The sequence below is a fragment of the Lolium rigidum genome, chromosome 2, assembly GCF_022539505.1.
Source record: "Lolium rigidum isolate FL_2022 chromosome 2, APGP_CSIRO_Lrig_0.1, whole genome shotgun sequence".
In the NCBI taxonomy this organism is placed as follows: domain Eukaryota; kingdom Viridiplantae; phylum Streptophyta; class Magnoliopsida; order Poales; family Poaceae; genus Lolium; species Lolium rigidum.
The window spans coordinates 256,381,887-256,448,090 of record NC_061509.1 but is presented as its reverse complement, the minus strand read 5'-3'; the positions used below and the strand labels follow the sequence as shown (position 1 = coordinate 256,448,090).

Below are 66,204 nucleotides of genomic sequence, written 5' to 3'. Positions count from 1 at the left end.
AAATAGATGAAATATCATAAGTATTGTGTCCAAACATGAAATATATCAATGAATAACAGCAAATTATGATACAAAATAGTGATTCAAATTGGACGTATCAGCTACAGTAGTAAAAACTTCCAAGACTCAAATATAAAATAAAGGTACTGTAGTAAAAACATGGGTTGTCTCCCATAAGTGCTTTTCTTTAACGCCTTTCAGCTAGGCGCAGAAAGTGTGTATCAAGTATTATCAAGAGATGTGCATCTACAGCGGGGTGCGGAGTTTTCTCAACCATGCATTGTATCTTATCTATGTAAGTTTCAGAGGCTCCCTTTTTTCCCTTTAGGCTTGCTACTCTCATCAAACAAATCTTCAGGAACAATCCAATCAAAATTCTTTTCTAGTGCCTCGCACATTCCCAAGAGCTTGGAAGGTATTGATGTTTTAATATCCCCCTCATAATTAACTTTATTAGTGTACTTTTGTCTATCTTTTTCCATCTTTTCAAGGGTGCTAGCAAAGTTTGTATAAGAGCCAAGCATATCGTATTTAGTAAAGACCTTTCTAGCTTCTCTTGCTACATCACCAAATTCTTTGAGAAGGGTTTCTAGGATAAAATCTTTCTTCTCTCATTCTTCCATATCACTTAATGTAAGGAACATATGCTGCATTACGGGGTTGAGGTTAACAAATCTAGCTTCTAACATGTGTACTAAAGAAGCAGCAGCAATTTCATAAGTAGGAGCAAGTTCTACCAGGTGTCTACCTTCAAAATCTTCAACCGTACTAATATGAGTGAAAAAATCTTCTATATTATCTTTCCCGAGGATAGACCCTCGGCCTACCGGTACATCTTTAAGAATAAACTTAGGAGGAAACATGATGAAGCAAGTAAAGTAAATGCAAATAACTATTTTTTTTGTGTTTTTGATATAGCAAACAAGATAGCAAATAAAGTAAAACTAGCAACTATTTTTTTTTGTATTCTTTAAAATAAAATAAAGCAAGACAAAAACAAAGTAAAGAGATTGGGATGTGGAGACTCCCCTTGCAGCGTGTCTTGATCTCCCCGGCAACGGCGCCAGAAATTTACTTGCTGGCGTGCAGTTGACGTGGGAGTTAGAAATCTCTGTGGTGTAATTTTCCTTCACGTCCCCGGCAACGGCGCCAGAAATTTAGCATGACACGCGTACAACACGCGACCGTTGGGAACCCCAAGTGGAAGGTGTGATGCGTACAGCAGTAAGTTTCCCTCAGTTAGAAACCAAGGATTATCGAACCAGTAGGAGTCAAGAAGCACGTTGAAGGTTGATGGCGGCGAGATGTAGTGCGGCACAACACCAGGGATTCCGGCGCCAACGTGGAACCTGCACAACACAACCAAAGTACTTTGCCCCAACGAAACAGTGAGGTTGTCAATCTCACCGGCTTGCTGTAACAAAGGATTAGATGTATAGTGTGGATGATGATTGTTTGCAGAAAACAGTAAAGAACAAGTATTGCAGTAGATTGTATCGATGTAAAGAATAGGACCGGGGTCCACAGTTCACTAGAGGTGTCTCTCCCATAAGATAAATAGCATGTTGGGTGAACAAATTACAGTTGGGCAATTGACAAATAGAGAGGGCATGACAATGCACATACATGATATGATGAGTATAGTGAGATTTAATTGGGCATTACGACAAAGTACATAGACCGCTATCCAGCATGCATCTATGCCTAAAAAGTCCACCTTCAGGTTATCATCTGAACCCCTTCCAGTATTAAGTTGCAAACAACATACAATTGCATTAAGTATGGTGTGTAATGTAATCAATAACTACATCCTCGGACATAGCATCAATGTTTTATCCCTAGTGGCAACAGACACATCCACAACCTTAGAACTTTCCGTCACCGTCCCGCATTTAATGGAGGCATGAACCCACTATCGAGCATAAATACTCCCTCTTGGAGTTAAGAGTAAAAACTTGGCCGAGCCTCTACTAATAACGGAGAGCATGCAAGATCATAAACAACACATAGGTAATAGATTGATAATCAACATAACATAATATTCTCTATCCATCGGATCCCAACAAACACAACATATAGCATTACAGATAGATGATCTTGATCATGTTAGGCAGCTCACAAGACATGACAATTAAGCATAATGAGGAGAAGACAACCATCTAGCTACTGCTATGGACCCATAGTCCAGGGGTGAACTACTCACTCATCACTCCGGAGGCGACCATGGCGGTGTAGAGTCCTCCGGGAGATGAATCCCCTCTCCGGCGAGGGTGCCGGAGGCGATCTCCGAATCCCCCGAGATGGGATTGGCGGCGGCGGCGTCTCTGGAAGGTTTTCCGTATCGTGGCTCTCGGTACTGGGGGTTTCGCGATGGAGGCTTTAAGTAGGCGGAAGGGCGGAGTCGGGAGAGTCACGGGGGCCCCACACGCTAGGGCCGCTTGGGCCCCCCTGGGCCGCGCCGCCCTAGTGTGGCGGCGCCCCGTGGCCCCACTTCGTCTTCCCTTCGGTCTTCTGGAAGCTTCGTGTGAAAATAGGCCCCTGGGCGTTGATTTCGTCTAATTCCGAGAATATTTCCTTACTAGGATTTCTGAAACCAAAAACAGCGAGAAAACATCAAGCGGCTCTTCGGCATCTCGTTAATAGGTTAGTGCCGGAAAATGCATAAATATGACATAAAGTATGCATAAAACATGTAGATATCATCAATAATGTGGCATGGAACATAAGAAATTATCGATACGTCGGAGACGTATCAGTCTCTGGAACCTAGGCCCATTATTTGGCCTGTTGTTTCGGGAGTCATCCCTATTGTCACCTCGCTGCTCGTTGCTCCTTTGATAATCATCTCTATTGTTTCCTCCCGCGCTTGCTCGAAACCCAGCCGAAATTTGGCCAGGTGGGTCGTAGTTTGAGTATTGCCGAGAAAATCGGCGTCTATTTTGATAATTTCGACTGCGGTCTTCCTCTGGCGACCTATGCCGTTTGTTGTGAACAGCATCCTCTCCGTCTGCCCATCTATTTGCTATCTCCATCAATGCAGATACTGTCTTTGGGTTGGTTCTCCCCAAGTCCTCGACAAAATCTCCTCGTCGGATTCCTGCGACAAACGCATCTATCGCTCTCTCGTCAGATATATTTTCTGCTGAGTTTTTGATGATATTCCATCTTTGGATGTACTTTCGCATTGATTCATCCGGCTTTTGTCGACATGCTCTCAACTCCTCTAGTGATGCAGGTTTTTTGCAAGTGGACCGGAAATTCTTGACGAACACATCCTCGAAGCTATCCCAGCTATCGATGGAAGCTGGAGGAAGCTTCTTTATCCAAGATCGCGCAGCTCCACTCAGATGTACTTGGATGCTTTGCATAGCTGTTGCTCTGGTTCCTCCTGTTAACTTCACCGTCTCGAGATAATCGACTAGCCAATCCTCTGGATCTTGCAGGCCGTCGAATTTTTTGAAGTTATCGGGCAAGTTGAATCCCGCAGGAACTCGAGTTTTTCGGACCCTCCTAGTAAAGCATGGCAATCCGCACATATCCTCTTCATCTAACTCTGGGGAGTGCCGATGTTCCCTTCTATTTTGTCGAGCTCTGTCCACCCTTGCTTGCGCTGCTGTGTCTCTTGGTCCACCTGTTCTTTCGGGAACTGTTGCTGCTGCCGCAGGTCGTGGACTATTTGCCTCGCTGAACCTTCGGGAGGCGTTGATGCAAACGCTGTTCCCATGGCCCCAACACCTGCCATGGCCATGTTGTATAATGCCTCCCTTGGATCTCCAGGAGGTGGCCTGGACGCGAGGATAAAGGCTTGTGTCGCCATATACCCAGCTTCCGGTGTTTTGGGGATGATGTTCCCTCGAGTGTCTATCGACATAAAGGACATGTCGAGATTTTGCACCAAGTGCTCTCTATCAGCTTCAAGTATGTTTTGCATTCTAGATCTTGCCCTGTTCCGAGCTTCTCTATGGCTATCTCCCGAAGTTCCTGATTGTCGACTTAACTCCGCCCTTCGCCTGCTTGATGCGGAGGCTGCCTCCTGCCTTCTGTCCAACGCGATTTTCTGCTTCTCGAGCTCCCGCCTGGTGCGTGCAAACCTATATTGATATGCTTGCAGCTCCTCAGGTGTCGCCGTTACAGTCATTGGCTCTGTACCATTAATGGCTCTTGCGACTCGATCCCATACTGCCTGCGGAAATTGTACCATCTCTCGTGTTCCTGGTCCGACATATTTTGTTCCTAGACCTCTCGTGAGATCTGCAGGATCGACATACTGATTTCCTGCTTCGTCGAAGTGCTCTGACGTCTCCTCTTGTGGGCGACTCGGATCTCCGATTGCATAGATTTGATGATATTTTGGATACTGAACTATGTTGGGTTTGGTGACACCATCATAGAGATTGGTGAAGACCTCACCAATGGTAGTGGATCTGTCGATGAAGTTGAAGCTGTCGAAACTATTCGAGTCATCGCTTATATCTGAGTCCGCAGATGACTCGAAGGACATGTCGCTGAAGATCTTGGCGAGCTTTTCGCTTGCCCTGGTGCTGATGAAGCGTGGCGATGAAGTTTCTTCTTCGCCGGACTCGGTTGTTGATGTTGAGCTCGAAAGATCGGAATCGACCGCCGATAATCCCGACGAGATCGGAATTTCGAGACAATACACTCCCTCCTTCTCGACGCGAAAGTGGAACCTTCCGAACATCATCTCCATAGGCTCCTCCAGATACGTATATGCATCCATACGGGAGGGTGGGGGAGGAACAAAATCGACAAGACCAGTTGCGATCTGTTTACCTCGATCCATCGCGTTGCTTGCTGTTGATGAAGTCGACGATCTTGAACGTGCCATCGAGATCAGATCCTTGATGCCTCTAATTCCCACAGACGGCGCCAATTGACAAGGGATTAACTTGTCAATGCCTATGGGTTGTAGACTAGGGTTTAGTTAGAAGTAGAGGGCAAGTAGATCTCGAAGGTTTCAGCCGAAAAGTACTCGACGATATGAAAACTAGGGTTTGTGAGACAATGAATCGATCCTTTCTTTGTCCCTCGAATCCCCCTTATATAGGAGGTGGAGCCGAGGGATTCGTGATGTACAAGTTACAGAGTTCGCGAAGGTTTCCAACTCCTCCCGCAATATTACAAGTGTTTCCTCCTAATACAACTCTAGCTTTCCTTAACTAGCAAGTTGGGCTTCTGAATTCTTCTTATCCTTTGGGTCGTGGGCCTTCAGTAAACCCCGGGTACCATCTTCGGCAGGCCCATTGGGGATGCCTATGTCACCAAGAAAACTGATCCATCGTCTCACTCGTGAAATCGTCTCATGTGCGTGTGTATAAGCGTGCATTACTTCTGGCATCACTTTTTTCTTTGTCGGCTCAAGTTTTCATCTAAAGCCTCAAAAAGATCTCAGTCTTAGGGATATGAGGGGGTGGCGTCGGTGGTGGCAATGGTGAAACGATGCTTCTGTTACTTAGGTGGCAGTTCGACAACCTGACCTCACGGGGATCCCTTCCTTCATGCCGCCGTTGGCGATGATGTTAATGTCGCAACCGGGAGAAACTTGGGCTTGCTTCCCCCGCTCCTTTTGTGTCCCGCTTTTCGAGCCTTTCTTCTCCCATTCCTTTCTGCCATTTTCTCCACCACTCTCTCTCGTTCTTACTCCCTAACATAAGATACTTCTCCCGCTCATTATATCCGCATTGTTATTCTCGTGCCACTACCTAAAGCTCTAGTCTAGCTCAACCATTTAGATCTAGGGTGAAGGTCCGGTGTTTATGGACAAGGACTATGGTGTAGCTAGGGGTTAGGGTTTATGGTCTCCTTCGAAAACCTTAGACCTAGAGTTACCTGGACATACACTGACACAACCGAAATAGAAGATTCACGCGAAATCACCATTTAGGAGGGAAAATATAGGAGTAGACGACACACAGAGCCTCCTATTGTGTGTGGTCTTAATATGTGTATATAAGGGTGTTGTGAAGAGGAAAATCCAGTATATAAACTCCAAAGTGGCATCTCTTTCGCAAATATTACTACCCCGGAGTAACATTTTGGAGTTTTAGTACAAAACTCCCACTTCAAGGTCACAGACTCAAATCATGTAAGAACTTGGACCTTACACTAACACAAACAAAGAGAACAATCACAATGAATCACCATTTCAGAAGGAAATCTAAAGGTAGAAGTCACGGGCCCACGGAATAGGGTTTCACCTAAAAATGGGAGAGGAATCGTCATAATCCCTACCGTTGTTGTATGAGATCAAATTATGGGTATATGTGGGTGTTGTGAAGAGGACAATCCAATATATAAACTCCAAAGTATATGTGGGTATATGTATGGGATCAAATTATGGGTATATGTGGGTGTTGTGGAGGAGAAAATTTCAGCGGACTTAAATTGCGAAACTCCCACTTTGCCTGATCTATGAAAATATAAATAACAATAAAGAAAGAAGAAGAAAGAAAAGAGCTTTATCAAGTGTCCGAGATTTCACACTAGAATCGAGACTTAAGATGACAAAAATGCCCAACCGTGCGTGATCTCCCCTCGTGCCCCAAGTGAAGTCCCCGTCGAAGCACACGAGACTTTGGTGTCACGAGGTAGTATTGTCTAGTGTGCGACACAATCTCGACTCTATAATTCCTCCTCCGCCATCGCTAGACTACGGTCGCTTCGATGTAGATGTCCGAGCCGACACCATATGATCATCTACCGTGTTATCTCGGGAGTCGTCACACCACTAAGGGATATATGTTTGACGAAATTTTCCGGAACCAATAAGCTTTTATTTTTTAAAAGTCATCTCCGACATAAAAAGTGCACCAGTATCGTGTCTAATATAGCGTGGCATGAGTGCATGCATTGCCATGATGCAAGATGTGAGAGTTTGCCGGTACGTAGGAGAGGTATCCTCAAATACTAATACATGTTAGATCGCATGTTCAAAATGTTTGTGTTGCATCGAGCGATATGCTTGATGAGCAACCCAAACCAACAAAAAAAATGTTTGTGTTGCTAGCTACTCTCTTCCATCATGTCAAAAAAAAAAAGAAAAAGCTACTCTTGCGTTAAGATTTAAATTCACCGAAGTCGTTCAGAATCACACGCGGAAGAAACCACACGCGGGAATGATGGGCGCAAAACGCGAGGCGAGAATTTTGCTACTGTACTCGTAATTAAGTCAACCCAACCCAACCCAACCCAACCCAAGCGACAGCACACCACTCGCCCATCGTTTCCCCTCCCACTCACCTTCCATCTCCGGCCCGGCAGATCACGACCGTCTCCGGTGGATCCTCTCGCCGCCGACCACATCCCCGGGGCCCTTCCTCCGCTCCGCCTCTCTCTTGACCACGCCGTGGAACTTCCGAATCGCTGCCCCCAACAGAAAGCCTAGCCGCACTGGACTCGGCTTGTCCCCTCCGGCGGCGCGACTGGCTTGCTCGCCGGAGCCGGCGTGCATCGGCTGGTCGGTGCGCGCGGCCCCGTCGAGCTCGCCGGCCGCCGTCGCCCGCGTGCTCGAGGAATCGCGGTGCTGCCTGCCTCCATGGCGGCGCGTCCGTTTCAGTGGCCGGCGGGAGGAGGGCCGGAGCTCCCGGCGGCGCAGGCAGGGAGGCGATGACGAGCTGCTGCTGCCTAAGTCGACCAGGTGCTCCTCCCCGAGCTGCTGGCGGCCGCAACCTCCACGACAACCTGCTACCGGTGAGGCCCTTTCCTCCTTCCTGTATTCCTGCAAATAAAAAAATGGACTTGCTTACCAAGAGTTGAGAAACATGGATAATACGTTGTGTGGCATGGAGTTCTAGGATTAGCGTTTGGTCGTCCTAATTTCCTGTATGGCATCCCCATTACTTGGGTTTGCCCACCAATCTGCACGAGGAACCTTAGATTGCTATTTGCACTTAGCTACAAGTGTGATATGCAAAGGTTCGTGATTTCCGATGTTGGTCTCCAGGTTGAAATGCTTTATGGTTGTATACGTGCTTTGCTATATATTTGTTGTCATATGCTTTGCCCCACTGTTTGTCAGCATTTGGCCTCCATTACAGGGCCTCTGTTAATCTGAACAGCAGTAGTTGCAGCAGATTAATTAGACAGCACTAGTTATGCTTGCTGTTATTTAGTTGAACCTAGATGCATGCATGAAAAAGAAAAGTAGCTACATTAGCATTTGTTTGTTCTAGCAGTATGTATTTCAAGGATACTGCCCATTGTCCTTTGTCTATAATGTAGTGTTGATGTTAAAACCAAATGTCTTGCCGTGAGCATTGTGAGCTTTATTTTACTTTGGTTCTAATATTTAGCTTAATGTTTTCTGAGCTTGCTAGACCATGTCAACACACGTGGACAAGCAAGGACGCAGCACGCCGGCGACTGGGCGTCAGACACCAAGATGAATTGCAAGGGACCCACTGAGGGAAAGTGGCGTTTTATCTGGTCTGGCGGCCATGCATTGCCGGGTCCGTTGGATCCATCGACGAGCAGGTGAGTGCAATCGACTTGCTGGTCCGGTTAGTCTGACCTAGTACATCAGCTGATTCAAGTTGACCTTGTAATGCTTGGTATGCATCTTCCAATTTTCAATTATAAAGTTTATTCAGGATTCAGCATTGATTTCTACCTTTGCAGTAGTTCAGTTTCTTGCGGCATTCCTAGTGCGAGTCGCTTTAGGAATAAAGAATATATTCATTTGGGGGATGCAAAGCATTGCGGCATGCATGTTGTGGCTTCAGTATGCACACTCAATACTTAACTATGCCTTATGTGCATAGTTAATTGAAAAAGACTAGGAAGATGACTAATTAAATATTGAACGTCATGCTAATTGGGAACATTTCTATCCCATGCTAATTGAATTTCTGTTGCGTGTTAAGACTAAATAAATATTGATCATGCTAGTCATGCACCGGTCTGGTGCTGCCATTTTTTGCCGTTGAAAGTTATTGCTCTGATTAGTCGCAATTCATTGCATTGGCTGTGTATTGACTGAATTTTGTTGCCATGCAGCCACGATCACTTCGTGAATGCCCTGTAGCACGTCTACTTCGAGCAGGAAGGAGGCCTTGACCTGGTTGTTGTGCTGCAGAGCAGCTCGTTCGGGTATGATGATTTTTTCTGCCTGGGTTCACCGCCGACGACATGTCGCTGGCACTGCCATTCTGCTCGGCCAGGACTTGAGCATGTGCGAGAAATTCATTGCTGCTACACTCTCCTTTGATGAAGTCATGTTTAATCTGGTGCTGTGGTAGGGATTTGTTCTGCTGCTATCTTATGGTTTTGTCTAAAGCGTGATTTTGCGGATACATGTAGTTTGTCTCCTTGCTTATTTACAGGACATGTAGGTTTGTGTTGAATTAATTAGGACATTGGTTCTAGTAGTATTTATGCTGACTTGTTCTTTTAAGTAGCCTGGAATAGTTGTTCATATTTGTGAGGCACGTATTGATGGGAGTAGATTTATCTATTGGTCAAGAACATGTGAATATTGATTGAAACCACTTGGTGGAAAACAATTTATTACCTACAATGCCTGGAATTATCTAGTGTAAGGAAACAAAGTACTACTCTTTTTAATCTGAGATTATCTGTTATAAATGTACATGTTTGAGCTCCATGTTGCCGAATCTTACTATTCTTAGTTTCGCTATTACTGTTTGTTTATGGTTCAGTGTCTTGTACATATTTTACTATCTTGTTTCCTGAGTTAATTTTCTTTTGTTTCTTTATTAGATTTATGCACATGTTGGTGGTGTAAACGATATTGCATTCGCCCATCCAAATAAGCAGCTATGTATAATTACCTGTGCAGATGATAAGACAATAAAGGTGAGTTCATGGTATTAATTCTGGGACTCTGTCATCTTTGTTTAGTTGAGAAATATGAACTCTCGATAAATGCATATTAGGTATGGGAGGCCACTAGTTGAGCAAGACAGTGTACCTTTTTGAAGGTCATGTAGCTCGTGAAGCTCATGTTTATTCAGTTGGTCCACATTATAAGGACAATATTCAGGTACACATGCACTTATTATCGCAGTTAGTTGTACACCATTGTATCCTTTCTCTAGAAAGCTAATGTTTGGTACTTCGCCTATTATGCAGTTCATCTTTTCAACTGATTTAGATGGAAAGATAGCGGTATGTGGAAGATTATGGAGATAGCTTATACTGATCAGTGCTGATCATTAAAACTGGGTGATAATCATGGGACAACTATAGTAATTACTTTTTCTCTTGCATTTTAGCTCGACAACTAAGGTGATACTTCAACTCAAATAAGATGTTATTTCTTCTTTGTACAGGTCAAAAGCAATATTAGGGGGCACTCTAAGAAAAACTTACCGGTCTCGCCTTTTCAAATGCGTTAAATGTGTTGGTATTCTCTGGAGCTCATGCCCAGGTTATTTACTGACCTACTTAGTCAGATCATGTCTATGAAACAACATCTTTTCCATCTTTACTCTTATAGATATGTGTTTGGAACTCTAATTTCACATATTAGTCTGCTTAAATTCACGTAATGATAAGTAATCTGTTAAATTGCACATTATTGTTTTTTATTTTTCGTTGCTTTCTTTTGTCACTTTTATTGGATGGAAAATCTGTCTAAGTTCTTCTCCTTGTGCACTAAATTTATTTTAGACATCTTGTTGGGCTTAGCAAACTCACTTCCGTAGATAACTTTGTTTGATGTAATATATGGTACACAAATACTCTGGTTTTCTGAATATTCAGAGTTCTGCATCTACAGGTTCTGACTGCTACGTCCACTGTCTGATATGGGCTGTGCAAGGAGCACACTGGCCCACCAGATCGCGTCATCAGTCGGAGCAGAAGTGGCATTGCAGCTTGCCAGCCCGTGGCGCCGCAGAAACACTTTTGCTGGCGTCGACGCTGGGCAGCGACCTCTAGCTTGGACCTAGCTGGCTACCCAAGCATGCTGCAGCTGCTCCCTGTCTTCATCGAGTATGGCACTACCTTACGCATCATGTTCTTATCAGTTTCTCATGTTCAGGGCAATGAGCATAATACTTTATATTTGCATTGTTGCACAGCAAGATTCTTTAACAAGGAACTTATTGAAATGATACTTTAGTGGTTTCATTATAGTACTCATTAACTTTCTTTTTTCCAAATGAAGTGTCGTATGCAGGAATGAGTTATGTTGGGTTCATCTATTAATTTGATCTTTGTCTTGGTTTTGAATGCCTCGGCCAAGGCGTCGCTTAGGCGACGCTTAAGCATCCGAGCGCTCGGAGATGGCAAGGTGTCGTGCTCACCTTAGGCTCTTGTGTAAGTCGTCCAGATTCGCCCTTTGAGGCGTCCATGTCGTCGCTTAGGAGGGAAAGGTGGCGCTCTGGCCGATTTTTGCGCCATTGAAAAGTCGAGTGGCAAGCGGGAACCATGGCGGGAACATAGAAATTGGGTGGGAAATTGGGGGCCAGAGAGAGGGAAAACAGAGGGGAGGGAGAGGGGAACATACCAGTCACAGAATCGAATCGATTGAGAGAAAGAGAGAGGAGCTCTCTCCTCTCATGCACCCAGGTCTTCTCCGCCACTATTTCGTCCTCCAAGCTTCTGGGCCTCCTCCCCTGGCGCAGCCCTCTCCCAGCAGGGCAACAAGGCACGGTCTCTTTCCTCTCCGCCCTCACCTTCTCTGCTTGAGGTGTGCTCGTGGTGTTGTACTGCTTGATGCTTGTGCCTCTGTACTAAGGCGTCACCAATCTTTTCACTTTAAGCGCCTAGGCGTTAAGCCACCCCTCCTCCCCCCACCACCATCTCCTTAAACCGCCTGGACGCCTTAAACCACCATATTTTCACTTGTGGGTCGTCCTGATATTTTTAATCTTTCAGATTTCCGAATATTCAGAGTTGATATATTGGTTCAAACTGCTATATCCATGTCTGCTGCAAGTTGTGCGTTCTCTGCCAGCAGCTAGGTCACGTCATTGATAGGAGCAGCAGGGGTGTTCCGGCTGAGGGATTCAAACTAACAATACTTGTCCACTAGTTCATTACAATACACTTGCAATGTTACTAGTGGTCAGCTTGTGTGGTTGATGATAGCATGACTTGTAGAGAAGTAGTATCTTGTGCAACACGTGGGAGAGAGTTTCATCGGGATGCGCTGCACAGTTCGCTGGCCTTTGGTGACTACATGACAGCTCTTGCAGGCACCAGCGACACCGGCACACCACACGCCTTCCTGCTCGGTCCTCCCTGCCGCGGATAGCCGAGATGCACGCAAGAACTGTAGCCCTGGCCTAACTGATAATACAAGGCTGTTGCTGCTGTATGTACTCATTGTTGTGATTCGGCCATTGGTACGGTCTTTTCTTGATTGCCTCGTAAATGATAAATTTCACATACTTCACTCGGTGTGGTGAAAAACATAGGGATGTGTTCTCTCTAGTTAACTTGTAAGGCTTGTTTTGTGGACCTAAACCTGATATCTATTTATTGTGGGCTAAACCTATAGCTTTGGCTATTGCTGTTTAAGAGGTTTTGTCTATAATGTGGCTGGTATTTGAGGCCTAGTTGGTTGTTCTAGTACATGACCAACGACCAGTCCTTGCAATAAGTGAGAAGGTGATTTTTTCCTGCCTTGCTATCAATATTTGTGGGTCTCGGTCGATCCATGAGATGCATGTGCTATGGTGATGCCGTGTTGGTTTGGGAAGGCTGCTAGCCTGAACATAACATTCATTGTTATTTGGCTCATTCACAGTTTCGACTGAATAATTCTTAGTGTGTGTTCAAGACCAAGTGCAATCGTTTGCTTTATCTTATTTTTGTGGTTACTTTTCTCCAGTTGTTGTATTTAAGACATTATGCTAGTTTGAACATTCCTCATGTTATAATTTGTTTATGATGGATGCTTGCAGGACTTGGTGAAAATGTACTCTGAGTACATATATTTCCCCATTTAAAGAGGTTGATGTTTAAGTGCCAGCTCACAAGGAGTAATCAAGTGAAGAAGAAGATACATGTAAGTTATAGAAAATATTATTCTTTTTTTTTTCAGGATCATACATGGATGTGTTCATTCGATCACTAATACACCATGCTTAATTTTGTAGCCACAGATACTACAGGAAGTAAAGACAGAAGATGGTGAAGATAAAAAACCCCAGAGCATGCGGGTATTTTATGAATACCTTCGCATGCTCTCATACTTCCATTTCGGCAAACTCTCAGATTAGGTAAATTCTTGGTTTCTTCTTCTTTCCCCCCTACTTGCTCTTTTCTACAATGGCAACCAAGCCATGGTTGTTATGTGCTCCAGACCTTGGGCCTATAACTTACTAGTTTGGTTTTGTGTTTGTGATACTAGCAAGTTTTATTCTAGGTCATCTTCCATGATATTTATGATTAGTGGTGTTTGCTCTAATTGCTAGATTGTATCATAATCTTGCATTCAAGCCATGTATTCTAGAAATTTTCACGGGCCTTTTCAAATCAATTGTGCTGAATATAATAACCCTTTCTATATGAATCAGTGTAAATTTCAAAATGATGTGATCTTTTAAATAATTAATTAGTGGTACTCCCTTCGGTTCATATTAATTGACTCAACTTTTTCTAGATACAAATGTATCTAGTCAACAAACACGTCTAGATACATCTATATCTAGACAGAGTTGAGTAAATTAATTTCGATCGGAGAGAGTGGCTTTTTCTTTAGAAAAGAGGCTTGTCCTGGCTTCATCTGCATTGGTTGATGCAATAATGCGCACAACCATATAGTGGAGACAAAGGACCCATAAAATATGTGAATCAAACCTGGGGGGAAACTTATGATTTGCTGTGTTTTTATCATGATTCAACGAATGTCATCAAAGTGAAATGCTTTGTTGGATGCCTGGACAATTGCATGTGCAATTGTTGTATATATGAATGTATGCCAACTCTGCCTGGATTTGCATCTATTTACACATGATGTGCTAGGATTAAATGTAACTAGTACTTAATCAATTTTTTGGAATCTTGATGCATTTACCATGTTGTGCCAGGCTGCTAGCTTAGTAGTTCAAATTTTAACCTCTGTGTTTTAGATTTTTTTTTTGAGGTAAGAGAGAGTTTCATTGCATCTTAATATCACAGTTTACAATGTCAGCCAAAAGAAGAAGATCAACTTCTGTTGCCCCATCCAGAAGTTATTGATAGCAGATACCTAGCTAATTTGGCAAGCTCGTGTGCTACCTGGTTGCTCCCTCTTATAATTGTACAAACTTCGAAATTACTAAATCTAGCTTGAAAGCTCTCGATCTCATCATCTGTATTTTATATTTTAGTTCTTACTGGAGTGAACCCTTTTTGTAGTTAGAATGCCTCTTGGTCTGGTATCTGGCTTGATATTTCTTATTACCAGCATGTAACCATGGTCTCTGCATGGCTTTGAGCATGTGCTTTTGGTACTAAGCTGTGAATTCTGTTGGCAGGACGAAGAAGTGGAGCTGTAGCTGGCCAGGAGGGAGCCATGTCCGCTGAATCTGACGTGACCCGACAATTATAGCATTCAGAAGGGGATCCATGTCCGCCGAACCAGCGTAACTGTAGGTACTGACCGATCAACAATTAGTACTTTGGTGTATTTTGCAACATACTTGGCGATTGTGCTAGTTGTACCAGTTCCATTCCATGTATATTTCGTCCTGCAGACGTTTGTGTTTGGTGTAGAGCATGGTTCCAGTTCCTTGCATCCCGTGCGAAGTTTCTCTGAAGTTTTTTTTCCTGTCCAAAATGTCCCTCACTTTCAACCTGGTTAATGATTAAAACTTGCTACTATGCCCTACCATTTTTTGTGCTTGCCAAATGTTTGAGTGGATGCCACAGAGGGGACTGGAGTCTCGCATCTTATCAATTGAGTATTAGTGACTACTGCTTTCATGCCATACATGTTTGTTTTAATTCTGAGTGATCTACTGTGCTAGTTAAGCAACAAGAGGATGTCAATTCAAAATAGTCTTGGGTTTTATGTTTGCGCTATCTCTTCTGATGAAGAAAATTGACCCATCATGATATAACTCCTATGTTCAGTAAATTCACTTGTGTGGGTATCTTTTCTATTAAACCCATCATGATATAACGCCTATATTTTCTTAGTTCAGTATGTTGTTGCAGATTCCGGCTGTTTATTTCTCTGGAGAGATCAGTTATGCTTAAAGCTTTAAATGCTTGCTTTGTGTGAAAAAATGAGCATATGAAAGTTAGTCTTCTGTTAGAGATTTTATTGTTAAGAAAGTATATTACATGTGTCATTTGGTATCTTGATTCTGCCAGCCTAAGGTTTTGTTTGTTTTGGGGCTGCACCTGTAGTGGTTTATTATTTTTAGTAGAGGTTAGATCTTTTTTCAGTGGAGGCTAAGGATGGTAAGGTATTAACGTACCACATCTTGTTATATGCTAGTGCACTATACACGTCGCATAACTGTGACCGCGCCCTCCTTCCATTCGCTGTACTTTTTAGTGTTTGTCACAGCAAAGTAGTTCATTGATATGTGAAGGAGCATCTGTTGGCTTTCCTTTGGGCTTTAGTCATACTCGTTGGTTCTCTGTTTTTAAGCTTGTATGGGCTCTTAATCCATGACACTGATAGTTCTCTTTATAGCTCACAGACCAGATAACTTTTAGTTATTACAGTAGGTTTCTAGCCAGTCATGAATAAGTAAATGAGTTTATATAAAATTTGGTTAATGATTTTTTTTTGCAATTTTGACAATCTGCCCAGATATTCATTTTCAAATTTCTAATCTGTGACACCATCAGGTCATGTTTGCATTGCTGTTTTGCAGTTCCAGTGATATCTTTTGTGTGAATGCTGATTTCAAGATGTGTGGCTAGTCTTTTCAGTTCTCTCGCTACCATTTGTGCCTACGCAGTTGCAATCATGCAGAGACAGAAATGATATGTATTTTGGTGTTTCTCCTTGCTATTTGAGCAAAATATTTAGTCTGTAGAAAATCTATCTTGGTATTCGATTTCGTGTTGTTTACGTCCTAGAAAGATTGGAGTGCTTTTGTTCTGTGTGTGTTGCATTTGTTCAGATTCAAGGCTGAGGTACTGACCTCAACCTTCGCAGATTACCCTGGTCTCGTGGTCGTTGGGTCCTCACGGCCGGCGTCGGCGAAGGGCAAAAGGCTTCAACCTTTCGGCGTTGCGGCATATGCTGGTGTCCAGGTTCGATGTGAGGCTTGTCCAGTTCCGGTCAAAGCTGTCCCGGTCAGCAATCAGGGCGATGGCTGATGCCTTGGTGGTGGCATTGTTGCTGGGCAGCGTCCATGTCTGCGGTAGATAGGACGGGTGTTCTGCAGTCCCTAATCGACCTATTGTAGCTCGTTTTCTTCTACGAGGCAATACGTGTTGCAGATCAGCATCAATCAGGATCTCATTTTTTTCAGCAGCACATGTTTCGGCTCCAGGGTATCCGGTGGCACACCGGGCATACCCTGCAAGTACTCATTTTGAAATGCTGATCTGTGACACCATCAAGTCTTGCAATTCTGGTGACATCTTTTCTGTGAATGCTGATTTCCAAGATGCGTGGCTAGTCTTTGGTTCACACGAATGATATGTATTTGGTTTTGTTTGTGCTTCCTAGTTGAGCAAAATATTTGGTCTCTAGAGAATCAATCTTGGTATTGAAGTTGTTCCTTTTGTTTAAGTCCCAGAAAGATTAGGGTGCTTTTCGTTCTGTATGTCAGTATGTGTTCCGTTGGTTCAGGTTTAAGGTTGACGTACTGACCTGTAGCTCATAAGTTGTGTTGCTATGAAATTGACATGTAGGCCTAGTATTTCTGGTAAGCCACTGTTTGATGGTTTTGTTTTTGATTTACAGGTAGTGAGGAGATCAAGACTTAAAGTAACTAGGTTCTTGTAATCTAGTAATATGCTGCTGTGGTGATTCTTGTAATAATCAATCGAATTGTAAATTGTGATACTGTAGATGGCAACTTGTAACTGTTGTTTCCTCTGTAATTTTGATCAGCATTTCCATCTCTATATGAAATGGTGAGTTGAATTCTGTATTCTTTGCTTTATGCACTCTCTGTTGTTATTATCAAATAAACAGTAAAGTTCATGCCAAGATTTTGCAAAACTCCTCTACATGATCAGCAAAGTACATTTACCTATTTGAATATACATGACTAGCATGCGTTTGCAGCTAGGTAGTTACAAGATGATTGGTTCAACTAGGAGGCTAGATTGTACGTGTATTGTCAGCCATGAACATAGCTACTGCCAGGATAAAAGGTAGACATGGCCAGTTGCCATCCATTAACGACGTTGGCCGATAAGCTCCTCATCATGCTCTTTATTACAAGGGGCTGCACCTTGTGCCAAGATGAAGTATCATCCTGCCTGATCCCTTTTTGTGGAGAAACGCAAAAGTACCATTGGCTTGGTGGAATAGCAACACATGCATATGGAAGCTGCCATCTTCCCCTTCTCTCCGGTAGGACATAAGTTACCATTAAGCCAGCCCCGTAGAGCTTGCTAGCTCAATCCCAATCTCGTACAGAGTTCTAGCTCCAAAAAATAAAGAGGATTTTTATTCCCAATCTCGTTCAAAATAAAGAAGTTTTCTATCCCCAATCTCGTCGAGAGTTGTAGCTCCAGAAAATGAAGGAGGTTTCCATCCCAATCTCGTCCATAGTTGTAGCTCCGGAAAATAAAGGAGGTTTCCGTCCCTAATCTCATCGAGAGTTAGCTCCAGATAATAAAGGAGGTTGCCATCGAAAATGGTGAACGGAACCTGGCAACGCGCGAGGATGAAAACCACCCAATCAGGCAGCACCACGTGGTTGATGACAGGCGTATTTTCAGCAGGTATAGGATGTGTATATGCTCGTATTCCTTAATCACCGACGCGCAACACTTAATTCGCATTAACTTCCCTGCCCCCTTCCTCCTTCCTTCCCCACCTTCTCCTCCTGGATCGCCATCCTCCTGCACCGCCGCATCCCCTCTTCCCCCTCGCCTCCCGCACGCCCTCGAGCTCACAAGCCCCGCGCGACCTCGTTCCCATCACCCCCACCCCCGTCACCTGCTCATGCCCCGAGCCCTCGAGCTCCAACGTTCGTTGATGCCCCACCAAATCTCTCCCAACCTAAATCCAAGAACGGCTGCTCCAACTCCGTTAGCCTGGGTGACTAGCGGAGGCATGTTGCGCCTGAACGCGCGGCCGGAGCTCTCCCGTCTGATTCCTCAACCAGAACCGGCTGGGTTAGGGGCGGCGAGGGAGTCCACAGATTTTGGCTACGGAACCGTCGCTGTGCGCCATCTCAAATCTGGGCAACCCCAGATCGACCCCTGCACCGCGACAGGGTCGCACCATCGCCGTCACCGAGATCCGGGCATGACGCCTCGGCTTCCGCACGCTGGCGACCTGACCTGCGCCCTCGAGCGCAGTTGGACAGGCACCAGCGCGACAGGCAAGGTCGACCATGATGAGCTCGTGGAACTCTCTTTGTTCCCTCTCCCGCTCGTGCTCTTCCCGTACGCGTTGCAGTTCTTCTAGTTCCGCCGCCGCATCGCACAGCGTGCTCAAGACGGATCTCCGCTTTGGCGTCCTCTTTGTGGGTGCCAGACTGCCAGCGGCGCGTCCGACGTTGGCTGCATCAGGGAGGTCGCCGAGCACGAGCGCCTCGCCGAAGACCGCTTCATCCTCATCTCCAAGGGCCAGGAGCAGTTCCGCGTCGTCCGCAGCAAGCCCTGCCTCGTTGCCACCATGGAGTAGCTCGAAGACCAGAATGCTGGGCGACCAGGTACATGGAGATTGTCTGCAACTTTGTGAGTTATTCAGTCTGATTCTCCTTTTTCAGTCAGGATATGTCCTGCATTCCCGCAGCAATCCCTTTTCTTTCTCAGGAGTCAGGATGTTTGCGTGTAATGTTCTCAGCAGCAGCTTAATGAACTCTGAAAAATCAATGGATCCTATTTGGTATGGACCGAATTTCGAAACGACTGGAATATATGTCATGTTTTTCCTGAACTGAGATGTTACTGAATGCATTATTGAATTATATTTTTGGTCGAATGGCTATCATACCCTTTATCAAATAAATGTGAAGTGTGTATTTCTCTCGGTTTGATATCAGAAGTCATTCTTGTAACATATCGATTGGGTTGACTTAAATTAGGTAACATGGATATGTTGGTTATGTCATATCTGGATTGAACAAAAAAAAATTCTCATATCAAAATATTTCGTATGCCATAATTTGTTGACATAATACCTCTATCCATAATCAAAACAATTGCTTTTGCTATGGCAATGTTTTAATAAATGTAATATTTATTTGCATCAGATGGGAGATCTATGTGTGTTTCCTTCTGGAATCTCTATTTTAACTTATTCTTTTATGTTGCATGCTTTGTGAGGAAGCAGCGCATATTCATTAATCTGCATATTAGCAACATTTTTTTAGTTCTTTCATTTTCGGTGCTCTCAGTTTGACTATTCATCAGTATTAGACGTTTTATTAAGTTTTGTTGAATGGCTCCGTCTCTTAAAATGATGTCAGTTCACAATCCCTTGTTTACATGTGTAATGTTCTAATTATGTTGCTGTTTTGCATGTAATCCCTTTCGGTAATCCAGCCTCATTTTTCTTTTTTGCTTAAAATCTAGCCTCATATTTCGATCTTCCTTTCGGTCAGCTGAGATCGGTTGTAAATAGGGTGCGCAATAGAGTTTCCTGGTACATCAACTGATGGATCTTTTAGTTCCTGGTACATCAAATGTTGCTAATCTCCGCCGCTGATGCTATGATTTCCGACGCTAATGCTCTGCTTGCCCGGCGCTGCTGACCTGCAGCTGTTGTCAAGAGGTTGGAGAAGATCTACAGTACACTCATATGCTTGTATCTAGCGGAGGCGCACCGGGGATCAGCTGAGGTCGCTCTTAATGGGGAGAGCAATAAAGTTGGCTGGTAGCCTAGTACAACACTCGACCCTTCTGTTCCACTTGTTGTCTCTGAACCATGGACTGAAGTTTCAATTAAAGCACGCGTGTATGAAGGGCGTCGCGGGTATTGACAAGGTATCAACTTGTCAATGCCTATGGATTATAGGCTAGGGTTTAGTTGGAAGTAGAGGGCAAGTAGATCTCGAAGGTTTCAGCCGAAAAGTACTCGACGATTATGAGAACTAGGGTTTGTAACAATGATTCGATTGCCTCTTCATCCCTCGACTCCCCCTTTATATAGGAGGTGGAGCCGAGGGTTTCGTTTTGTACAAGTTACAGAGTCCGGGACGGTTTCTAACTCATCCCGCCAGATTTACAAATAACACTTCCTATTACAATTCTAACTTTCCTTAATATATCTTGAACTCCCGAATCTTCTTATTCTTCAAGTATTGGGCCTTCAGTAAATCCCGGATACTATCTTCGGCAGGCCCATTTGGGATGCCTATGTCAGTAGCCCCCGAGATTTTGCTTGAATCGTAGAGTCAGGGAAAATCTCTACTGTCTATTTTTATTCGAGAGCTTTCACTTTTCTATATTTCTTCACACAAAATTCTATATTGTACAGGGATACTGGTAATTGGGGCTAGTTCATCTGACGGATCAGGTACTAGTTAACTGCTCTAGTGGCAATCCGCAAAAACCTACTTCAAGATCACGTCCCCGGACATGATCTCGGGATACTGGTGTAAACTTCGACAGGTGCCGCTTAAGGTCTTACCATTCTGTCGAGTCCCAGTCAAATTTATCGAGTACCTAACGCGTCCGTTAGGATTTTTCTTCGTATCTGTTGATACGGATAAAAGTAGCAGAGCGCAGTCTTCGGCGATGCCACGCCCAGCAGAACGGATCTGGGGTCTTACCTTCGCAAATTTGCGGCATTCAGAAATTGATCGCAACTTTGGCGTTCTGAGAATATATTGTCGAGTGCTTTTCCGGCTGTTGGAATGGCACATTTTATCGAGTCAAGTATGACTTATATTGCGCTCCCGATGGGAGTATATGTAGAGTTAATTAAAACTCGAAATATACTCTCTTGCTTTTCTATCTTTTTTCTTTTTTAACTTCATCGGGCACGCGAACAGCGTTCCCGATGGGAGTAGCCCCCGAGGCTACAGCCAAGAACTTGTGCTTGGTTGTAGGCTCAACATTCTAGTCCACCTTGTCGCTATATTGTCATTATTTCCCAATATGATCTTCTCTTCATCTCTCGGGTGCGCGAACAGCGCTCCCGATGGGAGTAGCCCCCGAGGCTACAGCCAAGAACTTGTGCTTGGTTGTAGGCTCCCGCAATTTCTATACTGCCATACTCAAAATTTTACTTTTTGTCGAAGTAGCCCCCGAGCATTTGGGCAAAAACTTGTATTTGATCAAAGGCTCCCGAAGTATTTGATAGCTTCTCCTGTCGCCAATCTTCTTTTATTTTTCTTTATCGAGATGCTTTACTTTATTTCTGTGAATAGTTGTGATTTTTCTGTATTGTGGGTCCATTGCTTCCACCACGTTGACACGTCGTGCAAGTGGGGGACACACGTCCTCCGCTTTTCCTGGCGCACGTACGGTAACGCCTATCTCAGTAAAAATACCTTTTTACCCTTTTATCTAGAAGATCTTTTTTCACCACACGATTTCTTCATCCAACGGTGCATTGCTTCGCCCGATTCTTATATAAACCTTTCTTCAACCTCCGTTCACTCCTTCGCTTGCGCCGCACATCTGTTCCTCTTCGCAAAAACTTCCCCTGCGCCCAACTCTCTCTGATCTTCCGCACTCACGAACATTGCTGTTTCCATTGCCGTTGATGCCACCGCGCACGCGACTCACTCGCCACAGCACTCCAGAATCCAAGATGGCCGCCGAAGATCTTGAGTGGGAGAGATCTAAAATCTCCAACCAGGACGTCAACACGCTAAAGAGGCTTGGCTTGATGAAGAAAGAAGACGCCATCCGCTTTCCCAGCGAAGAAAGCTACCCCAACCCTCCAATGGAGTATCGGGTTAGTTTTGTTGATCACCTCATCCGCGGCCTTTCAGCCCCAATTCACGATTTTCTCCGCGGCCTTCTGTTTGTTTACGGGATTCAACTGCACCAGTTGACCCCCAATTCCATCCTTCACATTTCCATTTTTATCACACTGTGCGAATGCTTCCTCGGAATCCCTCCTAATTGGGCTCTGTGGAAACGCATTTTCTGCCTCCGCCGCAATGGCTCCCACAACGCCACTTATAACATAGGCGGCGTTGTTATCTGTGTCCGAACTGACGTTGATTATTTCGACGTCAAGTTTCCTGATTCTGTTCAAGGATGGCGCAAAAGATGGCTCTATATTCACGAAGAAAGTGCCAACTCTGTGGAACACAACATAATTCCTTTCGACGGAAGTGCCAGAATTCAGCGCCGCCGTTCCTGGGACGCTGAAGCTTCCGAAGAAGAAAGAAAGGCGACAGAAGCTCTTATGTCTCGTATTCATCAGCTTCAAAATACTCGAGGCAAAGAACTATCCGGTGTTCAAATCACTGCCTACTTCCTTAGGATTAGAGTGCAGCCTCTTCAGGCTCGCAAAAATCCCCTTTGGACGTATTCTGGTGAAAACGACGCCAATAGAATCTCCAGTGATCTTTCTGCAAAGGACTTGGAGAAATTGATTCGAAGAGTTTCTCGCCTGGCCAAGAAGGATCCTATTCCCTCCTCTTGTCGCGTGGTGCCATACAGCTCCGCCAATCCTCTCCCCGAGGTATTTTGTCTTCTCGAGTTTCTGTCTTGTTCCGAACTTTCCTCGCATCTCATTGTATTGATATCTCCCTAATTTTCCTTTTGTCGCTATTTTCTTGCAGAACCATCCTACTATGGCTTCCCTTCCTCCTCTTCCTGAGGATGGAGAAGTCGAAGAAAGGGCCATTGTCACAGATGACAATCAGGAAGCTCCATCTTTTGTGAACGAACCCGTGGATTCTCGAAAATCTGCGGGTAATTCCGAAGATACTTTATCGGCACAATCTCCTCCTCCCGCTGTCTCCCCGAAAGGCAAAAGGAAAAGGAATGATGTCGAAGATTCCGGCACTTCCAAAGCCGAAGAAGTTGATCCTTCACATCAGAAGGCAGCTTACGATCCTTATCTTGGATCCCTCGTCAGCTCGTAAGTCCTTTTTACTTTTCTTCTTATTTCTGTACTCGAAATGTTTATCTTGTCTTGCTTTTTAAGCTGTTGATTTTTAACTAATAGTGATGACGAGGAAGAAATACCAACTGTTGATGTGGCTCCTCGAACAAGTACGTCACATACTGTACTTGCCTCAGACACGCTAGTTGAAGGAGAAGAATCCTCGCCTCCTCAACAAAACGTCGTCACCACAACTCCGCCAGCAAGCCCCCTTGCTCCTTCACCAAAAAGGACAAGGATTGAAACGTTTGTTGAACCTGCCCCTCAATTGGGCAGCTCGTCGACTCTGCTCTTAGATGATGTAAGTTTGTCGATATCTATATTTCCCCTATTTTGCTTTTTCATGCCTTCACTCTCTTTTTCATGCCGATGTTTCTCTTGCTGTGTTCTTCTTTAACAGCCCATGATCAAAGAGCTTCTCCGCATCGGATCCCAATTTATTGGGTACCGTGAATATGCTAGCAAAGCCGAAGGTAACAACTTTTATGCTTGCCGTTTTTCCTTGACTTTTTGCGCCTGTTGCTTGTCGTGATTTTTGATCTTTCTTCTCTCTTTTTTTTATATCTCGACAGAGAAACTTGCAGAGGCCAACAAACGTGCCGACGCACTTGCTCAGAAACTTGACTGCTCATCGAGATCCTAAGTTCAATTCCCACAGACGGCGCCAATTGACAAGGTATCAACTTGTCAATGCCTATGGATTATAGGCTAGGGTTTAGTTGGAAGTAGAGGGCAAGTAGATCTCGAAGGTTTCAGCCGAAAAGTACTCGACGATTATGAGAACTAGGGTTTGTAACAATGATTCGATTGCCTCTTCATCCCTCGACTCCCCCTTTATATAGGAGGTGGAGCCGAGGGTTTCGTTTTGTACAAGTTACAGAGTCCGGGACGGTTTCTAACTCATCCCGCCAGATTTACAAATAACACTTCCTATTACAATTCTAACTTTCCTTAATATATCTTGAACTCCCGAATCTTCTTATTCTTCAAGTATTGGGCCTTCAGTAAACCCCGGGTACTATCTTCGGCAGGCCCATTTGGGATGCCTATGTCAGGTATGTACAAGCATCCGTATACATTTTAACAAATCACAGGAAAACAGCGTATTACATAATTGCTATATTAGGTACTAATCGCAACACATGCATGGGCGAACGCGATTTCGACCTCACGCGTTGCCAGGTCCCAAACGTCCGGGTCGAGGTTGCCATCCCCAATCTAATCCATAACTGTAGCTCCAGAAAATAAAGGAGGTTTCCTCCCCAATCTCGTCGGGAGTTGTAGCTCCAGAGAATAAAGTAAAGAAGATCTCTACTGCCATGAAAAAAGGTTGGTTGGTTGGTTGAAACAAAACGAGGAAGGTTCATTATGTAATCCTGAACACGAGATTTATGGGATTTATGTCTGGTATTTGAACGAGTTGCTCCTTGCATGTAACCAAGAAACTAGAGAAAAAACGGAGACGCCCCATAATTATTGGATCGGCTAGGATTCCGCAGCCGTAATTAAAACATGACGTTGATCTCCTCACACGGTGGGCATGCGGTGATTACGTGGCCTTTGTTTTCTTTGGTAGCTGGCAGGTGCCATGTCATCGATCCGTGGGGTTGGTCATCTTGGCCGAGCGATCTTTGGTGTCTCTGAACAGTCAGCAATCAACCAACGGATGGAGATGCATGCTCCAACGCCCTGCCTCTGAATTTCTTCTCTCTTCCCGCTCTCCCTGTCAACCTCTCCAAATCGAGCTTATAAATACAAGGACACTGTCATAGTGCCGCGCGCCGGTTTGCGCGTGACTTGTGACTTTGGACTTTGGCGAGGGGAGGGGAGGGGAGGGCATGACACTCCGGATCACCCTGGGCGAGGCGGCCTGACGCGAGAACCATCGACTAGATCGATGGCCGGCCGGAGGGGAGGGGAGGGCATGGCACACTGGAGGATCACCATGGAGCGAGGCGGCGTGAGGCGAGAACTGTCGACTCGATCGATGGCCGGCCGGCCGGCGGCGATGCGAGCGGCGAGGTCTCGTTGTAAAGGTGCGTTGAGTTCCTGCTTATCTTCTCAGTTTATGTCAAATTATTCCACCATGCTTGGCTCAGGCCGCAAGCTATAGGGATGCCAGGTCGCAAATGGTCACTTTTGTTGTTGATTAGAGATGTGCGAGAAGGGAGGTAGATATGAAGTACAATGGAGTTTCTTGCTTTGTTTCTTGGTGTATGTAGATGGCCGGCCGCAGCGGGACGAGAGAAGGAAACGTAGCAGTTGCGGCCTGAGGGGAGGGGAGGGGAGGGGAGGGGAGGGCATGACACTCCGGATCACCTTGGGGCGAGGCGGCCTGAGGCGGCGAAGAACCGTCGACTAGATCGATGGCCGGCCGGAGGGGAGGGGCGGGCATAGCACACCGGAGGATCACTATGGAGCGAGGCGGCGTGAGGCGAGAATCTTCGACTCGATCGATGGCAGGCCGGTGGCGATGCGAGCGGCGAGGTCTCGTCGTAAAGGTGCGTTGAGTTCCTGCTTAGCTTCTCAGTTTATGTCAAATGATTCCACCATGCCTGGCTCAGGCCGCTAAGCTATAGGGATGCCAAGTCGCAAATGGGCACTTTTGTTGTTGATTAGAGATGTGCGAGAAAGGGAGGTAGATATGAAGTACGATGGAGTTGCTTGCTTTGTTTCTTGGTGTATGTAGACGGCCGGTCGGAGCGGGACGAGAGAAGGCAACGTAGCTGTCTTGTTTAGTTCTTGAAAATGAGAGAAAAATTGCATTAGGAAGATGCAATCAACATCTCTCTCCTCTTTAATAATTTCACCTCCAATAGACTAAGTGCATGTATAAAATTAAGATAACATGTGCTGAATATTATTGGGTTTGATTTCCGTGCAATGAGAGAGAAACAACATTTGCTAATTCAAAGTGCATTGGGAACATAGAAGTACACTCTTTCACGGACAAAATTTAAGGTTAGATGTCCACTTATTTGAGGACGGAGGGAGTAGTACAGTAGTAAAACCAACAGGAAGGAGAGAATCAAAGATGGATGGAGACGTAGGCGCACGCGGATACGCGGTACACGCACAGTGCCGCGGTGTGACGTGCCCGTACGTAGTACAGTAGGTGAACACGCATCCGAGAATTGTTCACTTCACGTCACACCATTAATTTTTATTTTGCTAGACGCCACGCCATTAATTTGTTTCATCGCAAAAAACACTTCCCCTGCATTCCTTTGTTCTTTCGCAAACTATCAAATTTTCCTGTAATGTGTTGCGCTTGTGTCTAAATCCTAAATTAGCATTAATATGTACCTCCTCCGATTCATATAAGTTGACTTAAATTTATCTAAATAGAAATATATCTAGTTAACAAACGCGTTTAGATACATGTATTTGTATCTAGATAAAGTTGAGTCAATCAATTTAAATCGGAGAGAGTAATAATTTAGATTAGTATTTGGGCTCGCTGAGTCATGATTAAGCAGCCATAATACCCATCGTGCATCCAGCTCATATTACGGTCATACTTTGTTAGATCCAGCCATAGTTTCTGTCACATTTTTCCATTTCAAAGTTCCGAAAGAAAATTCATTTGATTGAAACAATGCACACTATTTAATCAGTGAAAGTTCGAGTCATTTCTCTTTTGCAAATACGCAGAAGCTTTGCGATTGTATATTAGAAGAAAGAAAGGAACAGAGTTCTGACAAAGATTTGATGCACATAGGAACAAGTGATCTCATTTTAGAAAAATCATCTTTTTTAGTTTCAAAAAACTCTAAAAAATATTCGCATATAGTCAATGATGTGTACCACGCCGAGTAGGCGGGCGGGGGCTCCGTCGCGGTCACCCACGCCGGGAGCCTGGAGGGTGACGGCGGAAACGGCACCCGTTGGATGGGGACGCCCTGGGGCAGCGAGGCGATTCCACCACGGTCATTCTGCCTTGCTTCAGTTCCCTGAACTCATCCCTCATCTTCTTAATCAGGCCCGGGGGCACGTGATACTTGCTAAACTTGAGTTTAAAGTCCTCCCAAGTCATCATTTGCCCCGCATTTAATGCGCGGGCACTTGTCCACCAGGCACGTGCAGGTCCAGCCAGATAGTGGGTGGCGAACAACACCTTCTCGTTGTCCTCCACTCCGGCAACCTCGAGATTGTTCTCCATAGTTTGGAGCCAATCATCAGCATCGAGGGGTTCCTCTGTCTTGCTGAACACCGGTGGGTTGGTGTTTTGGAAGTTTTTCAGCTTCGACCCTGGGTGGTCGTGGTTTCCGTGGCCTTGATTGCCCTGAGCAAATCGTAGTAGCGACGTCATCAGTTTCACTTTTTGTTAGAATGTTTCACGATGTTTTCATGTATCACTTTAGTTTTCATACAAAAAGCTTCACTTGTGTTTCAATTATTAGTTTTATATTAGAACAAATGTCAAAAGGCTTAGGGACACCAAAAGCACAGAATAAACGGTAGATGTGGCATGGATATGTACCTTTGTTGTTAAAATTGTTGCGTTCCTACTTCTCCTCTTTGGCGCTGGCTGCTTCTTGATGGTGACGGCAGGCACGCCCTTCGCGCCGCAATGTTAGCATCCTCTGAATATCCATAAAATGAGGGAACAAGATACTCACTCCCTCCAATTCATAATCTCACTCCTTCCAATTCATAATACCCGTCGTTGTGCTAAATCAGCGATAGTTAATACGGATTTGAAGGGAGATTTATTTTTTCTCTCCATTTTAAGGAACAAGAACAAGAAAACCTTCAATATGGCCTTATGCTCTTTACCTTGTAATATTCTGAATTATGTTCACAGGCACGTCGCCACATGATATTACACCGCGTAAGTTAATAGCCGGCATGTCTCGATCCAAGCACGTTTGAGCGTTGGAGCTGAAGATCGCGCTGGGACATAGGCTAGCCAGCTACAAAATGACCTTGTGTGATCAATTCCTGCACGCGAAAGCGAGGGGGAATTGTATAGTACGCCGTACGCAGCATGGTTCACGTGCCAACAGAGACAAGATCGATGAAACGGAGACACGCGGATACATATGCAGTACACGCACAGTAACGCTGATACATACCTTGAGGAACAGTTTTAGTTCAGTTAATTCTGCGTGCACAATTGTACATTCGAACCACTCAGGCCAATGACACGCGTCACCGGGAACGAAGGAAACGACGAGGGCATGTACACTGGTTTTTGGCAAATCCTCTGTATCTATATCTATATCTATTATAATAATAATAAAAGAGCTAACGTTTTCGTGGTTCGGTCCGTCGTAATGCGTTTTCGTCCAACCCGCTTTAGGCTTTCGTCTGATGCGTCAAATCTAATCAAATCAAAGCTAGACAAAATCAGAGTCCGGCCTGTATCCGCACGTGTTTGTTCTTCCTTATTGGATTGAAGCTTACAAAACCGGAACAGTTTGAATGACCGTACGCCACCTCTTCGTCTACTTATACAAGTGCCCCTGTTCCCTGCGCGTCTATCCCGGGCTATCCGACTGCGCGAATTCACTCTCTGGAGGATCCCACAATTTGGCTTTGGGAGTCACAAATCAATCCAATTTTCTAAGAAGGATACGATCGAGCCGAGTTCGTACCGGCGTATCTGCTAGCCTAGCCCGGCCAGTTTCATCCTTCGGACGTCGCGTCTTCTGGTCGCTGGGACGCCATGGGACTGCTTAGCTAAGGCGGGTCTGCACCCCCTCCGGTCGCGGCGCCGGCCAGGCCTACCGATGGCTCATCAAAATTTCCTGGGCTGGAACGCGCCATGCTTCGAGCCCGCCAGCTGGCCTGCGTGCAATCCGGGAACAACCGATCTACCAACGAAGCACATGATTTGCATGGATGATGGATCGGGATGCTTGATGCTTCGCAACTGCCCAATCAGGTTCCCCGCTTCTCACTGGTGGAAAACAGGCCTTTTGATCCGGGTGGTTAGGGCTTTTTGTCGCGGGCGGCCAGCCGCGACAAGCAAGGCGCGATAAAAGGGAGGCCTTTTATCCCGGGTCGCTTACGACCCGCGACAAAAGGTCCACCACGTGGCAGCCGCGGGGCGCGCAGGGCACAGGCCCTTTTGTCGCGGGCGGTATTACCACCCGCGACAAAAGGCCCTCTACGTGGCGCGCGCACAACGCTGCTGCTTTAGGGTTTGAGGGGTGCAGCACCCCTCCCCCCGCCACCGACCGCCTGTTATTTCATTTTTTTCGTTCGAAAATAAAAGTTGCATATATTTGTACGCTACTAGAAGTTGTACACGTTCATTCATTATATATATATAGATCGATCAAACAAATATTGGAAGCGAAGTCGATTCCCCTTACACATATTCGTAGATTCCCTACATATATACATGGAGCTCACGATCGACAAGCGGTACTAACGACCGTCTATTTGGAGGTAGAGCATCTATTTGGACTAAACAAGCCTTTGTTGTTTATTACTTCTCTAACCAAAAGTCCCGCCAGTTCCTCCGCGATTCCTAGTGCGTGTTCCTTTGGTTGGAGTCCGTCCCGCATGAAGTCGACCTATATACGAAAATGAGATGAGTATGACTATATCAGTCTTGATAACGAAATATTGATGATAATAAATAAAGTTGTGAATGTTATTGCTTACGTCGAATTTATTTTTGTTCCGCTTCTCGGTGGTTAACATGCGAATGGACTCGCAAACGTAGTATCCACATAGATTCGTCCCTTGTGGCTGCCGGGGGCACGGTACAGGAGTAAATGTTAGCTTCTTTGCAAAGGTAATCTCCTTATGAACATTCTTCAAAGCTTGCCAAGCCCTGCCAGTGCAAAAGAATGATTAAATTAGTGGATAATTAATTGATATCTCACGAAAGATAAAGCGCGGCGATGAAGGAAATTACACTTGGAGCAACTCGCAAGTCCCGGAACCCGTCCAGTGCCTCTACTCAGTGGGTCTTTTACTTCAACTATTCCCTTATCAGGTTGAATGTCTAGTAGAATCCGATGGAAGCTGCACATGTTATGCATATACGTCAGGAATTACACTTAACATCGAGTAAGAAAAATTGAATGTGCATAAAAGATCATTAAGACTCTCACTCGTAGTTGTAAGGAAACAATATTGAATCACGAAATATTGCTCCCCCAAAAACCTTAGTAGGTTTCCACCCGTTTCTTCGCGTTTATGCTTCACCGTTTCAACATGTATTTTATCTGGGTCAACAAACCCAACATTGATAATATTATTACTTTTGCATTCACTGATCTTCAATCTGCATAAGAGAACCCATAAGATATAATGAGTATATATATGCAATGAAAACGAACATGAACTGAATGAAAATGAACTTATATGTAGTTAACAACTTACAAGCAATAGCAACTCATGAGAGATTTGTCGAGGGCTTCTAGATTGAATAACTGCGCGAGTTCATTCATCTCAATATGGATCTCCTCCTTTCGGTAGTAATATTCCCATGGTATACTCGCCACGATGTACATTATGTTCTCCTTGCATGCATCAAGGTACCACCGATGCAAATTCCGCATATGTGTTGGCAGTTTATGCAGCTGCTCTCTCGCTGACCAAGTCGGCCCCGTAGACAAATTTAGGAGCTATATCAGCAGTGGGTATTGCAGCATACAGTTGCAGACAGCAATTCCTCCACGGTAACCGAACAAGCAGCCGCTAGCCTTGCAGCTTCTTCCATATCGATACCACCATGATGTTCCCGGTACAGACTTGGGAACATTAAGCACTTTGAGTGCTGGGATCGATTGTTTGGGCTGAGCACCGAGGAGGGGAACTTCCTTTCTCTTTTTGCCTTTTGTCGTTTGCTTGGCCTTGAGGGGTGCACTTGTTGAACTTGACTTTTGATCATCTGCACTTCTAGCTGATGATTTTCTCGTGCCAGCAATGTCCTTCTCCTTAGCCTTTTCATCCTTCTTTTGGTCAATTACCTTCGCAAGAGTGCGTGTATAGTCATCCTTCTTCTCGTGTAACTCATACTGCGATGGTGTGTTCAGAAAACTAGTACAGCTGCTCCACCGCAGATGGGTCATTAATGAGATGTCTTTGCAACCAACTGCCGAAGGTATTCATGTGTTGACGTGTAATCAAGGACTCGGGCTGGCCCGGGTTTATTTCTCGTAAAACATTCTTATGTTTTTCGATGTACGGAGCCACCAAGTTCGGAATTGTATAGAACCGTGTAGTGTGCTTGATTGAAAGAAATCTTGTCCCTCCACACCGTTGCTTTCCTTCCTAGTGTGCCTTTTCCAGATCAGCCTCCCCTCATACCGAGATTCGAGAACACCAATCGGCTTAAGGTCGGGAAGAAAGTCAACACAAAACTCAATGACCTCCTCAGCTCCGTAGCCCTTTGAGATACTTCCTTCCGGCCTAGCTCGGTTATGAACATATTTCTTTAAGACTCCCATGAACCTCTCGAAGGGGAACATATTGTGTAGAAATACAGGACCGAGAATTCTAATCTCTTCAACTAGGTGAACGAGGAGGTGCGTCATAATTTTGAAGAAGGATGGTGGGAACAACAGCTCGAAGCTGACAAGACATTGGACCACATCTTCCCGTAATCTCGACAAAGTTTCGGATCCATTACCTTCGAGAAATTGCGTTCAGGAATGCACATATCTTCACAATGGCTAGTCGAACATTTTCCGGTAGAAGTCCCCTCAATGCAATCGGAAGCAATTGTGTCATAAGCACGTGACGAGTCATGGGACTTCGAGTTCTGGAATTTTTTCTCCTTCATATTTACTATCCCCTTTATATTCGACGAGAAACCAGACGGAACCTTGATACTGAATAGGGCTTCAAAAAAGATCTCCTTCTCTTGTTTGGTAAGAGTGTAAGGGTACATTGCCCCTATGTGTGGTTTTGGTAATTAATGACAACCCCTATGGACTAATGTTTTCATTGAGTTTATATGAAGGAATATTCCATAGGTACTACTTGCTCTCCATGTGTTGGATTCAAGTATGGATGCCATGAAGATAAATATATATACCTTGTGATTTGGCATCAAGATCATCGGTATGAAGATATATATGTGATATGATCAAGAAGAAGAAATGAAGATGGAGTTCTTATGTGGAACTCAATATTAGCCATGCTCTATCTCAAGTGAGTATGAGAAGATACAAGGTTGAGTTGGGCAAGTTCAAGATGAGTATCTTGAGTGGATCACATGCTTGAAGCTTGCCGTCCATTTGGTGATAGTGGACATGTGAAGATGTGCATCAATGAAGCTTTCCCATCATTGTGTATGGGGGAGCATTTGTGAGTATACACGAAGCGACAATGATCAAGTGATGGGATGCGCAAGGCAAAGGTATGACCTTGATAGGTTTTCCTTTTACCGGTCTCAAGGTGGATGTTGGGAGACCGGATTATAGGATAGATAGCCGCACTATTAAGAGGGGCTTTCGGTTGGTTAACTTGATCACATCGTCTTCGGGAGCTCAATCCTTGCATGCGTTGCATATTCTTATTGCCTCTTGGTATTTCTAGGTGTGAGGTTCTTGAGCTTGTTGTTAGCTTTACAACAAGCCCAAGTTCATCGAAAACGGAGTTCACATGCATCTTCTATTGCGTTTTCGATGTTGGGTGATTTTACCGGTTATTCATGATATAAGGTTCTACCTTTTATATTCATGATAAAATCCCCTCATACAGATTCTTGGTTTTTCACTTTCCATAAGATAGCATTCGTTGTTATCTTCCAAATAAAATTGGTTTCATGCGATTCGGAGTTCGGGAGCATTAGTTATTAAAGAAAAGGGAAAAAGGAAATAGAATAAAAAGAAAAAGGAGAAAAGGGGCCAGCGGACCGGCCGGTCTGACCGGACCGGCCACCGGCCCATCCGGTCCGCGACCGGACCCAGGACTGGTGCCATCCGGGCCGCGGCCAGAGGCGTTTTGGCCCATGACCGGCCTAAGGCCCGGTCCCTGACCGGCCAGCCTGGCGCGTTCCCCGGCCCGACCGAATTCGGCACCGGGCCGCATCTCCTCCGCCGGCCCACGCGGCCTTGGCTCCCCCGCGTGGCCTGGGCTATGCGCCGCCCACGCGCGGCTGGTGCGCCTGGTCGCCCCGCCTGGGCCTGGCTGCTGCGCGCGGCCCATCGCCCGCCCCAGCTGGGCCTTGCTTCTCCCCACGCAGCCCACGCGCTGTGTTTGGCCTCCGTCCGGTCCGGCCGGCTGCCGACCGGCTCTGTCCGGTCTCGCCCCGGTCGGCCGGCTGGGCCGCCGGCTGGGCACGTTTTTGGGCCCTTTTTAATGCGTTTTTCACTTGGTTTTTCCCCCAACGGTTATTTCTCTTCTTGGACTATAAATAGGTCTTCTTCCACCTTTAGACTAGCACTTCTTCCCTTTCTCTCACCTCCATTGTTGCATTTGAAGAAGTTGCTCTCTTTCTTGTTCCCCCCCATGATTCTTGCTCATATTTGAGGATTTGAGAGAGGAGATCTAGATCTACACTTCCACCAAACCAATTCTTCTCTAAGTGAGGGAATCTCTTGGGATCTAGATCTTGGAGTCTTTGGTTGACTTTCCCCCTTGTTCATCCTCTCCAATCTCATCCTAGCATTCGTTGCTTTGGTGGGATTTGAGTGTGAAGGACTTGAACACCTCCGGTGTTCTTGCTTTGCATCATTGCATAGTGTTGAGCTCTCCACCACGATTTGTTCGAGTGAGAGACCGTGAGCTTGTTACTCTTGGAGGGTGACCTCCTAGTTGGCTTGGTGATTGGTGCTCCGGTGATCTCTTCAAGAAGATTGTGAAGAGGCCCGGGCTTCTCCTTCGTGGAGCTTGTGAAGTGGTTGTGGAGCTTGCCATCTCCGGAGCGGAGGAAAAGCTAACCATAAGGAAAGGGCCATTATCCTTCGTGGGTGTGGTTCGGAGAATAGGGTGAGCCTTCGTGGCGCGGGGAATCCTTCGTGGGACCTCCACTCCTCCAAACGTGACGTACCTTGTTGCAAAGCAAGGGAACACGGGAATACATCCTCGTCTCCGCGTGCCTCGGTTATTTCTATACTCGAGCTCTCTTTCCTTGTGATAGCCATCGTGCTTGAAGTACATATATCTTGCTATCACTTGTGCTACATATATCTTGTGCCTATCTTGCTTAGCTCTAGTTGCTATTGTTACACTTAGTTGAGCTTAGCATATTTAGGGTTTGTACTTGTAAACTAAACGATAGTTTAATTCCGCATTCATACAAGACAAATCCGCAAGAGTTTGTAATTGCCTATTCACCCCCCCCCTCTAGGCGACATCTCGATCTTTCAATTGGTATCAGAGCAAGGTCTCTCCTTGTTTTAGGCTTCACTCCCTTGAGAGTAAAGATGTCGGCTAGTAATTTAGTGCACAATGACACAATTATCTTTGTTGGCACAAATTATCATTTGTGGCGAAATTGCTTGCTTTGTAAACTTCGGACCTTGTGTCCAAACATTGAGCAATTTCTAGATGTCGGTTTTTCTCCTCCGATGGATTCTCAAAATCTATCTTTAGAGGATGAGAAAAACTTACATCTTGAAGCTCAAGTATCTAATGAGCTTTTATTCTCCTTGAGACCCGATTTTCGTAGGTTCTTGATATATATAAAGCGAAAATCATCTCATGAGATGTGGATCAAGCTTAAGGAAATGTTTGGTGGATCCACTTCTAAATTGGTCGGTGGTGACTCCGAGGAGCTCTCTTCCCCTTCACATCATGAAGAGCTCCAAGTTGCTTCCACCTCCGGTCGTGATGATATATCATCTTCTTCCACTTCACCAACGTGTTGCAAGATTGTGGTGAGGGAAATTGCAATGTTGATATTGTGCTCATTAGTGATGACTCTTCATCTCTATCTCATTGCAATGGTTCCTCTTTGGACTTAAACACATCTTGCATTGAAAATAATCTACATGCTTGTGTTGATAGTTCTTGCATATCATGTGTAAATTGCTTACATAGATCTCATGAGGATATGCTTGCCTTGTCTTGTTCCCATAATCAAAATGTTTCTATTTCCTCTAGTTGCTTGTTGACTAACATTGTAGAGGAAACCGAACACTCTATGGATCAAGACATGATTTCAAATGAGGATTCAAGAATATCTTCATCTTCATCCTCCGGTATGCACATGTGCCTTATGGCAAATGGACCAAAGGTATCTCCTACTTTGACTCCTAACACATCCTCTAATGATGACAGTGATGATGATGATAATGATGAAGAATATAATATCTTGGTGCATAATATGGCAATGGTATATGCTTCTCTTCGTGGTAATAAAGAAGCTCGTGCTAATCTCGAACACTCTATGGATACCTTGAGTAAATATAGGGAAACCATAGTGGAGTTGGAGTCCCATGTTGAAAATGGGGAAATGAGATTCACTCTCCTCAAGCATGAGCTAAAAGATGAGAAGCATACTAATTTTATGCTCACACAAAAATTTGAATCCTATATGCATGAAAATGAGAAAACTATTGTTGATGCTTGTGCTACTAACTCTAATTCTTGTGAAGCATCTACCTTAGAGGAGAATGTTGAGCTAAGGGCTCAACTAGAGTTGCTAACTAGCAATTATAGGGAATTGGAAGAAAGTCATAAAAAGCTCTCAAGCTCTCATGATGATCTTCTAATTTCCTATGATGGGCTAAAGTTAGCTCATGAGGCAAGTATCACTAAGGTAACATCTTGTGAGCCTCATGTGGACATTAGCTCAATCTCTACTACAAATACTATATTGCCATGTGCTAGTCCTTGTAATCCATCTAGTCAAACTAGTGATACACCTTGTGTTGGATTACTCACTTTGCCTTGTTGCTCTAACAATGAAGCTTCTACTTCCTCTAGTACTTGTATTTCTACTAACCATGTAGAGGAAATCAAAGAGCTCGAGGCCCAAGTCTTGTCTTTGAAGAAAGACTTGGAAAAGCATCATGAAGGGAAATCCGCACTTGACAAGATGCTAAGTGTGCAACAATCCCCCAATGACAAGAGTGGACTTGGATTCAACTCCAATAACAAGAACAAGTCCAAGAGCAAGAACAACAAGAAGAAGGGCCAAGACAAAGTCAAGGATCCGGCCAAGTTGGTTTGCTTCAAGTGCAAGGTTGAAGGGCATCATGTTAGATCATGCCCATTGAAGAAGAAGAAGCACTTGAGTGAGAAACAACAAGGGAAACGGCCGCAAGGTCAAGGTCAAGCTCATGCTCGACCTCAAGTTGAAGATAGGCCACTTCCCAAGAAGAATCAAGATAATGTTCCCCAAGAGAAGAAATCAATAAAGAAGAGAAAGGGGAACACTTGCTACTTATGCCGCGAGAAGGGGCACTTTGCTTCTTCTTGCTTAGGTGGTACCTTATCTAACCCTATAATTGTTGATGATGATTATTCTCTAGGGAAGGATAAGAATGGCAATGTGTTTGCCAAGTTTGTTGGAACTCAAAGTGGTTTCAAGAAAAGAACCATTTGGGTTGCCAAGCCTATTGTGACTAACCTCTTAGGACCCAACTTGGTTGGGGACCAACAAGCTCAAATTTGATCAATAGGTGTATGTGGAGGGCATTGGAGATTTGGCTACTTCATGAAGAATTAAGGGATCTTCATATATTAAACTTTGACCAAGCCAAGTCATATGGATCATCATCTATATCTTATATCCAATGTTCCTCCTTGCGGTAACTTATACTTCAACTCTTCATGTGTATTGTAAGTTACTTGCCCCCGTTTGCATGTTTGGTTTTGTACCAAATGTGTGTATGTATGTGTTGTGTCTTACTTGCTTATCTTGTGTGTTCAAGTATGTTTGTTTGACTCACCATATACTTGTGTATTGTTTTGAGCCTAATGCATCTTGATGATATCTTATTTGGCTCTCTTGAAGTGATTAATGGAACATCCCATTTTGGGGGAGTGATATGCTTTGTGCATCTCTCTTTCTTTAAAATGTGTGTACATGGGTACCACCACTTAGTATTGATATCGCAAGATTATCTAGTCACTATGTGGTGTTCCATACTCATGAGAAATTCAAATTCTAAATATCCATTAATCATCTCTAGTTGAATTTTAGTTGCCTCTTATTTAGAAGAAATGTTTTATCACATTATGGGGGAGTAATATGTTTTGTACATATCACAAGCCTAGAAAATGTGAACATATGAGGTTATGCCACTTAGAGTTGATGCTCTTAATTATCTTGTTCCTAGGTGGCATGTTTGCTCAAACAAGCTCCATTCCTAATAAAAATATTTTATTGCTCATCTTGTGGGCTCTTGTTTGAATATGAAATTCTTGGTGCGGTTTTTCCTCAAATACATATCTCTATATCTTATTTGGGACACCGTTTGCTTCAAGTTATTATAATCATTGCCGTGCGTGATTGTGTGACTAGTTGAAGTTATCAAGAATCTTCATCCGTGCATAGTGCATAATTCTATATACTTATCCTATGCCTTTTATTGTGAAGATTGATCCTTACTATCTTTGTCAATTCACCACCGGAAATTATTTCCAATATACTCATTGTCTTTGACAATTGATAACCTTATATGTGGTTGAATTTATGGATCACCTTCACCTTGGATTGTTTCTTACTTCCTTATTTTATTTCCAAGAAATCTTTATAGCCCTTCCTTGTCCCTTTGAAAAATCTTTTGATAAATCCTCTTGATTCATATCAAGTGTTTGTTTTGGAATACATACCTTTTCTTTACGGTACATTGTGCCATTGTGAAAAGTGAGGGTTTGGTTTATTTGTTTGAACCTTGCTCTTTTGGGGAGTTTTTTTGCTATCTCATTCCTTCTTCTATGCTTTATTTGTTGAATGAGATAAATCTTTGAGCATGTTTCCCTTATTTCATCCTTTATGCTCAACGGTTTCTTCTTAGTTCACTTGTTGAACTTTGTTGAACAAATCTTTTGTGATTTGCTTCTTAGATATAATTTGGACAACAAATTTGTTTTGTGACACCTCTATGCCTTATTTAATTCCTTTGGTGTTTTGTCCAAAGTATATCTTTCTTGGATCTTTAAAAGTTTTGGTGCATGCTTATATGTAATTTGTTTATACTTGTAGCATGCTTGCTTTCTTTCGATCCATTATGTAGGATATACTCCATCAAATCCTAAATGGCTAAGATGTGCATGAAATTCAAACTTCATCTAAATATGCACATGTTTATATGGAGTGTGTCCTATATATTGTGGTTAGTCTAACCATGTTGGACCCAATAAGTTTGGGGGCCAAGATGTACTTGAATGATGTTTTAGGTACATTGGAGATGCAATGGAGGCTTGTCTCATCTATAAGGAAGGTGTTATCACCATATGAGAATTGGAGTCAAGCTAGGATGATCGATGAACTCTTATCTACTACATCAAGCCATTGCTATCTCGGTAACAAGTATCTTATTCATGCATACTCATATAGCATCCAACCTCTTGTAGGTTGTATCTTGGCATGAAATTATTTATTTCAAAAAATATTGCGGTTCTTGAAAAACCCTTTTAAAGTAAAACTTCTTATTGAACATTTGAGTAATTTGAGAAGATGCATATGATAGGTTATATATATATATCATATTTTATGATTCACCTATCACAAATATGCCCTCTAGCAATTTATTGCATATCAATTCCTCAAAGAGCTCTTGTGTGCAATATTGATGAATTTGTGAAATAAATCCGTATTTGTGATACTTGTTGCCTTTCTCAAAACACTCCAACTAGCTCTACTTCCCTTATTGTTAGTTGTAATGCTTTTGAGGTTTAACTTGGTTGAAGTTCATTCATATATATACCATAAGTGAAAATTGGAGCCATTGGCTATATATGCTTCTTAAGCAAACATCCTTTGGTATATTTTATGACTTCATCTTGGATATCTTGTTTTATCTATTTTGATTAACCTCTTGTGTGTGCATGTTTCTTTATGGATCACTTTGTCCACTTTAGAAACTCATATACATAAGAGTGTTAATCCATCACCTTGATATCCTTGATCTTTGCCGACCATCTTTTACCCCTTTTGTTTTTAGTGGGTTGGTAAAGAAAATTTATGAGTGCTTGGTTTATTTATTTCCTTCATGCACTCATATCTCGTAATTGTTGGACTAAAGTTGTTCTTGATAAGCATACTCTCTTTATCTTAGTTGTGTTCTAAATGATATATAGGGAGTGAGGATTCCATGTTTGTGCATATTGTATTCAAATGCAAACATTATAAATTGTGCACGAATCTTGGGGAGCTTTCTTATTTTTAGAAGCACTATATCTCTCTTATCATGATATCTTTGTTTGTCTAATTGGATCTTTGATTGCTTGCTTTATTTGTTGAAGCTCACTTCACCATGTTATCTTTATGCAATCTTTGATCCTCAATATAGTTTGACTTCCTTCAAGTATTCATCATTGGATATGTGCACTTGATTCCACTCAAATTATGAGAAGTGCACACTTTGGGGAGGAACTCACATTATATTGGCCTTCTAAATTTTTCACCCATTTTGACAATCGATGCCAATGGGGAGAAGTTTAGAGGGTTTAAGGGAATGGTTTTATACTTAAGTTTGGTTTGTGCTTAAGTGTTTTGCCTCTCATGCATTCCATATTTATATGTCTTGCATGGTTGTATATATATAGTGGAAACTATCCCGAGAGGTTAATCTTGACAATGTATGCAATGAATTCATGTTCATCACACGTGCATACATTGTGGGGGAGTTTTCTCTATATATATTGGTTCTACTCACATCCATTGCATTTGTTGTAGTTGTGTGAGTAGAGCCGGTTTTGATATGGACTAGTTGCTTTGTGTTATTTGACCATATCAAATACAACCTCTTGTATACAACTTATTCTCGGATAAGTTGCGTACTTGTCACTAATATTCATTATATAAACCCTCTTATTGTGGTTGTCATCAATTACCAAAATGGGGAGATTGTAAGGGTACATTGCCCCTATGTGTGGTTTTGGTAATTAATGACAACCCCTATGGACTAATGTTTTCATTGAGTTTATATGAAGGAATATTCCATAGGTACTACTTGCTCTCCATGTGTTGGATTCAAGTATGGATGCCATGAAGATAAATATATATACCTTGTGATTTGGCATCAAGATCATCGGTATGAAGATATATATGTGATATGATCAAGAAGAAGAAATGAAGATGGAGTTCTTATGTGGAACTCAATATTAGCCATGCTCTATCTCAAGTGAGTATGAGAAGATACAAGGTTGAGTTGGGCAAGTTCAAGATGAGCATCTTGAGTGGATCACATGCTTGAAGCTTGCCGTCCATTTGGTGATAGTGGACATGTGAAGATGTGCATCAATGAAGCTTTCCCATCATTGTGTATGGGGGAGCATTTGTGAGTATACACGAAGCGACAATGATCAAGTGATGGGATGCGCAAGGCAAAGGTATGACCTTGATAGGTTTTCCTTTACCGGTCTCAAGGTGGATGTTGGGAGACCGGATTATAGGATAGATAGCCGCACTATTAAGAGGGGCTTTCGGTTGGTTAACTTGATCACATCGTCTTCGGGAGCTCAATCCTTGCATGCGTTGCATATTCTTATTGCCTCTTGGTATTTCTAGGTGTGAGGTTCTTGAGCTTGTTGTTAGCTTTACAACAAGCCCAAGTTCATCGAAAACGGAGTTCACATGCATCTTCTATTGCGTTTTCGATGTTGGGTGATTTTACTCGGTTATTCATGATATAAGGTTCTACCTTTTATATTCATGATAAAATCCCCTCATACAGATTCTTGGTTTTTCACTTTCCATAAGATAGCATTCGTTGTTATCTTCCAAATAAAATTGGTTTCATGCGATTCGGAGTTCGGGAGCATTAGTTATTAAAGAAAAGGGAAAAAGGAAATAGAATAAAAAGAAAAAGGAGAAAAGGGGCCAGCGGACCGGCCGGTCTGACCGGACCGGCCACCGGCCCATCCGGTCCGCGACCGGACCCAGGACTCGGTGCCATCCGGGCCGCGGCCGAGGCGTTTTGGCCCATGACCGGCCTAAGGCCCGGTCCTCGACCGGCCAGCCTGGCGAGTTCCCCGGCCCGACCGAATTCGGCACCGGGCCGCATCTCCTCCGCCGGCCCACGTGGCCTTGGCTCCCCCGCGCGGCCTGGGCTATGCGCCGCCCACGCGCGGCTGGTGCGCCTGGTCGCCCCGCCTGGGCCTGGCTGCTGCGCGCGGCCCATCGCCCGCCCCAGCTGGGCCTTGCTTCTCCCCACGCAGCCCACGCGCTGTGTTTGGCCTCCAGTCCGGTCCGGCCGGGCTGCTGACCGGCCTGTCCGGTCTCAGCCCCGGTCGGCCGGCTGGGCCGCCGGCTGGGCACGTTTTTGGGCCCTTTTTAATGCGTTTTTCACTTGGTTTTTCCCCCAACGGTTATTTCTCTTCTTGGACTATAAATAGGTCTTCTTCCACCTTTAGACTAGCACTTCTTCCCTTTCTCTCACCTCCATTGTTGCATTTGAAGAAGTTGCTCTCTTTCTTGTTCCCCCCCATGATTCTTGCTCATATTTGAGGATTTGAGAGAGGAGATCTAGATCTACACTTTCACCAAACCAATTCTTCTCTAAGTGAGGGAATCTCTTGGGATCTAGATCTTGGAGTCTTTGGTTGACTTTCCCCTTGTTCATCCTCTCCAATCTCATCCTAGCATTCGTTGCTTTGGTGGGATTTGAGTGTGAAGGACTTGAACACCTCCGGTGTTCTTGCTTTGCATCATTGCATAGTGTTGAGCTCTCCACCACGATTTGTTCGAGTGAGAGACCGTGAGCTTGTTACTCTTGGAGGGTGACCTCCTAGTTGGCTTGGTGATTGGTGCTCCGGTGATCTCTTCAAGAAGATTGTGAAGAGGCCCGGGCTTCTCCTTCGTGGAGCTTGTGAAGTGGTTGTGGAGCTTGCCATCTCCGGAGCGGAGGAAAAGCTAACCATAAGGAAAGGGCCATTATCCTTCGTGGGTGTGGTTCGGAGAATAGGGTGAGCCTTCGTGGCGCGGGGAATCCTTCGTGGGACCTCCACTCCTCCAAATGTGACGTACCTTGTTGCAAAGCAAGGGAACACGGGAATACATCCTCGTCTCCGCGTGCCTCGGTTATTTCTATACCCGAGCTCTCTTTCCTTGTGATAGCCATCGTGCTTGAAGTACATATATCTTGCTATCACTTGTGCTACATATATCTTGTGCCTATCTTGCTTAGCTCTAGTTGCTATTGTTAAACTTAGTTGAGCATAGCATATTTAGGGTTTGTGCTTGTAAACTAAACGATAGTTTAATTCCGCATTCATACAAGACAAATCCGCAAGAGTTTGTAATTGCCTATTCACCCCCCCCCTCTAGGCGACATCTCGATCTTTCAAAGAGCGTAGCTGGCAGGCCCTACAAACTGCCCTGGATGATTGCCGTTTCGTCCTTTATGAAGTTCCTGGTCCTCCCGTGCTTCTGTTGTATCTTTTGTCTTTCCATACACGCCCGTAAAAACTAGAATATTCACACAAAGATTCTTGGTCAGGTGCATCACGTCGATTGCGGAGCGGACTTCCAGGACTTTCCAATATTCTAGCTCCCGGAAAATAGATTTCTTCTTCCACATGGGCGCGTGTCCGTCATCGTCTTTCGGAACAGGTCGATCTGCCTGGACCCTTTCCAAAGATAACATTTAAATCCTTGACCATGTCAAATATATCAGCACCACTACGGGGACGAGCTTCGGACGGCGGTCTGCCTCGCCATCGAAATGCTTGCCTTTTTCCTTAAGGGATGCTTGCGCGGAAGGAAACGACGATTGAACGGGTACACAACTTTTCTGCTTTTTCCCAAATATTTACTTTCGGTCTCATCTAAACAAGTGTGTGCATGCATTGTATCCTTTGTTCGTCCGTCCCGAAATGTTGCCGAGAGCAGACCAATCATTGATGGTTACGAATAGCAACGTTCGTAGGTCAAATTCTTGCTCCGTGTGCTCATCCCACACACGTACACCTGGTTTGGCCCACAACTCCAAAAGTTCATCGACTAATGGCCTTAGGTACACATCAATGTCGTTGCCCGGTTGCTTTGGGCCTTGGATAAGCACTGGCATCATAATGAACTTCCGCTTCATGCACAACCAAGGAGAAAGGTTGTAGATACATAGAGTCACGGGCCAGGTGCTGTGACTGCAGCTCTGCTCCCCAAAGGATTCATGCCATCTCGTACTTAGACCAAAGTATAAGTTCCTTGCCTCACCTGCAAAATCCGGAAACTCTCTCCCGATGTTTCTCCACCGCCGACCATCGGCGGGGTGCCTCAACATCGCGTCTTTCTTACGTTCTTCCATGTGCCATCGCAACAACTTGGCATGCTCTTTGTTTCTGAACAAACGTTTCAACCGTGGTATTATTGGAGCATACCACATCACCTTCGCAGAACCCTCTTCCCGGGTGGCTCGCCCTCAACATCACCAGGGTCATCTTTTCTGATCTTATACCGCAATGCTCCACATATCGGACATTTATTCAAATTCTCGTACTTCTCACCGCGGTAGAGGATACAGTCATTAATGCATGCATGTATCTTCTGCACATCTAATCCTAGAGGGCAGACAAGCTTCTTTGCTTCATATGTACTGACGGGCAATTCATTATTTCTTGGAAACAACTTCTTTAATATTATCATCAATTTCTGAAATCCCGAGTCAGTCACACCGACCTCTCGCCTTCCATTTCAGCAATTCCAATATGCTACCCAGCTTTCGTTGCCCATCTTCACAACCTGGGTACAACAATTTGTGGTGGTCCTCTAACATCTTGTCGAACTGCAACCTCTCCGTATCCGTGCCACAGTCTCTTCTTGCATCAGAAATGGCCCGACGAAGATCATCATCAACAGGATCATCTGATGCCTGTTCTTCACCTCCTTCTTCTTCATTGTCGTCCATTGCGGTATCAAAGCATTCAGAGAACATAGATCGGTACTTCTCATCATTATCTTCTTCCTCATCGCCGTCTTCCATCATAACCCCTTCTTCTCCGTGCTTGGTCCAAACATTATAGCTGGACATGAACCCAAACCGAAGCAGGTGGCTCTTAATATCTCTTGAGCAAGAGTAATCCTTCTCGTTCTTACATTTTAGACATGGACAGCACATAAAACCTTGCTTCGACTTGTTGGCCTCGGCCACAAGCAGGAAAGAATTCACGCCCTCTCGAAAGCGGGAGCACATCGGTTACCGTACATCCATGGATGACTCATCCGCATCATAAGTAAAATTATATATGTATCAGATGCAATCACCTTGCTAAAATTAGTATTGTACGGACTATGCATATATATATAGTCGAGAAAATAGTTGCTAACCTTTTAGGATCAAAAAGAGGAGAAATCTTATCAAATAAAACCAAGTGGCATCCCTCTCACAAGCATTCCATCAAACACCTCTTGTGCACATGTAGAAAAAATGAGCTAGCATACACCTCCACCTTCACCACCAAGGAAAAAATGAGGTGGGGGGGGGGGGGGGGTGGCTGGCTGCTTCTATATATATGTAGGGGGGACATTTTGTCGCGGGCCGTATTACGACCCGTGACAAAAGGGGTGGCCACGTCGCTCCTACCCCTTTTGTCGCGGGTCGTAATACGGCCCGCGACAAAAGGCCGCGACAAAAGCCTCTGCGCGCTCCACATGGTTTCGGGGCGACGTGGCCAGGCCATTTGTCGCGGGTGCAGGCGCGCCCGCGACAAAAGGCTCCCACGGAAGCCCTGTTTTCCACTAGTGTCTGTCAAAAAAACATCAACGGAAGAAGAAAACCGGCCGTTGTCAACCGACGTTTGATGGAAGTCGATCATAAACAATCCGTATTGCATACCAAATATGACATCACCGCTGATGCGATCAAACGGATTTACGCCTTGGACTTGATCAGATACATCCTGGATTTACCAATCAGAGAGTACTACGCACATGCTGGCTTTAACGATCACGTTGCTCCTTTTCCTCCTCTTTACCAAACGCCACAACATGATCGATCAGCGGCATACGGGACGTATCACCCACACTCAGCTAGCCTTGCTCACAATGTCTATATAAGTCTCGCGCAAGATCGATCAGCTCCGGCTGTGCAGCAAGTCTTTCCCGGGGAAGAACCAGGTACGTCTAATCCGTCATGGTCGTTAATGAAGACCAAAAACAAATGGTCAAACGTATTCCACATGAAGACCATGCCACCCATTGAGCATACCGATTTCTTCATGGTGCGCTGGATCGCCACACTCAAAACCGACGCCTATGAAAGTATGGACTCCTTCCGGTTCCGGGTTGACATCAAGCTCTACGCCTGCTATCTCTGATCGATAGAGCATGCATGCAGCTATCCGGTTCTCATCACGATGGAGGAGCAAATACATGTTCACATTTTTGCTTGCTCATTTTTCTTCTAGAGTATTTCCAAAAAATAGGAAACCTGATAGATTTGCAATTTTATTTACTTTTAACCGAACGGAATGGAGGAGGCAGCGCCATGCATTATTCAGGAAAGTGTGGCACGACGAACCCTCAATGGTGGCAAGCGGGTCAGATAGTAATGAACCAGGAGGGAGGCGGTCGAGTGGTCAGAAGAGGGTGGGTGAGGTATTTTAATTAAGCATCCAATTGAGCGTTCATGTCATTGTTTGTAACCCGTTGCAACGCACGGGCATTTTTTCTATCTATATCTAATAATATAATAATAATAATAATCTATATCTATATCTATATCTATATCTATATCTATACCTAATAATAAGGGAAACGCTTTGGATCCGGCGACCGATCGCGCGCCAGCGATCGGTCGTCCGGCCTCGCTCCCGCGCCGGTTTAATGGGCCTTCTTTTTTTCGGCCCAACAATGGTTTCGGTGCAAAACACATAAGTGGGATGATGAACTATTTGTTGTAAACAATCCGTAATTTTTGTAGGATTTGTTGTTAACAATTGTTGTAAAGAGATAACTTTTTTTGATGCTAATAACAAAGTGATTTTTTATTTTGTTGTAACTATTTGTGACTTTGGATAAAATAGCAGGTGATTTTTGTTATAATTCTATCTGTAGCAAATTAAATAGTCTGTGGTTTTTGTGGATGATGTTTACGACTTTTGTTGTAAACACCCAAATTATTTGTGGCCTGTGTTGCTAATTATTGTTGTAAATATTTTACTGGTTTGTTCTAAAGATATTTATGGAATGAAAGCAGACTTTTATTGTAAACATCCAAATAAAATAATGTTGGTTTTTGTTATTAATTATTGTTGTAAGTATGTTTCCGATTTGTTGTAAGGATATTATTGCATGGAAACTGACTATTATTGTAAACACCCAAATAAAAAATATTATTTTTGTTGTTAATTATTATTGTAAATATATTGATAATTTGTTGTACATATATGTGAAGATTTACTGTGAAAATTTTGTTGTAATACTTTTTATTTTTTGTACACAAAGCGGCGGGTTTTTGTTGCTATACTAAACAATGGGTTTTGTTGTAAATATTTGAAAATTTGGGGGCAAAGGGAAACACATGTTCGGTTTACACTGATAGGCTTAGGACCGCGGGTTGATTTTCCAAAAACCAGGGGGCGAAATGCAAAAACGTTTGCTACTGCTATTTTTGGCCGGTAGATCGCGATCCAACGGCCGGGACAGCAACCGATTTCAGCAGGCCACGTCGGCCGACCGACGCTGAACGCTGCCCTAATAATAAAGGGAGGATTGTTTCCGTCGTCCAACACTTTTTTGGACCGTTCTACCCTCCCACCAAATAGAACCGTGTCGGTCAATGAAAGATTGAGAGTTCGCGATTGAGAGTTCACGCCGGACAACAACATTAGTGTTCAGCTTACGTGATTAAACACCATTGCTGGCGGCGGCGACCTCGGCGAGAATCCCACCGGCGCGACCATCCAAGTTATTGTTTCCAACTTTTGTGAAATAATCCCGCAGAACAGAGGAAAGCAGCCACATACCTCCTGGTTCCCGAGCGAGGTGGCAATCTTCGATTGAAAAAGAGGCAGTTCGCCTCCGATCCAGGGTTTGAACTCCCGCCACCGCTCCCTCCGGCCGTGATACCGTCTCCATGCGGTCACCGTCGCGGTCCCCCGCCTCCTTCAGGACAACAACGAGTCGAACGACGTGGCGCAAGGATGCAGGCCGCGTGCAGGGCCATCGGCCCTGGCACCGTCGGCACCTCCACGAGCGGAGCCCTCTCCATCCCTGGCTCCGAGTTTGGCTCCGTTGAGTCGCTCCGACGAGGCCGACGAGAGGAAGATGCCTTGCTGCAGCGAGCGCTTGGCCTGGTGACGCTTATTTCCTCCTTTTCTCAATCTGAATCCGGGAACCTGGCCGCGTCGCCATCGACACCAATCAGGCGGCGGCGATAGGATTCCGCATCACAGCCAAAGGTAACATGTGAATACCGTTGGAGCTGGAGGTGTCGTGTCGGTAAGGGAGTCAGCGTGAGTGTTTGACGAGCCGCCGGGCAGCTTCGTCCTTGCCACACTACACGAAAGGAAGAGGAACAGAGGCATAGTAGCTTGGGAGTGGTCCGTCGAGCATATGGCCTCGGTGTGGATGCCGACCCGCTGCAGGTGCAGGTGCGCTTCTTTCGCGACACTGAGAAGGCAGACCATGGAATTTGCAACTTCCATGGTTCCACGCCCCTGTTAGCCTCTGTTCCTCCGAGGCCAGAGAAGACCGCAGCAGCGATTTCATTCCAGCAAGAGATCACGCCTCCTAAATCCTCCAATCGATTCATCTTAAAAAGCACAAGGTCCTCCTGTTGTTTACAAGAGATCACTCAACATACTGCCATTTTCAAAGCTGCATGCACTTCTTTACATCGTTGTGTCATGGGTTGTCTCCATCCGTTCTGTGCACCTGCAGCTTAATTTAGAGGGCATATGCAGCTTAATTTAGAGGGCATAAGCAGCTTAATTTACAATAGTGGATATCATGCAATTTTCGATTGATATCTTGTGCACTGCTCCGTTCAAAACTGTGGTTTCCAGGGGCTCCACCTATGAGCGTTTTGATCATAACTGCAGAAGTTTACAGGTTCTTCTTAACTTGACATAGCTGGAGAAATTGAAAACTCAGTCGTGTCAACCTGATGAGCAGGATAAGGAAATACCATATGTTACTTTGAAACAGCATGTCAGCAAACAAGACATCAGGTTCAGTTGGAACCTGAACATGTATCAGGTTCACTCTCAAGCAAAATAATATTTCGTTTAGTTTAAATTTCTTCTTTTATTTTTAGGGATTATATTCAGTTTAACTTCTTCTTTTATTTCCAGAGAACAGGTTCAGTTCAACTTTTAAATTCCACTTAAAGGTACTATTTCAGGTATCAACTTTTTAGATGCCATCTCCATGCCATAGCATTTTTCTCATGTTTCCTGATCCTGAAAATATTTTCATGTACGACAATTTCCTTTACTTGTTTCATGTATCAGTTTAGTACTCCTTAATTCATACTCAAGACAACCTTGTAAGCCTAACAAATGAAATGTAATTTTCTTTTATGTCTTCTTTATAGTATTATTAGCTACAACATGATTCAATGGTCTATGTCACGATGGATAATATGTTGGGTTCAAAACTTCACTTCGATGACTAAATTCTGCAATAGAATTTGTGTCCCGAACTTTGGTTGCTAATTTGCTTTCTCTGCAAACTTATAATTAGATCATGTATTCTATCCAGTATCAATGCATGTGCATATGTTTGGCCAATTTTGGTTTGGTAGCTGGTATGTGCAGTTCAGCGGAGGCGACCAATAAGAATTTTTTTATTACCAGATTCAAGGGGTGAAAAGTTACTATACTTACAATGGTATAAATATGAAATCTAGAGGGCATAAGCAGCTTAATTTTTTCTAATGGTATTTTTTTAGATCCAGAAAAGAACTGTTAGCATTTTCAGATGAGAAACTATACTTTTTAATTAAACCCGTTGCAACGCACGGGCACTTTTACTAGTACAAGTATAAATCATGCAAAAAGATTTAGAAAACATATGTCTAGGATAAGATCATAAGAGATCTCGTACGATTAATAAATGTACTTAATCGTCTATGAAAGAATGTCTCAACTTCATTTATAAAAAAAAATGTCTAAGATAACCGATTTTAGTATCTAGATACATTCGAATTTATCCAAAGTTTAGATATGCTTTTATAAACGGATGAAGTACTTGTTCCGCTAAGAGATGATCTTAATTAGTTAAGAGAAGACGATGCTCCAGTGAACTTCCAAACTTTTCCAACTAAATCATGCAATCTTTCACCAGTAATACGTAGTACATAATATTTTGGCATCACTTCTTCAAGAATTATTTTCTTATCTTTTAAAAGGACGATTGGTATGTATTCCTTGCTTCCCACGAAGGTTATATGAGATTTATCAAAATTTAAATGTATATATATGCTATAGGTATATTTAAATTTTGATAAATCTCAAAATATCTCTTTAAGACGGAGCAGTACAGCCCTTAGTCTAATTCCATTGTCCAAAATAGAATGCACGGACAATGGGCACCTTCAAAGCACACAACCGCTTTTGTTCTTCCAGTTTAGTGCTCCAGCCGCGTCCCCCAAAGCGTCTCCAAACCGCGCCGGATTGAGCATTTGGGGGACGTGTTTTGTTCGTGCCGCCTTTGGGGGACGTCGCTCCCCAGCCGCGTCCCCCAAACGCCGCCCCCAATCAAGAATTCAAATTTTGCATTTAAAAGAGATCGTTCCCGCCGAATCGTCGCGATCAGAGTAGCGGCGATCAAAGTACTAGGCGCGCGATCATATTACAGACCATATAGTGCATGCTAAATTAGAAGAAGGGGTTGGTCGACGGCGACGTATCCTGAGTCGACGCAGGCCCGTCGATCACGATGACCTCGTCGCGATCTGCCTGGTGCTGTGCATGCTCCGTCTGCTCCGCCGCCGTCGCGTAGGCCGACGATGATGTAGCAGTCGAAGACGCGGCAGCCGGCTCTTGCGCCGTAGTTGCTGCCGCTTCCTGGGCCGCCGCGTCGGCCGCAGCGTCGGCCGCAGCGTCGGCCGCCGCCATTTTGGCTTCGATGTCGTCGAGGATCTGGCCTTTGAAGAAGTTGTGCGCCGCCCGCGTCAGGGGAGACATTCCCTCTGTCGACGCTCTCAGCAGGGACATGTCGTCCCTGCGTTTCTTGAGCTCCAACTTCTCCTCTTGCCTCTTGAGCAGCTCCGCCCACCTTTCGTCGTTCTTTTTGGCATGTGAGAGAAGGTCGAGGAGACGTCCGCGAGGCATTTCGTGATCGACGCCTGCGTCTTCTCACACGACGCGGCATCGGCCAAGGCGGCCTTGGCAGCCTTGTTGCCAGAGGACGCCCTGCCGACGTTGCCGGCGGCGCGTCCAGATCAATGGCGTCCTTCCCCTTGGACAGCGACAGGCGCGTCAACCGCCATTTCTCATTCCCTTTGAGCTTGGTATAGCAATGCATCAGCGCGAACGACTTATGCCCATCCGAGTTCTTCGCATAAACCTCCATGGCCCTATCAAACTAGCCAAAGGAAGCGAAATCATTTCATCGAACACAATGTAGGCGCTACAGATTATGGAAGAACGAGTCGTACCATTTGGGAGAGGTCGGCGCCGCTCCCGGCTCTGGTCAGTAATTCCTGATGGTATCCATGGAAGGAGTTCACCGACGCCTGGATGATGGGCCATCGCGTTGACATTGCCTTTTGGCTCCTCTTCATTGTCACTTTGTTGTAGTCGTTCTTGATGAGTTTGCGCTCATCGAATTCGGCCTTGATTCTCGCCCAATACTTCCCGTGTTTTTGGTTGGCGCCGATGATGGAGTCATGGCTCACCGTCGCCCACGACTCGCACAGACAAAGATCCTCCAAAGCCGTCCACTTGGGGCCTCGTGTGCCCGACGCCTTCTTCTTCTTTTTCTTCTTCACATCATCCGCGTCGACCTCCATGAGATCATCGTCACCGGCACCCTCCTCGTCTTCTTCCTCGTCGCCCTCTTCGTCCTCGTCGTCCTCGTCCTCCACCCCCTCCTCTTCATTGTCCTCCTCGTCCTCACCCCCGCCCTCTTCCTCAGCACCCTCAGCACCGGCGCCGCCGACCCGAGCGGCCCCCCGCGGCCGCGTGAAACGGTCGCCGTCCGCACCGGGTCCCGGCTCGCGCTGCTCGTACGCCGGGGAGTAGAGGTTGTTGGGGTTGAAGCCGCCATGCGGCAGCGCATCCCGGTAGTGCGGCGACAAGTTAGGCGTCACGCACCCGGGAGTGCCGGAGGGGCCATCGTTGTAGAAGGCGGATGACGACGGAGAGAAGACTCCCGGAACGTACACCGGCACGTTCGTACTATATGGGCTCGCGTTGGTGGCGGCGAGACACCCGGCCATTAAGTGCCGGGTGCTGGCGCGCCGCCAGAGCCTTCTTCTCCTGCTCCGCCGCCCTCCGTCCTTTCCGCTCCGCCGTCGACATCTTCCGGCGCAGACAGTCTTGATGCCACTGATCATCGGTCCATCCTTCCGGCTTCTTCTTCGGGGCCGGCGCCTTCCGCGGCTTCGCGAACGGCGCTTTCGCCCCTTTCGTCACATTGCCTGGCGGCTTCTTGGTCGCTTTCTTGGCCATCTTCTTGGGGGCTACCGGTGGCGTCATGGAATGGGGAGAAGGTAGCGGCGGCGGGTGGACGGCGGGAGGGAGAAACAAATCGGCGGGGATAGGAGAAATGAATCAGCGGCGGGATATGTGTTGGGAGGCCAGAAATGCGCGGCGGGATAGGCGCGATATGGTGGGAGGGGCGGGATTTAGCGGGAGTGGGAGACGATTTTTCACTGAGCCGCTGACGCGCCGGGCCCGCGTCGGTTCGCCTCGCTTTTCGGTGTGTCCGGCGTCCCCGGTGCGTCCACTGTGGGACGGGGACGGGCTCGGGGCGCCGGACACCGTATCGGGCCGCGTCGGACAAAAATAGGCTTCGGGGGACGCGGCTGGAAAGGTTTTTTGGTCCGGCGCGCCCCAAATCCCTTTGGGGGACGCTTTGAGGGACGCGGCTGGAGATGCTCTTTCACCGTTGGCCACAACACGAGCAACCGGAGCGAAACCAAGATGCAAAGAGAGGATCGGTCGGTAGTAATCTATGCTTCCATAACTCCAACCCGACCATCGGACTAACATAACATGCTACAACTACGAACAACTATCAGACTCGCCAAACTACTGCTACATTGTCCACGTCACTATCCATACAAACAAGCGCGTGGCTGAACGGATATATCAAGCGATGGTGGCTTGAACGGACATGGTATTTTTTGGTTCCTCTCGAGCGTCATGATATACATCTATATCCTCCTATTTTTGAAATAGTAGGGGAGGAGCTAATCTTTCATTAGACAAGAAGCTCTTTCAAAATTATGCCTATGCCCAAGACATAAATTAGATGAGCTTAAACATTAAACATACGCATAAGATACTAACTTAGCTTCAGCAATGCAATACCATCATCTATACTAGCCTTAGCGTCACCGATGCAATACTAGCATAACTTATCCTTTCACTTGGGAGTATAAACTATGTGTGCAGACGTGCAGTACCGGCTTAGTAAGTTGCATCTAAGTTCCCCACATCTACACCTAAATGCTTACATTTTTCACAATACATTTGAATGATTACATGAACTACACGGCCGAGTAGTATGGCATTCTGGTGCTGTTATGCCCTCCATTAAAAAGTTGCCCATTTGGATGCTTGATGCGGTCGCTACATGCGTGGCAACGCTCGTAATCCATGTCATTGCGCATCTTATGATCAATTTTTCTAAATATCTCATGGCATCCACCTATAAAGAAACAACATCAATCACCGACATTCAAGAGATATATTCAATTAAGAAGATAACGGTTTCAAACAAGAATAAAAACATTCCAAATATAATGTATTTTACGTTACTTTCTTGCAAAAGGTCATCCAAGCAATGCTTTGTAACAGAGTTCAACCAACAAATTAGACGAGTAGAACATGGTGTTTGCCTACTAATTAAGTAATAATTAGTAGATGTATGTTGCAGCAAAACACTTGTTACTATTTGGTCTTTTACAGAGTAAAACATGTTAGTTTGTGTATTAATGCAGCAATGATCAGGCCTCCTATTTGGTCTATGTCAAATGAGACCCCATATTTTGATGCACTAGAACACCCCACCAAATCTTCCCCATAAAAAAATATATGATCAAAGGTTTAGATATGCATTCAAAGGTTTAGATATGCGGACTTGGTAAATGTGAGAGGTTCTTACGGTGTGTCGCTGAATTTCGTGTAGGTGAAGAAGGTATTGTCAGGCTTGGAGTCGACGATGCCGCGCAGGGCCGGGATCATCTTCTTCTTGAAGGCGTGGAAGTCGAGCCTGTCCTGCTCCGTGAACAGGTCGCAGTCCTCCTCGCGCATATTCTCGATCTGCTGGATGTTTTTCAGCGTAATTAAATCACCCTCATCCATCATGGCTTTCACAGAAGGCGAATGGTCTCGTGGATGCCACAGGTGTTCCTTCGTGGGTTCGGGGCGAGGGATCCTTCTCCACCTCCCGGGAGTCCTCTTCCTCGGCGCCGTCGCAGCCGCCGCGGATGCGGGCGGGCCGACGGCGGCCGGCCGCGGTTGCAATGCGGGCGCGAGGCGCGATGTCGACTCGTCGAGCGCCGCGGGTGCTGCTGCGGTATCGGGGACGGCGGATTCTTCCCGGCGTGCAGCTCCGACGCCGCCTTCTGGCGCGTCCGTGTCCATGTCGTCCATGTTGGCGTCTCGACCTAGCAGCACGTCGTGCGGTTCGTGACTCCAGGGGCTTTTACAGACCCCCAAAAAGAACAGATGCACTTTAGTGGATCCGAGTCCGGACCCAACTCCACCTTCATTTATCATGGGCCAACGAAGGTTCGGACTCAGAGCTCTACTCGGTTTCTCAAAAGAAAAAAGCTCTACTCGATTCTACAACGAAAAAAATAGCATGCTATTCCACGCTAATAGCGGCGCTATAGCGTATTTGTGAGTTGAACACTACGCTATGAATTTTAGGCACGCTATGACGCTACGCGCGCTACAGACGCGCTCTTTCACGCTATTTGGCGCTATTCGCTATTTTGCGAAGTAGTTTTTTAGTAACTCATTCCACATTTTGATCCACTTATGTATCCTAAATCCCTAATCCAGGCAACCCTAGACTAAGAACTCAAATCGCGCACTCCCTAACTCCTTGTCACTTGCTCTGCCCGGTAGGCGATGACGTGACGACGCAGCTCCGCCCCCCTTCTCCTCTGTCAATCGGTGGTAAGCGTCCACGCCCAGCTTCACCTTCACGCCTTCACCCCGTGCCTCCGTTCCCCTCCTTCAGTGGCATAGCCACATTGTGGCCTGTGTGGACAATTGACCACACAGGTTTCTAGCAAATCATTTATATTTTGGTATAAAATAGTACAAAATATTTAAAATAGGTCAAAACACATGTGTTTGACATCACAGATTTAAAATGACAACATAGAGTTTAAGTTTTGCCTCCGCCACTACCCTCCTTCAATCCTTCTAGTTCGGGACAATGTGAATGTGAACTATGGTTTGTGATTTTGAGACTATGTCATATCAAGTTATGGATTATGTGAACTATCTCTGGTTGATGTTTGGCTGCAAAATATCATATCCGAGATTTTATAGTTGCAAAGTGCTATGTCTATTATTTTATATATGCTAAAATCCTGCATTTTCTTTTTTTTTCTGTTAAACACTATTTTTAAAAATAGCACGCTATAGCGTCTATAGCGTATTTATGAAGCCCACGCTATTTGTGTTAGCGGGCTATTTTTTTTTCATTGATTCTACTAGACGGGATGAAAAGGAATCACTTTTCCTAATTTACGCATAGTTTTTATTAATTTATGTCAGCAACTGTCACGTTTGAGCCCTTTGATTTTGTACACTGCGGCTCGATTTTTTTAAACCAAATACAGTAACACTTACAAATATGTACATGCATTTACCTCTATGAACACATGCATGCACATCCTATCTCTATCATCATCTTCAAATAACTGAGTACAATAAACTGATCCGGTGGGTTTTTAGATTGAAGAAGTCGTCACAGATGTCTCGTTGTCGATAGAACGCCGTCTCCCACTGAAAAATATTTCGTATTTATGAAACATAAAAATAATATGACCATATCAGAGAGGCGGTGGAGGAGGAGAATGACAACAATGAAGAATAGAGCCAGTGATTTGAATACCAGCAAACCAACGCATTGGAGATTCACTTGATCCAGGAATTTCTACCGGTGTATTACTTATGTTGCATTGCAACAATTTATCTTATATTAAATGCAAGCAGTAAAAATTTATCTTATACTAAATGCAAGCAGTAAAAATTTATCTTATAGTAAATGCAAGCAGTAACTATGAATTGTGCGTGACTTCCTTAAAAGAGGCAATCCTGCACAAACCATTACAACTTATATATTTAGGAAAAAATCCCCAAGATGTGTATACATCCTAGTCAACGATTTGCAGGGCATCAACAAAGCGTCACAGCTTGATGACCTGCAGGGCATCAACAGAGTATCACAACTTGACAACCTTGTGACCGGTCTGCACGACATCCTCTGAGCGGCATAAGTCAACTGCGGCATCGCGACTGGTTTGCATAACATCATCCGAGGGGCACAACTTGACAGCCTCATGTCAGATCTGAAAGAGAGATCAGATCGATTAAAGGAGAGAAATAATAAGAAGATGAATCACGGAGAACAAGGGGATGGAGAACATACCCGCATAACGGGCACGTCGATGGAGGACCTCGGCGTATGCGTGCCTTAAGCATACCGGGCGGTACTAGCCAAGGCGAAGCGTCAAATATTGATCATAGGCACTCATGGGGAAATATGATGATGAGATATAGTTCGTAGTGGATAAAGTGGAGTGTTTGCAAGATCTTGGTTCGTAGAGAGGGAACTGCTGCGGGATCTAGATTTAGTAGTGAAGTGAGGGGAGTGCGACGGAGTGGTTAGACATGAGTGTTGTATGTAACATATAGAGGTGTTGCCACATCTATGGTTAGCTTAATGAGCCCTTATGTTAGTGAGGTAATACAATGGACCTCGCTACTTGCTCTTTCGGCTCGGTTGCTAGCTCTTTTGACCACGGATTAAGAAAGTGATCATATTATTCTGAAAAAGGTGCCACCTTGATGAGAGATAGCGGTTTCGCTCTTTGATTATTTAGCCAATTAGCGCATATATATGATTTTTCTGATTTAATGTAGATATTAATTAGGGGACGCGAAGGAGAGACCTAGACGTTGCTGCGTGATTTGGCCAAATTTTAACACGGGATGCGTAATAATTTTAACACGTGAATTTTCTGTAGCTGCATCGTCGGCGGCGATGGTAGACCATATCTGTCAGCGAGACGAGATTCTCCACGGTAAATGTCAACTCTAATCCACGACGTCATAAGATATGCCCAAGTTCATCTAGTGCGGCATTAAAATGCGCCGGTCCATCCTACCACCTAGTCCTCAATGCTCGTTGGCAGCATTGAACTTCATGAAAGCATCATGGTGGCTGAAAAAGATGGTACTAATAAAACTAGTGCTATAGTAGGGCTCTATTTAAATGTGACATGGAAAGAGTCTATCACGTAACTCAGTCGAGCAAGGGGTAAGCATACCACATGGGTAATATACGTAAGTTTTGCACTTGGTTCAGATTGATTTCGGAATGACATCGAAACCAACACACATTGTAGAATTGGGAAGCATCAGGAGTTGCGACTACACTTGGTCGAAGTCACCCAGATCAGTTAAGATGATTTTGATGAAGTAACATGGCATGATGGTTACCTTCGAAATCCATAAGCCATTCTTGGGGACTTAGGGCCATTTCTTTTTGGGCTTCCCAGCTGGCTTCGACTTGAAGCTAGCTTATTTGTTGGGGAGCACTAGGAATCGGATACCGATTCGGGCTTCCCATCGGACCACTGTTCGTCCGTCCGATCACAAGCTGTCGCACCGTACGATCGTCTATCGGAGGCGCGTCTAACTTGAGAAATTTGTGGACGATTGAATGCTTCCCTATTAAATATTCGGATTGCATGCTTCCATAGATACAGTTTCCACGTCCGCTGATGTCTCCTCTCCGTGCTTCCGGTCCGTTCTGGTTTTTGATGGCTTAGGTGCTTCCGGTAGCCTCCATTAATTAACGATTTTTAGGAAACAAATTCTGAATATTAAGGAAGCATACTTTTAGGAATATGTTAATAGCAGAATCAAGATTAGGAAAAAATAGTTTCCTAAGTACTGGTTAATTGAGGCACAGAGAAATATGTTTCCATCTCGTGGATAATTTCTTTCCATGCTGAAGAAAGTTTTTTAAATTAATACAAATATTTTGTTCCAAAAAAATACACCGCAATATTATTTCTAGAATTGCTTCTAGCGAATATGGAATTATTTTGCGAGTGAGCAAATGGGAATTTTTGCACATGCTTCAATGGAATTAGAGATTGTTTCTACACAAATTGAATTTGCTCCCATCCAATCAAGAGTTTGCTTCCGTGAACACAATATTCAAATCACAACCAAATGTGTTCCGGTCATTAGGGCTAGCTGCTTCATACACCAGATATTAGAGCTTCCGATCCATTTTATACGTGCAAACACCAATCAACCTATGTCCCAACAAGATTAGTATATGCTTCTTGTCTATAGAACAATGCTTCATATTAAAAGTACTGAAATTTTAATTCATAATTTTCTATGTTTCCATGATTTATTCGGTTTGCTTCCTACACATCTGACATAGTGCCATGTCATATTCACGAATAAAAAAATATGCTCCAAGCGAACTCATTACATGGTTTCTACAAGGATGTTTTTAATGCAGGAGAACAATGCAAGCATCGGCCGTTGCTGGTTGAGGAAATTTGCTCGATCACCGACACACGGCTCGACCATGCGTCGACTGTTCTCTCTTCTTTGCACTACTTTATGACCGTGATCCTTGTGTCGACGAGGCAATTCATCCATACATCATTCAACCGTCATGCTAGAAATCGACTCCTCAACTCAGAGCCAACCTCCTTTATAGCCTATAAATAATAAGAAGCACATAACATGAAAAGTAAATATGAACATGATTTGGAAGCAAAAGGAACAAGAAGATGGAGCAAGATGTATGTGCTGAAGAAACACTACTACCTCAGAGATAGAAAAGGCTTCAATGTACCTCTATAACGAACTGAAACCTTGACGAAGCCCAACTATGAATGCAAGGAGCACAGTAAGATGAATCATAATATACAGTCAATATCAACAATGTTTATAAGCAGTACATGGAAGGAGAAAAATAGCTAGCCCATTTGGACCGTTCAGTTGTTGGATTGCTGCTATCTCCTCCCTTGTCGTTGGGGGATCAAGATTGGTGGAAGCAGCGAACGACCACACGGCTGCAACCCGATGGAAGCCTTGACGATCCAGGTGGAGTCGCGGATCTATGCCTAGATGGGAGGCTGCAGCGCAGCGGCAAGAGGGGAGGCGCCGTGGTATACCAGAATCGTGGCTGAGAGGAGGCGACGAGCAGCAGATCGATTTGGTGTAGCGTAACTGCCCGGGAATTCGGGGATTTGGGTGGTCAACCTGCGGGGTTAAGGGGCTTCCGTTTTCTTTTGAAGAAGAGCCAGCCGTTGGATGGAAAGGAAATTAACGACGCTAGAGTGGTCCGACGATTTCCTTCCCATCGGGCTCTGATTTGGAGTGTTTACCTTATTTGTTTCCTTTGTATCGCCAGAAAGTGCTCGGAGGCAGTTTCTCGAGCTTTTACGATTAGAGTCGAACCGCTTCCCCAGATGCCCTAGTTCTTCATCGTATTTACATCCGATATGCCATCCCGCGAAAAAACGATTGGTTCTAATCTATCCCGTCCAGTACCTACCCTGCCTTATCGTCACGAAAACAAACCCACCCCGTGCCGCCACATGCGACGAACTTCCCCACCGCCGGCGCCCGTCCATCCCCACCTAATCTTCTCCGCCCAGTAGCCTCGGCCCCGCGCTAACCTGCGCCGCTCCGCTGGACAGGTCACAGAGCTTCGCCTCCAAACCGACCGTCCGTCTCGAGCTCTGTCTACCGCCGCCGGCCCCAACTTCGAGCTCCAACTCAGGCCGAGGTCAGCATCAGAACCCCTTGCAGGAATCGATCCCTTCTTCTCCTCAAACTTCGGCCGAGCTCCTCCACCAACTTCTCAGAGACAAGAGTAGGGTTTGGTACTAATTGATTTTGTTGATTCAAGTTTGATGACTGTCCAACACTGAAATTCGCTGATCCTGTCCGAGTGTGCGTGCGACAGTGTCGTTTTGGAATGTGTAGATGAATATGTCCATGTGAGTGATCAATTATTGATTATCACGGGCATATATCAAATTCAATGGTACTTTAGACATTACACAACTCAACACACCAAATTCCATAAGCCCAAAAGAAGGGGAAGAATACTTTCTACGAGCTTCTTTCCACCGGTGTTTCTCCCCACCGAAATTTATAAGCCAGCTTCTCCATAAGAATAAGCCCAAAAGAAGTGGCCCTATACTACCCGTGCCATCAAAACTTCCGGTGCAGGATTTGCCACTTGAGGTCGTAGTAAAGTACACTCTGGCAAGTTTGCTTGGTCGAAGTCCACGGATTCACATAACAGCTGAGACCGTGGCCTGCCGCCGGAGCCTCATGTCCTAAAGTTTGTTCCTGGGGTTCCTATTCGAACGCAAGTTCGCACATTTTAATTTTTGTGTGGCCCCATCGAAGTATATGCTTCCGTAATTGCGTTATACGGTTACATTCACAATAACAACAACTCGCAGATGTAGGACTCTGTCCAAATCGCCGACAAGGGACAGAGAACACCTCTCCGACCCTTCGAAAGAAAAAGAGAACACCTCTCTTACCGGAACTAGCCGGACTAATCTACCGCTAAACTGACGATTCCGATACCTACCAAGTTTTTATCGTACGGATCAAGCGTGGGCGACAATTTGCTTGTTATCCCAAAGGAGGGTCTTGTTGCTTATGTCCAGATCGTCGTGACAGCCTACGTGGTTTACCATCTCCTTGCCGTGGACCTTGAGCATTGGTTCTTGCAGGCGGTGGATAAACTGTGTCGAGGCTTCCTTTGGGCAGGGAAAGAGGATGTCCATGGCGGCTCTTGTCTCGTCACATGGCACCAAGTTTGTCAGGTGCGGGCTAGGGTTACACAACCTCAAGCTCCTTAATGCATACGCACCAAGTGGATTTGGTACTCCAAGATAGATTTTAAGCGGCCGTGGTCCGGGTTGAACTTCAAGGTATTGCCTGACGCCACCTTCCTCTTCAAGGCGCCAGTTAAGATCACTGTGGGGAATGAAGACCATATCCTGTTTTGGAATGACCCTTGGATCGGTGGTCTGTGCGCTACCACCATTGCCCCAGCAATCCTTGCGCTTGTCAGCTCGATTCAGACAAAGCATGACGGTCCAGGACGGGCTGCTTCGCAAAGCCTGGGTCACGGTAATTGCGGGGGAGATGTCGGTCGATGTTGTGGTCCAATTTTTCAGACTTTCGGAAGCTATAGCCACATCCCATTAGAACAGAAATGTCTAATCCAACTCGGCACCTAACCAGCGTGTCAGCATCCTATTGTATACCACCATTGATTAACTCCAGAATAGGCGATATTAACTAGACCAACATCACCTCCTCGAGTAAAGGCTTCCACAGCGGGTTGACCAAAATGAGGATCCCAAATCGCATCGTTCAGCTGGAAATGGACCAGTAATGGCATCTTCACGGCTCACACTTCCTACCTCCCCTTCTTCGAGGGCTCCACTGCGATGCCTAGAGCTGCGCACATATGTAACTCCTTCACGCCCATGGCATATAGGATGCATGCCTAGCTGGCTCCGAGCCAGCGCTGCTGGACGACAGATCGCCCCCTATGCCGCGGCCTCCCGTCTCACGTCATATGACGATGTGCCATTGGGCCGACGAAAACATCGACCACCTCTCGGTTGACTGCCCCTTTGCCCTTAGGGTTTGGGCTGGTGTCAACGCTCGTCTTGGCGCTAATCTCCAAACTCAAGCGGCAACCCTCTCGGATTGGTGGCCAACAACGGTCAGCTGCCTTCCCAACGCTCAGCGAAAGGAGGGGAACTCCACCGTCATGCTTGTCATCCGATCATTATATCTCGAACAGAACGCTCGCCTCTTTGATGCTAAAGTGGCGCCGCCAGATCATGTGCTAGATTCGATTGTAGATAATTTTCTATCATGGATGGTAGCTTGTGGTAGACGGGAGAGAGAGATATATATATAACTTAGGCGTGAGTTTCTTCGACCCGCACCGGCAGTGATGGACTGGGTTACGGTGGAGTTCTATCCCTCGACCCGCACCGGCTGTGATGGACTGGGTTACGGTGGAGTTCTATTCCACGTCATCCTTTTCACCCTTCAAGCTTTATACAAAACACGCAAATCTCCTATGGGTACTTGAATTTTGTTACCCTTCAAGCTTTATACAAAACACGCAAATCTCCTATGGGTACTTGAATTTTTTTTTGTTTTTTTTTTTTGATTCTTTTCGCTGCCCAAAGATGGACACTCTAGATAACAAGGAACAAATTTATTATTGAAGGTTCATCCATGGATTAAAACAAGTGCACACCTTCCAAACCCATGGCATGCCTAGTGCATGTACGGAACACACAACCTAAAACAAAAAATTACAATTGAAGCAATTTTTCCTAATGAACCTGCTACTATTGATTAGTATCTTCTTACACAGTTTCCGCTCTCAGATCTGTTGAGAGAACCTACACCACCCCTCCTCCAAGAATCACCCCATGCTAGTTGTTGACCCTGTTAATTTTGCTTTACCTTTGTTGTGTGCTCGACCTTAGTGTGACTCATCATGTGAAACTATATGTTTGCTACTTTCTGGCTTGTAACTGGTAACTCCAACGGTAGACGTCAGTGGGTTGTGAGGTTGGGTGTGCGGCGTTCCTCCACTATGTATCTAGTCATTTATAAAGACTACTTTTCGCTTGATCGCCGAGATGATTGCTTTCAGAATGTCGGTTGAGCCAGTGAAGCAAGCGGCATCAAGGAAGGACGATCGATCCTGTAGAATTTACTCTGATTTGTGGAGTTGTGGACCACGATGAACCGAGCAAAAGAAATCCACAAACGGTACACATTCAAAACACGAAACACGACTGATTCGTTCTTCCCTAGTTCCATACCACAGCTGCAGACAACTACAATACCTAGTCCCCAGCCATACCACGAACGAACAGAGGAGCACGGCAGCACAAGAGAACCCTCCTCCCGCCACGAACTTAACTACCGCTACACTGACGACACTGAAGTACTACCAAATGCTCCGTAGCAAGCTCTGGATCGATCACGCGATGGCGACCTGGACGGACTTGGGCTTCTTCTCCTGCGGCGGCTGCTTCTTGACGGTGACGGTGAGCACGCCGTTCTCGCAGCGCGCGGTGACGCCGCCCGCGTCCGCGTCCTCCGGCAGCCTGAACTTGCGCACGAACGACCGCGGCGACGCGCGCCGCTCCAGCCGGATGTACTTGCAGTCTCCCTCCTCGTCGTCCCGCTTCCGCTTCCCCGCGCCGGTGCCGTTGCCGTTGGCGTTAACGCTCTTCATCACCAGCACGTTGTCCTCCTCCAGAGTCACCTGCGCATTTCAGAGCGCGCCCAATGTCAATTTCATCCTTCAGTCCTCCGGTTCAGTCCAAGAAATGGGGGAAATGAAGAGGATTTGTGCATACCTGGATGTCGGACTTGGAGAGGCCGGGGACGTCGAGCAGGAAGGCGTACTCGCCGGGGGTTTCCACGATGTCCACAGGCGCGCCGCCGCCAGCACCGACGCCGTGTGCGCGATGCTGTCCATGCCCGTGCGCCGCGTGGTGGTGGTGGGCGTTGCCGCGCTGGTCACTGTCCGCGGCGGCGAGTCGGTCCAGAACTTCCGGCAGGTGGAGGAGGCCGGTCACGGCGGGCGCGAACAGCAGCTCAGCCATGGCTTCTTGTTCTTCTTCCTCGGTTGGTTCCTCGCACAGTGGATGGACTAGTGGGCTCAGACTTCGAGAATCGCTGGATTTTTTCTTGAGTGCGCGGTGGAGCGAGGATGAGGGGTTTTAATGGGGGCGATGCGAAGGTTCCAGATGTCGCCGGGCGGCGGTGCGGTGGCGCGTCGAGAAGGATCGAGAGGGGCCATGGAAGAACCTGGTACAGCACCAGAGGAATCCAGAGAAATTCTGTGCTGTTCTGGACCGCAGATGGGCCGTTGTCTATTTGGGTGGTCGTCTTCTGGGCTCTGCACAGCAAGTTAACTTACTGTTTGGGCCCTGCCCGTTGACGCTCTACATCACGAAAACCGCGTTAAGTTCCAAAATCATCTACTACCTCTGTCCATTTTTTGATGTTAAAAGTTTATCTAAATTTAAATATATCTAGACACACTTTAGTGCATAGATACATTCAAATTTAAACGAACCATCGAACATCTATTAATGGACAGAGGGAATATTCATCATACACATCAAGAAGAGAACACACCCGATTCGCTAAAAAAATGAAGAAGAAGAAGAGAACATACCCAATGTTTGTCGATGCCACAATAGAGTTCATTCTAGAAAATGTGGAAAATCAGTTCCCGTAGTTCACGGGCGACAGGTTAGGCGACTGCTCGAAGACTCGATCTAGTATTCGGATAGCCTCAAATCAGATCACAAGTTTCTTCGTGAAACTCCACGTCCATATATCTCAATCCCATCAAACCATGCGGAAGCTCGGGTTCATTCTACCAAATTGTTCCCGTAGGCTACCTCAATGGAAAATGTTTGAAGGAGAGTCTATCTCTAGCTAACCACCTTGGCGATGTTACATCATGTACACGCCTATTTCAGCGTTGTGGGAGATCCTGATGCTTCCAAATCCTACAATGCCTATAGATTTCAATATTATTGCAAAGCAACTTTTACAAAGAATAAAATGTGTGTACATGACAATATAGTAGCAACACTAAGCTCTAGTCCGCGCTCGACTGATGTGCGTGGGCTGCCCTTTTGTAAATGTGATATTATTTTCATCTACATTCTAACATTTATATAGAGGTATCACACTGGCATTAAATTTTGACCTCATGTCGTACAACAACCATGCAACTTACATGCATTTTAATACTCCTCAAGGGCTCGTTTGGTACCAGAGTATTGGAGGACTTAGCGAGTATTATCCCGATCAATCCCTGAATCCCTAACTTGCCAAAGACACGTTTGGTAACAGAGTTTTGGGCCGAAACAATCCCCACACATCCCCGGAAAACCCCATCCCCGACCCAAACTGTGAGGCTTTTTTCTTAAATGCAATCCACTACCTAGACCACGTGTATTATCATGTCCCCGTCCAAAACCTAGCAATAGGCGCCACGCAAGCGACCAGCGAGAGCGGCTAATGGAGCGGCGGTGAGCGGAGCAGCAGCAAGAACTGCGGGAGGGGCAGGAGGTGCGTGATAGGTGGAGCATATGACCGACAAAGACAAGCATGGATCCAGCCAAGTGGCTCTTGGAATCTAACCGGCTACGCCACACCACCACCATTCCTGTACTTCAGTCTACCTTCTCTCCGGTAACCCCCTTCTCTCTCTCTCCCTCTCTATTGCAATGCTAGCCAGTCGCCCGATCTGAGCTCCTCGCACCCTTCGTCCACCACTAGCTATGTATTCGCAGCTTTCCCAAGAGCTGGTAATTAGTTGCTGACTACGTATACACAGGCGCATAGCTATTTCTGCCAAAATGATGTCGTACTTGTAGCACCGGTAGCACATTTTCATTGCAACGCAATGTGCTTGTAGCAGCTATTGGGAGGAAGATGCGATGCTGACCTGAAACGATCGCCAATTATTACTGGGATTAGGAGCAATATGTTTCTTACCAGTAGATGTTACCAATATATTTTAATTGCAATGCAGGTATTATTTATTTCTTAAGTATTGGAAGAATCTGAGATGAAAAGAAAAAGATGTAGTATTGGGAGAAGCTGAATTCCATTGTAGTATCTAGAGTGATACGTGATACGCAATACATTGTTCCTTGTTATTATATATCTAAGCATGATATCCTTGCAAGTAGTGTCTTAGTTCTACTGTAGATGAATGGATTTATATTGCAAGTTAGGATTGCGTATTTCTAATGCCATTATGGGCGATGCCTTGCTTGTCTCGCTGATTGTGTTGTGAAAAGGTTATGCACTGAGCCTTTTATTTTGTCATGGCTGAGTTATTTTATTTAAATTTATAATTGGTTATTAAACTGTTGGATGACATGTATGTTGTACTGTTAAGAAGCAGTTGATCATTGAAAAGGCTTTTTTTCTACTGTTAACTTAATTGTAGGAACCAGGTCATTGTTGGTTATTATTGGCTATCTTTTACTGTATACTTTGAGTTTCCTTATGATCTATTTTCAGCAATTTGTAATCCACCCAACTCCACTTTGCTGGCAACTCCTGATCTCAGCACATGCTTTTCCTGTTCTCACTTTGTGCCTAATGAGAGCACATTGTAGCCCTGGGAATACTTGCTCGTTTGATGTTAATTGTAATGCTCTATTTTCTGCACCTGGACACACCGCCATGCATGATTATAGTAAACGATCACCGATTTTTATTGGATGTACTGGATTAGGAGCAATATGTTTGTTACCAGTAGATGTTACCAACATATTTTAATTGCAATGCAAGTATGAAAAGAAAATATGTAGTATTGGGAGAACCTGAATTCCATTTTAGTATCTAGTGTGATACGTAATACACAATACATCGTTTTTTTATTTTTTTTGTTTGTTTAGGTTGCTCACCACATACACCATGTGGTAATACATCATTTTTTATTATTCTATATCTACGCATGGTATCCTTGCAAGTAGTGTCTTAATTCTATTTGTGGATTAATGGATTTAGATTTCAAGTTAAGATTTCGTATTCTA

General features: G+C 45.1%; 1 protein-coding gene and 1 long non-coding RNA gene across 8 annotated transcripts; one reads left to right on the top strand and one right to left on the bottom strand.

Annotated features, from left to right (window-relative positions):
• The first annotated feature begins 8,058 nt into the window (after positions 1-8,058).
• On the top strand, positions 8,059-17,029 carry LOC124693305. Of its 7 annotated transcripts, none has more exons than XR_006999964.1 (12): positions 8,059-8,490; positions 9,013-9,250; positions 9,736-9,831; positions 9,912-10,018; positions 10,108-10,223; positions 10,308-10,405; positions 10,757-10,971; positions 12,180-12,329; positions 12,891-12,994; positions 13,086-13,208; positions 14,448-14,565; positions 16,844-17,029. It is a non-coding gene; the product is annotated as an uncharacterized LOC124693305 (long non-coding RNA). The 7 variants fall into 7 exon arrangements; XR_006999963.1 differs by having other exon boundaries at positions 12,085-12,329; XR_006999967.1 differs by lacking the exon at positions 12,180-12,329 and having other exon boundaries at positions 8,061-8,490; positions 10,108-10,200.
• A 45,489-nt stretch (positions 17,030-62,518) lies between these two features.
• On the bottom strand, positions 62,519-63,237 carry LOC124688614 (18.6 kDa class III heat shock protein-like). The gene is made up of 2 exons (XM_047222268.1): positions 62,989-63,237; positions 62,519-62,894 (listed from the first exon to the last, which is right to left on the bottom strand). Exons 1-2 carry the CDS (start codon positions 63,235-63,237, stop codon positions 62,607-62,609), a joined length of 537 nt encoding a protein of 178 aa, XP_047078224.1. The 3' UTR covers positions 62,519-62,606.
• Between the last annotated feature and the right edge of the window lie 2,967 nt (positions 63,238-66,204).

Coding starts and splice junctions, on each gene's coding strand:
- LOC124688614 (XM_047222268.1), bottom strand. CDS start 63,237: ATGGCTGAGCTGCTGTTCGCGCCCGCCGTGACCGGCCTCCTCCACCTG. Junction 62,895..62,988: donor TCTCCAAGTCCGACATCCAG/GTATGCACAAAT, acceptor TGAAATGCGCAG/GTGACTCTGGAGGAGGACAA.